We start from the raw sequence: 72,089 nt of genomic DNA on the forward strand, positions 1-72,089 counted from the left end.
TCATAATATAATGACTCATCTGCATGAATGGACATCTTTATGCCCTTACCACGAAACACGGTACACAACATCACATAAGCTAGTCTCTATCTCAAGCGGCATTTATCCTAGTTTTTAGGTGGCTGAATCGAATAAGAACGAATTTAAAATATACAATGTTTACAAATGAGTTTCAAGATCGAATTACGATTCATTTGTATTAAAGTATAATCAATGTCTTTATCTATATCAATTGCATGGGTATACAAATTGAAACGACCACCCTATCTTCTAAGTCATTATAATTTACACTAGTTTTTTTTCTAAACCATGCATAATTAATTCATCATAAATAAACTAGCATAAATAATCAATAAATAAATTCCATAATATCCAAAATCATTCATGCGGAATAAGTACATAAAGCAATAAATGTTTAAATTCAACTCAATAACTTCCAGCATCTTAACAGTCTATAAATAAAAGTGAAAATCCATAAAATGATCAAAAGTCTTTAACATATGCGGAATTTCTAGGTCCTCGGTTATGCACTGCGCCTTCCGGATGATTCAATAGTCCGCACCTCAAGACTCAACAACATCATTACCTGCAACCATTCAAACCTAGTGAGTCTAATGACTCAGCATACTCAAACCTAATATAACAAATACATAGATATACGCTCACATGCATAAAAATTACTTTTGCTAAAAGTATATTTTTCCATGCAATCATGAAATTTTCAAAATATGCAACTTTTTAAACTATGCATAGATACTAATATTTTCCATTTAAAATTACCGTTTTTAGGTGAAGTCTGATCCTTGAAAGTGACAAATTATATTCGATTGATCAATCTATAAAACATAGTACTAGGCCGCCGGGTTCAACGTCCACTTTTTCGACGATCCCACCGACTATCATAAAAATAACTTTACCGTTTCTTTTTTCAATGGATCCATTATCATTGAAATTCCCGCTCCCGTTTTCAACGGTTCACTCCTTTTTCATTGCAAGTTCACCGTTCCAGTTTTCAACGGATCCCTTACTACTTTTTCGTCACAATTAATTCACATTCATGAAAAACATTCTCTTTTACTTTATCATTACATAAAAAATTCATAAATTTCCATATTATTTAAAATTTCCCCAAAAAATGCTTTGAATCATTCATATACGTCGAAATTGCTAAAAATAGCATATACGTGCAAAATACGTTAAATCTTCTAAAAATAGCATATATCACGCATAAACTTTAAAACTTCTAAAACTAGCATTTAACATGATTTGGAATTGTTTTAGGAAGTTGCAAACCGGCCTCAACTTTCCTCGAATCGACCGCACAAGATTCAACGCTATACGTATCCGGACGACCTTAAACTTTGACTCAAGGAGATGACTCGATTTCAAAACTCTGAAAGCACCAAAAAATATCCAGTAGCTTGCTGAAAATTCAATCTTAGGACATACTTTTTAAAAACGACTCAATTCGCTTCCTTGATGGCTCGTTTACCACCAGTTTCAAGTTTTTTGTTAGACAAATGACCAAACTAACCTTCCGACTCGAACCAACCCAATACCAGACCTTTATTAACATCCTAAGACATAATTTAAGTTGATGAAAGTCCCCAAGCCCAAGCCAAAACCGAAAGTTGGATTTAAAATTTTACCTAGGCTCAATTCACCCCTTTTTTGACACATTCGAGCAATCTACGACCTCGAATGGACCACGTCTTGAAATGACCCTAAACTAGGCCCTAGACCACTTCCTTAGACACTAAATATGACCAAGAACCGGCCCTTTCCAACATAGACCCGACGCCTCACGTCACAGACCCCTCGCAACAGCAGCCCTCCGCGCGCTTCTATTGCGCAGCAGCTATTCTCTCATGTCCAGCAGCTGTCCTAGCCCCTTTGTTCGACTCTTGGCTCTCCCTAGCCCCTCACCAGGACCCTAATGCACGTCCCTAGCCCCTGTACTGGTCCTTAAACCAACCCCTTAGCCCACATAACACCCACGCTCGAAAACAGCCCCCAAGCACGTCCAATGGAGTCACGGCTGCTAGGCTTCAGCAGCTCATCCAGGTCCAATCCAAACCCCACAAAGAATTACTAGGACCCTAAAAAAACCCTCCAGACCATGGCTAAGGCACCATGAAGCCCTCTTCACCGTTGAGTCCCAAGCCACACCTTTCTCCCCTCTCGGCCTGCACCTTTTAGATGTGCAGAATTGGACAGCCCCTTGCGGCTCTTGATTTACCTTTTGTCCCTTCAATTCTCTTCCTAAATGTCTAGACGAGATCTTGGAATCCTCGGTTTGCATCATTCCCTCAACAATTCACAAATGTTAACAAGTTCTTATTGGATACAAGAGATTTACATCCATGAGATTAAAAACCATTACTCTTGTAACTTTTAACACAAAATCAGCATACATGAAATAATATGGATTGAATGGTGCTTTAAAATGGGTTTTAAAACATGCCTTCTTCCTTTATTCTTATGATGTATGAGCGACGGCGTGACGAGAGACGAACGGGACTCGAAATCTCCCTTCCTTCCTTCCTCTATGTCTCGGCCCCTAGGAATCTAGTGTGTGTGAGTGTTTGCTGAATTGTGTTAGTGAGGCATGAGGTTTATGGGGAGGGGTAGGATAGGACTCTATTTAATTAGTTAGTGGTGGGCTTAAGTTTGCTTAATGGGCCCTAATTACTTAATTAAAACTTTTCTAATCTAGGTCTAAGAATTAATTAAATATTTAATTAACCTTACTAAAAAGTCCCAACAATATTTAAAAAATATTTGGTGCTACTCGTTTTTAGTATCCCACGCTCGAAACTACTCATTTTCTTCATAAAAGTTCGCTACCGATTAAATTCGTCAATTTTCTAATTTAGATTTACTAAATAAAGAGTTTCTATTTATAACTTTCTAAAAATAGAAACCTTATCAGAGTTGTCCCCGGTTCTCCCGTGTGGGGACCCGGACGCTAATTCATGTCTAAATCATTATTAATGTCAAATATAACAATTAAAAAAATTGGGACTAAATATTTTTTTTTTATAAATGCGGAAACGTAACAGTAATCTATCTAATATACATGTCAAATTCAAAGTACAATCATGTACTACATGTCTATATCTCAACTAAGTCCAACAACTATATATACAGTGCTGAATCATATTCTGCTTCTGGGTCCGGATCTCCACGCTAACTAAAATCTCTCATCCTCTTCCTGATCCTGATCCTGTCACACCTGTTGTCATGCACACCTACAAACAAGACAACAGCCGGATAACTTCGGTGAGAATTACATTCCCAGTATAAATCATGTATACATGCATTTCATATAAAAAGATACAACAGCATGAAACAAATATTCATAACATGCATCAAAATCAGAAACATGAATCAACACAAACTCTGAATCACACTATGTGACTCTTAGACTCTTACTCGACTCATTCCTAATCTAGGGATCCCGATCTGAATAAGAACGTAACAATCTCTCACCTACTCCCTCGGTCGTGGTGACGGTACGTTCTTATTACGGACTTTGGTCCTAGCTATACCGAATATCAGAAATAGAAGTCGCTTTTCTTCTAAGTCACATCGATATGACCAAACGTCCGATGTCTTAGCGCTTCTGTCCAAGACTAGGCACATCAGCCCTGGCATATCTTGCCGAACCTCTGTGACAATGTGCAATGGCCCAGCGACTATTCTATCACTATCAGGCCCCTCTGTCACGAGATCAATCGCCTACGACTAGGCGCATCAGCCTATGATTCAATACATAAATCAATAGACCAAAGATAACAATCACATCAATTGCAAATATCAATGCAATAAGATGAAGTATGTGATTTTGGGAAACTCCAGTCAAATCTAACTCGAGTTGTGCAATCCCGCATCAACATCAATTTATACCTTTCGTTTCGTTCTGTCGATCTGACTCTGTCGAAGTCTCGAACTCCCTGCCTATCAAATCAATCTGGCAATAACAATATCGAATACACTGTATCAATGTATAACTCAATTCAAGACCTATTCTAATCAATACTCAAATCAAACATAATCTGATCCATATCAATGATATCATGATACAATCTCAATCAATACTGAATCTGATCAAATCAATCTACTGATGTTTCGACGGCATAACAATACAGTCTTGCTAACCCCGTCAATCTCCACCTCACAGATATAATATCACAACTCATACTCGATATCAATACGAATCATAATCTTCAATAATAACAGGTCGTGATATCAATTATGTACAATCTCGATCATATTACTTCAGAAAATCATAACAATTACATGCACAATCTGTTCTTCGATCTGACTTCGATTATATACTGATCAGTATACCCAGAATACATAATATCAGTCCAATCACAATTTCCCCAATATCATAATTTCAAACGATATCAGAATTCAATAAAACTTACGTCCTGTTGTAGTTGTCGTCGTTAGGAACACAGTACTGTACTCGGATTCAACTTCGGACGGCCGGATCATTCCCAATTCAAAATCTAAAATCAAAAACTTACGAATTCCTCAGATTCCCAATTCTTTCTCCTTTTCTGGTTGTTGAGGAAATGAATGATTGTATATATATATATATATATATATATTGCATGAAATGGTACAAGTGGCTCGTTGCATGTTCTGCACGTCTCACCGCGGGTGCACTCGCTTTGCACCGCGGGTGCGCTAAGTGTGCTGTATCACATCCAACAATTCAGAAGACACAACCGCGGGTGCGCTGAATTTTTTACCGCGGGTGCGCTACCCTCACTGTCCCAATACCGCAGGTGCGGTCATTTTTATGGCGCGGGTGCACTGACTCTACTGTACACCAAACTCGAATTGCAACGTCGCCTCTCCATGTCTGTTCTTCCATTCCCTTATTCATAATACATGATAACTCAAAAGTATCAAACTAAAATTTCGGGCATTACATTTCTCCCCCTCTTAGATATGAGTTCGTCCTCGAACTCGCAAGTAATAAATCAAAGCATGTAAAAGAAGTAATATAATCAAAAGCTGAATAAATACTCACGTCATGGAAATAACTCTGGATATCTCTGTCTCATCTCTGATTCTGTCTCCTAAGTCGCTTCTTCGATATTCTAACAACTCTATTGAACAACAGAATAGTCTTCATTCTGAATTATCTCTCTTTTATTGATTCTGATTTCAATATTGGCATATTCAATCTGTCTATTCTGAGCTATCTTTACTTTTCTCTGAATCAGTTTCACTTCTTTAGTCATATCTCTGATCATATCAGGCCCAATCTCAGAAACCTCAGAGATATCATTCTAATACAGAAGGTAATCTGTACTTCTTATCGTACAACGCTTCAAATGGTATCATTTCTATACTCGTTTGATAGCTGTTGTGGTACGAAACTCATAACATGGCAATGAATCCTGCCAGCTAGTGCTAAAATCAAGTACTATCGCCCTAAGCATATCCTCCAGTGTCTGGATAGTCCGCTCTGACTGTCCATCAGTCTGTGGATGATAGGCGGTACTCAGGTATAACCTCATACCTAGAGCCTGCTGCAACTCTGCTCCAAAGTGCGAAGTAACCAAAGATCATGGTCTGAAACAATCGACTTTGGCACTCCGTGCGATCTGGCCACTGTCTGACATAAATCTCTGCCATCTAGTCATGTCTGTACGTCATCTTGTACAGATAAAACATGCGGATTCGGTCAATATGTTCATCACGACCCAATCACATCCCAACCTCGGGAGGATTTCGGTAGCTTCGTCACAAAATCCATGGAAATGTGATCCCCTTTCCATTCAGGAATAAATAAGCTCTATAATAATTCCCCGATTTTGTATCTTTCTGTCTTTACCTGCTGGCATTTCAGACATTTGGATACAAATTCTGTAATATCTGATTTCATCTGTTTTTCTCAAAAACTATCTTTTCAAATCATTGTACATTTTTCTGCCATCAGGACGATTACGGAATCGACTACTGTACATTTCTGACAATATCTGTCGTTTCAAATCTGAAATATTCAGTACAATAAGACGGTTACTCGCATATAACACACTGTCACAAACCTGATATTCTGATCGATACTCAGTTTTGATATCAATATCGAGTTCTGAACATTCTGATCAACTTTCTGAACTACTTTAATTCTCAAATCAGCTCTTGTTCGGACTGTACAATATAGATTCTCCACTGTTTACTATCTGTTTCAAAAACGGATTCATATCTGTTTTAAACACGAATTCAAAACAACATCAATATTCAATTAGATTCAAACATCACTCATCGATACTGATCTGATAAACTCATAGAACGGTAATTTCTGACAATATTATCGGTCTCAGCCAATTGATCACAACTTTACTGTACTAGAATCAACAGATGTATCATCTTCAGATATCACAAACCCCGAATACAATCTGTCTCAATCAAGATGCACATTTCAACAGTTTCTGTATATCACATGTCAATTCTCAGAATATTCAATGAAATTTTCAAATGTTCGATCTGATCAGTCATATGCTTCAAATATCTCAGGATATCATAGATAAAACAAGCATAAAATCATCAGAACACTTCTGAACACACGGTTCATCAACCCACAAACATAGCTAAATCATCCCAAATAGAAATACTCAATCAAATGTAACTCTCGGCTAGAAATCTTCTAACTGGTCTTTCAAGTCTTTCAATTTAATCGGTATCATTCTGTACGGTGTTCTAGAAATAAAAACAGTACCTGGTATTCATTCAATTCTGGAATCTATCTTTCTGACTGGAATCAATTCTGACATCCCATCTAAGCACACATCAGCAATTTCATATATTACTGGCAATTCAGCCCATGGTAGGTTTGATCTCAGTATGTCAACTGAATGCATAAGGAATCCTTCCGTTCTTTTCTGTAATAATCAAGTCATCAACATCGTCTATATCAAAGGAATTTTAAATCTAGAATCCTTACCGTAATTTCCGTTCATCAATCATATCTATCTGAATCTTTCAATCTTCTGGGAAAATCAACGGTAACTTTGTACTTGATCAACATAGCATTACCGATAATAAAATCGAAATCGGACAACCCAAGTACAATATAATCTAACTCAATCTCATATATGTCACACTGTAGCATATAAGATCTAACAGATGTCACTGATACAAGACCTCTCCCCAACAGAAAAGAGATCACTACTAAAGCATATACTAACTCCATAGACAACGCATATATCAATGTAATTCATTTAAGAATAATCGGATGGAATGCATTAGTATTTATCAATACATATGCAAAATAACCATACAGGAAACAATTACCTGCCACTACCTCGTCAGGTGTGTCCTGGCCTTGGTTGTGATTGAGGAGTCGTTGGTGGTTGGGAGGAGTGAACAACTGGTGATTGTCTATCCGACGGTGCCACTAATCCAGATGGTTCTGCTCCTTGTTATCTTCGGGAACCTCTCATTGGACATACCCTAGCAAAATTTCCTGGCTGACGACAGACGTTGCAACTACCAAATACTCCTCGGCATTGCTCTGTGGAATGTCTTCCTCCACAAGTGCTGCAATAAACTCCCGTATAACTCGGGCTAGAACCACTGGAGCTCGACGAACCACTCCCTAACTTCTTAAACTGTTTCTTGTGAGCTTTCAAGAAATCTTTCTTTCCACCCCTGCTACTACCAGTCTCAAGTCCGAGAGGTGGTTGCTGTGCTCTCGATGCTGGAGGCACAAATGAAGCTCTTTTCTGTCTCATCAGACTGGCTTCAGCTCTCTTGGCTCTACTCAGAGCATCAACAAAATTATAGGGTCGGCCTGTGTTTACCAATGTCAATATCTCAGGATTCAATCCTTTAACAAACTGATCAGTCACAACTTCATCATTCTCAGCCACGTGAGGAGCAAAACGTAGCAAGGTAGAAAATTGTGCAACATATTCTTCAATGTTTAGCTGACCATGTTTCAAATTTTTAAATTCTGCCCTCTTATCTTCTCGATACGAAACTGGGAAAAACCTTTGATAAAATTCCACTTTGAAGATCTCCCATGTAATCCCTATACCACGCTGTTCTAAGACTCCTTTGGTTGTAATCCACCAGCCCTTTGCGATCTCCTGTAACTGATGCCCAATTAGTTTAACTCTACATTCATCCGAGTACTCAAGTGAATCAAACAATATCTCTATATCATCTATCCAGCTCTCACAACCAACAGTCGTCTCAGTACCCCTCAGAATCGGCGGTGTCAATGACTGAAACCTCTTCAACTGTATTTCCATCGGAGTTTCTGACACATCCATCTGACTAGTCGAAATACTACCCGGTTCTGGGATTCTTCGAGGAGGAATATCTGATTACCAAAATAATTAGTAATCAAATACAACAAACCTGTTTCAGTCCTCCTCTGATCATCTTACTGCTGATCAAGAATCGGTTCTGATTAATTCTCAATAACACATGTGTGTAAACAAATCAGATAATCAAATAAACATGCATTTCAAAGCAGTAAATCATAAGATCATGCTAGCATAGCAAAGGCAGAAAAGAACACTCAATCTACCCCGCTCACTAGCTTCTATCTCAATCTAAAGGATCTATCGTTCTGATATCACCTGCTGTAGGGTCCCGGACGCTAATTCATGTCTAAATCATTATTAATGTCAAATATAACAATTAAGAAAAATGGGACTAAATATTTTTTTTTTATAAATGCGGAAACGTAACAGTAATCTATGTAATATACATGTCAAAGTCAAAGTACAATCATGTACTACATGTCTATATCTCAACTAAGTCCAACAACTATATATACAGCGCTGAATCATATTCTGCTTCTGGGCCCGGATCTCCACGCTAACTAAAATCTCTCATCCTCTTCCTGATCCTGATCCTGATCCTGTCCCACCTGTTGTCATGCACACATACAAACAAGACAACAGCCGGATAACTTCGGTGAGAATTACATTCCCAGTATAAATCATGTATACATGCATTTCATATAAAAAGATATAACAGCATGAAACAAATATTCATAACATGCATCAAAATCAGAAATATGAATCAACACAAACTCTGAATCACACTATGTGACTCTTAGACTCTTACTCGACTCATTCCTAATCTAGGGATCCCGATCTGAATAAGAACGTAACAATCTCTCACCTACTCCCTCGGTCGTGGTGACGGTACGTTCTTATTACGGACTTTGGTCCTAGCTATACCGAATATCAGAAATAGAAGTCGCTCTTCTTCTAAGTCACATCGATATGACCAAACGTCCGATGTCTTAGCGCTTCTGTCCAAGACTAGGCACATCAGCCCTGGCATATCTTGCCGAACCTCTGTGACAATGTGCAATGGCCCAGCGACTATTCTATCACTATCAGGCCCCTCCGTCACGAGATCAATCGCCTACGACTAGGCGCATCAGCCTATGATTCAATACATAAATCAATAGACCAAAGATAACAATCACATCAATTGCAAATATCAATGCAATAAGATGAAGTATGTGATTTTGGAAACTCCAGTCAAATCTAACTCGAGTTGTGCAATCCCGCATCAACATCAATTTATACCTTTCGTTTCGTTCTGTCGATCTGACTCTGTCGAAGTCTCGAACTCCCTGCCTATCAAATCAATCTGGCAATAACAATATCGAATACACTGTATCAATGTATAACTCAATTCAAGACCTATTCTAATCAATACTCAAATCAAACATAATCTGATCCATATCAATGATATCATGATACAATCTCAATCAATACTGAATCTGATCAAATCAATCTACTGATGTTTCGACGGCATAACAATACAGTCTTGCTAACCCCGTCAATCTCCACCTCACAGATATAATATCACAACTCATACTCGATATCAATACGAATCATAATCTTCAATAATAACAGGTCGTGATATCAATTATGTACAATCTCGATCATATTACTTCAGAAAATCATAACAATTACATGCACAATCTGTTCTTCGATCTGACTTCAATTATATACTGATCAGTATACCCAGAATACATAATATCAGTCCAATCACAATTTCCCCAATATCATAATTTCAAACGATATCAGAATTCAATAAAACTTACGTCCTGTTGTAGTTGTCGTCGTTAGGAACACAGTACTGTACTCGGATTCAACTTCGGACGGCCGGATCGTTCACAATTCAAAATCTAAAATCAAAAACTTACAAATTCCTCAGATTCCCAATTCTTTCTCCTTTTCTGGTTGTTGAGGAAATGAACGATTGTATATATATATATATATATATTGCATGAAATGGTACAAGTGGCTCGTTGCATGTTCTGCACGTCTCACCGCGGGTGCGCTCGCTTTGCACCGCGGGTGCGCTAAGTGTACTGTATCACATCCAACAATTCAGAAGACACAACCGCGGTGCGCTGAATTTTGTACCGCGGGTGCGCTACCCTCACTGTCCCAATACCGCAGGTGCGGTCACTTTTATGGCGCGGGTGCACTGACTCTACTGTACACCAAACTCAATTGCAACGTCGTCTCTCCATGTCTATTCTTCCATTCCCTTATTCATAATACATGATAACTCAAAAGTATCAAACTAAAATTTCGGGCATTACATCCCGTCTTTGTCATGCATCGCGTATTCGACTACAGACAGTTCACGTTCATATCATTCGATTAAATAATCATTAAACCATGCAAATAACTAAACATACTTCTAGACCACTTATTTAAACAATTTCAAATAAATTTTTATGCATGTATGTGGTTAGTGTGTTCGGGTTTTCGGGCGTTACAATTCCTCCCCCATTAAATAGAATTCCGTCCTCGAAATTGTCTTGATTATTGAAAATTTTTGGCCCTCTCATTCACCTCATACTTAATCTGATTGATTTAAGTTTTGCTTTCTAACATGTTTTCGCTGCGTACTCTGATGTTCTGCCTCACTTGCTGGCATGTCCAACTTTAGGACACAAAACACAAGATATCTCGCTTCATGCCGGGCCACCAATACAATTGCTGCATATCCTTGTACATCTTCGTACTTTCAGGATGAATGGAGTACGGAGTGTTATGAGCTTCCTTCATAACAATCTCTCTCAGTGAATCGCCACTAGGATCCTAAAGGCGTTCTCGAAAATTACATTTCTATCCCAATAAATTTTCAATGTCAATTTCTAAATCCAACTCAGGTAGAGCATGCAATCTATTCTCCTCTAAGTTTTTCATTATCTCAATCAATTCCAATAAATAGTTTAACATTTCATGCAATAAAAGTAATGTAAAAACGTTAAACAACTAGGTTACAAGTAATCAGAGTCGTGTCGACTCTGCTTCAGCCTCCTCAGCATGCATGACATACGCCCTACCAGTTGCAGGTTCCTGTAGCTTAGGGAAATTGAAGACGATATGTCCTTGCTCTCCACATTTGAAACACTTTCCATATAACCATAGACACTTGCCATAATTGTTGCGATTGCATTCCTTGCACAAAGGCTTCACATCATTCTTTTGCGCTTCCGGTTTCTGCTGATCTTGTCCCTTGCTAGGCTCCGTGAAAGGCTTCTTATTCTCCTGATTAGATTGATGGCACGGTTCCTCTTGCGCTGCATCTCCCACTCAATGTCCTTTAGTGACTGCTCGGCTCGAAAGGCTTTAGCAATAGTGGCAGTTTAATAAATCGGGTCAGACAGCATCACATCCCGATATATCGTCGGCCTCAATCCATCAAAGAAATTATGTAAATTCTCTACAGCATCATTGGCAATCAAGGGCACAAAGTGACATCCCGGTCAAATTTTGGACAAATTCAGCAACAGATGCATCCCCCTGGCGAAGACTCATAAATTCTCTCTTCAACCTCGAATGGACATCGGCAATGAAATGCTTATCATAAAATACTCTCTTGAAGCCATCCCAAGTCAATGTCGCAAGGTCCACTCCTCGCTCCGCTCCCTGCCACCATAAGGAAGCATCTCCCTTCAGCAAAAAAAAATTACAACGAACCCGGTCAGCGTCCGCCATATCCATATACCTAAAACTCACCTCTAAAGACCTAATCCATCCCTCAGCAACGAATGGATTGGTAGTGCCAGAAAAGTCCTTGGAATCCATCATCCTAACCCACTCATATACTGCCTTCGATCGGACCCACGCAGCATTCTCAACATGCTGCTCTAGTAATCGAGCCATACCAGCTAGCACACGGGCACTAGCATCCTGATTAGGGGGAGGCAGTGGAACCTCCTCCTCCTTCCTATCTCCTCCTCCCAACCTATCCTCACTATCTCCACGATGAACTCGCCTTGGAGGCATCTCTATACAAGTCGTCCAACCCAACACATAACCAACATGCAGTTTTAAAATAAAAGACATCTAACATTCAACTTTGACAGTCATATAAGCAAGTATATCTAAACAATTAAATCAATAATAAGAAAACAAATTAAAGCAATAAATTAACAAACATTGAGGCGTGACTTCTCGTGCTCCTCGGAAACAGCAGCAGGCATAACCTTTTTCAAGAACCACTGCTCTGATACCAACTAAAACGACCCTATATTCTAATTCATTTTAATTTACACTAGTTATTTTGTAAACCATGCATAGTTAATTCATCATAAATAAATTAGAATAAATAATCAATAGATGAATTCCATATTATCCAAAACCATTCATCCAGAATAAGTACATAAAGAAATAAAAGTTTAAATTCAACTCAATAACTTCTAGCATCTTAACAGTCTATAAATAAAAGCGATAATCCATAAAATCGTCAAAAGACTTTAACATATGCGGAATTTCTAGATCCTCGGGTATTGTAGCACCCGTAAATCAATAGACGTATAAGCCATGCATAATTCTAGATTTTTAAATTTAATTGACTTCATTGCATGATTATTTTAAATCCATTTATTTGAAGTTAATTATTCATTATTTCAGTTCAGTAGTTTGATTTTTAGCATTTCAGTTATTTCAGTGAGGCCGGACCGGAGTCGGAGTTTTGAGATAGAATTTAAGATTCGAGAAATATTTCCAGAAGTTAAGTTAGCTAGCAAGTAAGTTCATTTAAGTTAGTAAGGGAGGTTTGAGGATTTAATTTAATTATTTGAGGTGATTAAGAAATGAACTCATTTAAGTTATTAAATTAAGGGGTTAGCTCACTAAATTATTTAAAGGATTAGTAAGGCTTTCAAGGATTATTAGTTGACTAGATAACCAACACTTCCCACTCATTTTATTAGCATGATTTCGGCCCCTTGGATTTATTAAGCAATTCATTCCAACTCATCAAATTTGACCAATTCTTTGCATGTAATTAGTAGGATAATTCTAGGATTTTTGGGAGCACAATTTAATTAAATAAATGGACATATCCTAGACTAGAAAATAAGCAAAAATCGGCCACTACCTCCTAGAAGCATCCACCAACTCATTTGATATCAAACCATAATTCAAAATTCAAAAATGAGAAGACTTGGTCTTGATTCTTTCCTTATATCTTGCACCCACTTCTCTCACCCTCCTAACCATTTTTCCCCCCCTCTCCTTTTCGAAAATTCAGAGTGAAATCAGACCCCTTTTCAGTAGAAAAAACGTGAATAATAGCTAGGGAGAAAGGGAGAAAAATCGAGAGCAAGAAAGGTAGACAAGAAGCGCTCCATCTCCTCCGTGCCGCGTCGTCGTCGTTTCGTTCGTTTTCTTTCGAAACGAAACCAGGCATGTCTAGATTTCTTTCAAACCTCAATCAAGTCATATTATCATTTATTTTTCAGTACATGATCATGTTTATTCAAGCAAAAACCGAGATACATGTCAAAACATTTTGGAACAACACATGCAGAATTTTCGTTTTTCCTTGGCAAGCTTCACGTTTTTCTTGGTTTGTGAGTTTCAGGTGATTGGTTCGACTCCAGGCTCCCAAGGCGACTCCTAGACACGTAATAGAATGCATTAGGACCATCTTGGTCCATTCAAACCAGCCCCATGCTTGCTGGAAATTCAGAATGACAGCAAGTTCCCATAGGCGCAGATTTGTGTTTCGAAATTTCAGTTTTTGTGTCAAGGGGTTGGATCTGATCTTGGCTGCCCTAAGGGCTCTTAGCCATGGTTGGATCACTTCCCTAGCATGTCTAAGACGTGACTAAGTTGCCATTTTGGTGGCTTGGTCCATGGTTCATCGGTTTTTAATAAAAACATCACAACAGCCCCTATACCCCTTCGGCTACTTCGGTTGGACAGCTTTTGGTTTCGGTTTGTGTTTGCTTGGTGTGGATCTTGGTTGGCCTATGGCCCTTAGCCACGGTTCATATCATGCTCCTAGATGTCTAGATCGTGCCATGGTCAATCAAATGGCCATTGGAATGACACGAGACATCGATCATAGCATAAACACTACACACGCATGCACGTTGCTCTCGGTTGGACCCTTCGGTTGAGTTTTGGTGTGATGCGGATTGTGGCTGGCCTAGGGCCCTTAGCCATGGTTCAAATCATTCCTTGGGATGTTGGTAAGAGTCTCTGGTCGGTGGTTCACGCCCCTAATGGCCTATAGTCTCGAAACCAACGCAAGTCTTGTAGTTGCGCAGCTGCTGGAAATTACAGCAAGTTTCTGTGTCGTTTAGAAGGCTCGTTTGAGTTCTTGGTTGGCTTTTAGCCCATGGCCTTGGACTGGACAGTGCCTCATTGAGTTGGGGAGGTCATGTTTTTGACCGTTCGTCATTCGGATCATTTTTGAGGCCGTACGAGAATTTACGGTGCAATGTGCCAAATTGACTCTCGAAAGAGCGTTTCGTGTTTTGGCCTCCATTCCACCTAGATTTCGACCCTATCATTTTAGGAGCATTATTTTATGATTTTTCAGCGTATTTTAATCATGACTATACGTCGGTTCGGTGTCGGTTCAGGTTGGTTCGGAGTCATGATTAAATGCGAAGTCATTAGGCGTCATAGTCGCATCTTTTGAATGTAAATTGCATAGTTGGTCAAGTTTAAGCTATTGCATATCTTTCATGGCACAGTTAGGTTGCAGCGAGCCTGGGGACGATCCAATCCAATCCAGTTGGTAAAAATTACAGGAATTTTCATTACGCCAGTTAATTATTTTACGTGCATTAAACAGAAAATGATTATTTTTGAGATTTATGCGATATGGCTTGTGGTTCATTCACTATGTGGGAGTGTTATTTTATACGGTCGCCAGTGACCGATCAGTTCAGTATGGTACCACCCGGTCGCCAGTGACCGGCCAGCTCAGTTCAGTTTCAGCCTCCCCGGTAGCCAGTTACCGATCAGTTCAGCTTAGTGCAGTGGCCACAGGCGTAAAACATAATCTCAACAGAAAATTTTATCAGTTATTTCAGTACAGGCTCCAAGGAGCAGACATTTTTACTGTGATTATCAGTTCATTTATGCACGTATTATAATTGCTCAGTACAGATTATTTTTCAGTATGCCTCAGGACAGGATATGTTAACTCATGCATATTTTTAATTCAGATTTTTACTTGTTACCTGTGATATATGCATGCTGAGTCTTTAGGCTCACTAGACTTGATTGTTGTAGGTACTGATGAGGCCAGGGCCGAGGGCGGGGACCAGTGAGCCAGCTTGGGTCGGCAGTAGTGGCACCCGAGGACCTCAGTGCAGCAGTTGTTATTTTATTCCCCAAACAATTTTTATCAGTCGTTGGATAATTTTTAAATTGTTATTGTTGGCAAAACTTTATTTTCTTCCGCTGCTATTATTTTAAACATTGAACTTGATTCCCCAGTGATTTTATGAATGAGGCCATTTAAGTTTTTTTAAAAAGAAAAATTTTTAATTTTCCGCAAATTTTCAAGAAAGGAGTTTTAGGCCCCTTTACAGGTATGCACTGCGCCTCCCAGATGACTAGATAGTCCGCACCTCACGACTCAACATCATCATTACCTGAAACCATTCAAACCTAGTGAGTATAATGACTCACCATGCGCAAACCTAATATAGAAAATACGTAGATATACACTCATATTCATAAATATTACTTTTACTAAAAATAGATTTTTCCATTCAATCATGAAACCTTCAAAATATGCAACTTTTTAAACCATTCATAGATATGAACATTTTCTATTTAAAATTATCATTTTTATGTGAAGTCCAATCCTTGAAAGTGAAAAGTTTTATTCGATTGATCAATCTATAAACCATAGTACGAGGCCGCCGGGTTCAACATCAACTTTTTCGACGATACCACCGACTATCATAAAATAACTTTACCGTTCCCTTTTCAAAGGATCCATTATCATTGAGTTTCTCACCCCCATTTTCACGGTTCACTTTCTTTTCATTGCAAGTTCACCGTTCCAGTTTTGAACGGATCCCTTACTACATTTTCTTCACAATCAATTCACATTTCTCAAAAACAGTTTCTTTTAATTTATCATTTCATAAAACATTCATAACTTTCCATTTTCTATAAAATTTTCCAAAAAGATGCTTTAAATCATTCATATACGTCAGAGATTGCTAAAAATAGCAGATACGTGCAAAATATGTTAAAACTTCTAAAAATAGCATATATCATTAATATACTTTAAAACTTCTAAAAACAACATTTAACATGATATAAAATTGTTTTAGGAAGTTGAAAACCGCTCTCGAATTTCCTCTAATCGACCGCACAAGATTCAACGCTATACGTATCTGGACGACCTTAAACTTTGACTCTAGGAGATGACTCGATTTCAAAACTTTAAAAGCACCAAAAAATATCCAATAGCTTTCTGGAAATTCAATCTTAGGACCTACGTTTCAAAAACGACTCAATTCACTTCCCAGATGGCTCGTTTACCACCGTTTTCGCAGTTTTTGGTTAAACAAATGACCAAACTAACCTTCTGACTTGAACCAACCCAAGACCAGACCTTTATTAACATCCTAAGACATAATATTAGTTGCTGGAAGTCCCCAAGCCCAAACCAAAACCAAAATTTGGATTTAAATTTTAACCTAGGCTCAATTCTCCCCTTTTTTGACACATTCGGGCAATTTACGGCCCCAAACAGACCACGGCTCGAAACGACCCCAAAATCAGGTTTATACCCCTTACTTAGACACTAAATATGACTAAAAACAGGCCCTTTCCAACACAGACCCGACGCCTCACGACATAGACCCCTCGCAACAGCAGCCCTCCGCGCGCTTCTCTTGCGCATCAGCTGTTCTCTCACATCCAGCAACTGTCCTAGCCCCTTTGTTCGACTCTTGGCTCTCACCAGCCCCTCACCAGGACCCTAATGCACGTCCCTAGCCCCTGTACCGGCCCTTAAACCAACCCCTTAGCCCACATAACCCCCACGCTCGAAAATAGCCCCCAAGCACGTCCAATGGAGTCACGGCTACTGGGCTTCAGCAGCTCATGCAGGACCAATCTGAACCCCACCAAGACATACCTAGTACCTAAAAAAACCCTCCAGACCATTGCTAAGGCACAATGCAGCCCCCTTGACCGTTGAGGCCCAATCCACACCCTTCTCCCCTCTCGGCCTGCACCTTTTGGATGTGCAGAAATAGCCCCTTGCGGCTCTTGATTTACCTCTTGTCCCTTCAATTCTCTTCCTAAACGTCTAGACCAGCTCTTGGAACCCTCGGTTTGCATCTTCCCTCAACAATTCACAAACGTTAACAAGTTCTTATTGGAAACAAAAGATTTACATGCATGAGATTAAAAACAATCACTCTTGTAACTTTTCACACAAAATCAGCATACTACAATAATATGGATTGAATGGTGCTTGAAAAAGGGTTTGCAAACATGCATTGTTCCTTTATTCTCACGATGTACGACCGACGGTGCGACGAGAGACGAATGGGACTCGAAATCTCTCTTCATTCCTTCCTCTATGTCTCGGCACCTAGGACTCTAGTGTGTGTGAGTGTGTGAGTGAGGCGTGAGGTTTATGGGGAGGGGTAGGGTAGGACTCTATTTAATTAGTTAGTGGTGGGCTTAAGTTTTCTTAATGGGCCCTAATTACTTAATTAAAACTTTTCTAATCTAGGTCTAAGAATTAATTAAATACTTAATTAATCTTACAAAAAAGTCCCAACAATATTTAAAAATATTTGGTGCTACTCGTTTTTAGCATCGCACGGCCGAAACTACTCATTTTCGTCATAAAAGTTCATTACCAATTAAATTCGTCCTTTACTATAAATAGGTTTCCGCTTTCCTAATTTAGATTTTCTGAATAAAGAGTTTCTATTTATAACTTTAAAAAAATAGAAACCTTATCAAAGTTGTCCTTGGTTCTCCCATCTAAGCTTTATAAAAAGTAACCAAGGACTCCTTCCTTGACCTAAACACGACCTTGTCTAGCCCTGGTTCCAGCCGAGCCCAGCCATGCCTACCCTTACCCCAAAACCGAACCCTCTAGACCACATGACAAAAATTTTCACACCAACTTGTTTCCTTCGATTATGCGGCATATATGGTGTGTGTCTAGGACTCTAAATTGTATAAAAACCTTGCTTGATCATGTCCTAATCATGGCAGCTTCATCGAAGAGTATAAAACATGATTTTGGATAAAAAATTCATAAGTTTAATACATGTATGTGCAATATTACGAAAATACTCATAAGAACTTCATGTTTGTCATACAAAAGTTATTTAAAACCATAATACGATGTGATAGAGAAGAAAAGAAGATGCATGGTGTGCCTTCACGTTTCAAATGCACGATTATACATTGACAACAAAGAACGACGATGAGGAGGGCCTAGGCTTGACAAACCCTTGAAGCTTCGACTTTTTCTTCAAGGTTATTGTGTGTGTAGTGTATTTTGGTGGAGAGAATTTGGAGAGCAATTATGATTGTGGGCGTGAATCTTGAAGGGTTTAGGGGTGGGTTGTATATTTTATACTTTTAATAATAACTAATAAGGCTTAGGCCCATTAGTCCTTATTTAATATATAAAAATTATTTTATTTAATAAAGTTAGTGAATTTATTCGCCGGATTGTCAATACGTTCGAGTTTTTGTTAAAAAAACTGCTACTACTTAAATAATAATTCACCCAAGTGTAGGTTGTCTGCAAGTAATATATTTCGTAAGTACGAGATAGATCCTCAGAGAGGTTATTTTGAGTTTAAATTTATTAATTTATAGATTACCAAATGCAAGAATGAAGTTTACAAATTATAAATTTTGTCAAGGCTTGAGGATTTATTCTTGGTTTATGTAATATTGTTTAACTAAAAGTAAAACAAAACAAACCACCATAAATAATGGTTCCAAGAAAATTTAACACACACATAATATAATATAGTTCCCACTATAGAAAATACTGAATTAACCGATATTTTATATATGGTACCTATGATTATAATTATAACTATATAAATAAATAATTGCATAAAGTAAATGTTAAATTAAATCATTATATTTAATTTAGAACAACCGACAGAGCCACGCTATTGCCTAAATGAAATATATTGATTTAATAAGTTAGTTGCGGTAAAGTAAAAGTTAGTTGCGATAAAGTAAATGTTAGTTGCGGAAAAGTAAAAGTTAGTTGCGATAAAGTAAATGTTAGATGCGAAAAATAAAAGTTAGTTGCGATAAAGTAAATGTTAGATTGTTAGATGTTAGTATTAAATCATAATATTTCATTTAGAACAACCGGCAGAGCCACGCTATCGTCTAAATGAAATATTATGATATTATTATATAAATATATATATATATATATATATAAAATAATAAGTGATGAAATATTTATTGTATCAAAATTAAACAACAAATCAAGATAACCACTTTAATGGTATCAAGCATTTGATGTAAATTGATAACAACAAATAATTCATTTTTATACATACAATAAAAATAAGTTAGCTAAATGAAAAGAAATAAAGAAAGAATATACAAAATATAAACAATCTTACTTCACCAAGAATGCATCCTCTTCACCTTGACATAATAGATTTAGCTTGCCATAAGCTTACTTTTGATCAACACTAAAATATCACTCATAGTTGAGAACATGAAAGAAAATATATTGGAACTTAGAACTTTGATACACACTCACACTATATTTTACAATGAGATAGAATGATTCTCAAGCTAGCACAAGGCCTCTATTTATAGGCCAAATGAGAGAAAGGGTCAAAATTTTTATTAATGTCATGTAGTTGCAATAGTGTTCTTTGTCTCCTCCAAGTTCAATTCCATGTCCCTTCTTTCAATGCTTTGTTCCACAACTTTAATCACCGAATTTGACTCTGCTCAAAACGGCAAACATGTGGGAAATTGTCTGTAGATGAATTTGGCCACTTGGTTCACCTCATTTGGTTAAATATTGAAATAGTTATGATTTTTTTACTATATGCTGGTCATAGTAAAAATAAATTTGTCCTTATTTTGATATTTGCACAATTTGATCATCTTAATGAACTTTTTAGGCAATCATGTCTTCTACAAAGTTGTAGATAATTTCTCAAGGATTCCAAACATGTTTGAGTCACCTCCATTTGAATTTTCTAGCTTGAGTTATCATTATTTTACCAACACGTAGAAAACCTGAAAATAAAACATATTTAGTAAGACAATTAAATATAAACAAACAATACTAAAATAACATAATTTTATAATTTTAATGAAACTTAAATTTTAAGATACAGGTTTTAACATATAATAAATTATTAATTTTAAGTTTCATCACACCCACACACTATCTTATTACTAGTCTCTTAGTAATAAACTTTATCGGAAAATCACAACCTAGATTCTTTATTCCTTTTATATATTCAAATACAAACATATTTATTAAAAACAAAATCATATACCGATTTATATATATATATATATATATTTTTCGTTTAGTATAATAATATATAATTAAATGTGTTTTTATTATTATTCTTATTTTCACATAATATATAAAGTAACAATATATATATATAATTTTTTTAAAAAAATTTCTAAATTTTTTATAATAATATAGTCAAAAAGATAATTCATACCACCCACCATAACATATATAATATCAAGAATATTATTGTAAAAGCCTCAACTCCATATATTCTTTCAAGTCAAAATGTTTAAGGAATAGCTAGTTTTCACTCATGGAGTTGGAATGAATATTAACTCTCATTGAAAAAGGCTAAGTATTAAAGCAGACAATTAATTAAACTAATATTGAAAACAAAATAGGAAAATTTACAAAGAATAAAATCTTCCCCTTTTTTTTCTTTTTTTTATTGTTTTTTTTAAATAACGTGACTGCAAAATTTTACAATAACATAAAATTTTTTATCCAAACATTCTACCATATATATATATATATATATATATATATATATATATATATATAACGGATACATCCGACTACCTTTGAAACTTATCTAGCACAAACAAATCTTTTTATTTGTTTGTTTTTTGTTTTTTTGTTTTTTGTTTTTTTGTTTTGAACACAATATTGATGTTTTTAGAACACATTGATAGTACATCAATCAAATCTAAAAAAAAATTACAATGAATAAAGTATTTTGCAGTCCGTTATATATTTTCTTTTTTTTTTCAATAAATATTTTTTTAGGGGAGTTATATTCTTGTAATTAACCATTTTTTAATAATCAATAAAATTTTATTAATTGTTTTCTCATTTTCACCACTCACTCACAAAAGATGTGTGAGTATATATTATACTTTTACAAAAGAATTCTTTAAATTATACATGTTAACAACCATACAAACCATATCTTTTAACTATATTCTCATAAAAATTTTAGAAATTATTTTATTTGAAAACACATACAATTATATATATATATATATATGAACACATCTATTATATATTTTATATTAATTGATCAAAAAATATATATAAATTGGTACATATGAAAAACTAATTTTTCTTTTAGTCTGTATTTTGAATATAATGAATATTAAAATCTAGTGTATTGTGATTTTCCAATAATTATTAACTAATGCGTCTCAGGTGCATTTTACTGACACCTTACTCGACATTGAACTAAAAATTATTATTATTATTACTATATATAAGTATATATTTTAATTTTTATATAAAAAAACTAAGGGGAAAAAAAGAAGAAATTATTCATACCTTAAAGAAAAACATTAAAACATACCGTTGAATCACAAGTTTAGCATCACATGAATTTTTTTTCTTACTTTTGGATGTTGGCCAATTAAGTTGAGATAAGGATAGATCTGGTTCATGACTAAATCCTTGCAGTAAATCAATAAGTTCACCTTCACTTGTAGCAGAAACTAACATCCTTCGCGAAGCTAATGAAATAAATCCATGTTGTCCACTTTCATTTCTTCTCTTATTGTTCGTCCTGTAAGATTGGCTAAGGTAATCGGAATAATGCCTAAAACTTTCCAACTGCATGCGCAGCTTTTGCAACTTTTCCCATGAGGCCAACTTCACCACCACCATATACCAAATGAATCTTTTTTTTAGCAAGTGTTATTCCAAGATTTTCTGCTACTTCTTCATAAATTGAATCTTTTCCTGCACTAGATCCACAAAATACACAAATATTTTTGATTTTACTTACCGTGGACGTTGACATGTTGAGAAATATGTTTTTTGTAATTGTTAGATCACAGCATATGAATTTATAAGCGTAACATGCCAAAAGTCAATATTTGAACAGGAAATTATTATTATTAAAAGAAAATAAAAATGACAAAATTAAAACAAATATATACAGCGTAGTTGTGATTTTGGCTTACATCTTCCTCTGATTTTACGTTCAGTAACGGCTTCAACGTCTTCTATGAGTCGAGGATATGCTTCCCATCCAATTTTCTTATAAATTGGCAAACATGGTCTTTTAACGTCAGATTCCCAAGACGAAATTGTGTATATATATTTACTTATCTAAATAGATATGCGTTGCTACAGTAGGATCTTTGTAAGGCTGATTCCATCGTCCATATTGATATTCCTCCTGTTGAAATTGCCACCATAGTTTAAGAAGTTCATTTTGCACGTACCCACTAGAATGCATATCAAGAACCTCTAGAAAATTATCCAAAGGCTCTTTACTCAGACCATTCTTAATGAATAAAATTTTATCTTCTCTATTCATTGATGTCATTCCAACATTTTTGCATTTTCCCTTACAAGTCCACCTTGCACATTTATGACATCCACCTATACGTTTAGCTCTTCGCTTTTTGGCATATGTGCTTTTACCAAATCCTGGCATATCTCTTATTATTAATTCACTTGTTTCCCCAACCAATCGGACTTTTGCTTCAATTATCAAACGGACATCATCAACCTTAGCCGCTCACATCTAGCTTTATAAATTTTTTTCGACGCATTATCAGGTAAACAAGCAAAATATTTACGAAGATTCATAATACACGCATCCATATTATTATTATTATATATATTTCAATTATTTTGGGAAAACTGAAGAAACCGACTTAAACAGTCACGGAGTACCGTTATCCGCCACTTAACCGGGAAATGAACTAGAATCTGCAAAACAAAATGAAAATATCAAACAACTATTGTGGATTATATAAAGGCATAAACTCATTATCAAGAATTTCATTTTCTATAAAATGCTTAAGTCTTTGCCCATTAACTTTAAACACGTCATTATTTTTAGGATTTTTAATATCAACAGCACCATGAGGATAAACAAATTTGACTATAAATGGTCCTGACCACCTCGATCTTAGTTTACCTGGAAATAAATGCAAACGAGAATTATAAAGCAAAACTTTTTGTCCAATTTCAAATGACTTTCTCATAATATTTTTATCATGAAAGGCTTTAGTTTTATCTTTATAAATCTTTGAATTTTCATATGCATCGTTTCTTAATTCTTCAAGTTCATTTATTTGCAATTTTCTTAATTTAGATGCATCATCTAAATTAATATTAAATGCTTTAATTGCCCAATAAGCTTTATGTTCAAGTTCAACCGGTAAATGACAATGCTTACCAAAAACTAACCTATATGGTGACATCCCTAATGATGTTTTAAATGCAGTTCTATATGTCCATAATGCATCAGTTAATCTTAAAGACCAATCTTTTCGATTTGGATTAACTGTTTTTTCTAAAATTTGTTTTATTTCTCTATTTGCAAGTTCAACTTGACCATTACTTTGAGGATGATATGGGGTAGAAACTTTATGTGTAATGCCATATTTTCTCAACAAAGAAGAAAATGATTTATTTATAAAAATGACTTCCCCCATCACTAATTATTGCTCTAGGTATTCCAAATCGGCTAAAAATATTTTCTTTTAAAAATTTTATAACAACTTTATGATCATTAGTTCTACATGCAATTGGTTCAATCCATTTTGAAACATAATCAACAGCAACTAAAATGTACGTATATCCAAAAGATAATAGAAATGGACCCATAAAATCTATCCCCCAACTATCAAATATTTCAATAATTATGATTGGATTTAAAGGAATCATGTTTCGTTTTGAAATTGATCCCATCTTCTGACAGTTTTCACAAGATTTGCAAAATAAATGCGTATCTTTGAATAAAGACTGCCAATAAAATTCACATTGTAAGATTTTTGTAGCTGTTTTATTGGATGAAAAATGACCTCCACATGCTTCAGAATGACAAAATTCAATAACATTACTTACTTCATTGTTGGGTATGCATCGTCGAAAAATTTGGTCATGACAATATTTAAATAAGTAAGGATCATCCCAATAAAATTTTTTAACTTCTATCAAGAATTTATTCTTATCATGTGAATTCCAATGAGAAGGCATTTTATTTGTCACAAGAAAATTTACAATGTTAGCAAACTATGGCATAATAGTAGCATAAAACAACTGATCATCTGGAAAATTTTCATTTATTGGTATTTCATTATGAGATGATTCAATCATTATTCTAGATAAATGATCGGCTACAACATTTTCTTTTCCTTTTTTATCTTTAATTATAATATCAAATTCTTGTAACAATAAAATCCACCGTATTAATCTTGGCTTAGCATCTTGTCTATTTGATAAATATTTTATGGCAGAATGATCGGTGTAAACAATAGTAGTAGAACCAATTAAATAAGATCGAAACTTATCTAATGCAAATGCTACTTAAAGTAATTCTTTTTCAGTAGTTGAATAATTTATTTGGGCACTATTTAAGGTTCTACTAGCATAATAGATTGCATAAGGTTTTCCTTCTTTTCTTTGTCCTAACACAGCTCATATAGCATAATCACTTGCATCACACATTAATTCAAATGGTAAAGACCAATCTGGAGGTTGTAAAAGAGGTGATGTAACTAAAAGATTAATAATTTTTTTAAAAGCATTTTCACATTTCTGAGTCCATTCAAATTGTGTATCTTTTGTTAAAAGATTTGAAATTGGTTTAGATATTATGCTGAAATTTTTTATAAACCTTCTATAAAATCCTGCATGACCCAAGAATGATCGAACTTCTTTGACCGTTTTTGGTGATTTTAAATTAGCAATAACATCAACTTTGGCTTTATCAACTTCAATTCCTTTTTCAGATATCACATGTCCTAAAACAATCCCAAATTTAACCATATAATGACATTTTTCCCAATTTAAAACAAGATTTTTTTCTTCACATCTTTTTAATACTTCTTCTAGATTTTTAAGACAATTTTCAAATGAGTTTCCAAAAATAGTTATATCATCCATAAAAACTTCTACATATTCTTCAATTATATCACTGAAAATACATAACATGCATCTTTGAAAAGTAGCCGGAGCATTACATAAACCAAATGGCATTCTTTTAAATGCAAAAGTTCCGAAAGGACAAGTAAAAGTAGTTTTTTCTTGATCTTCTAATGATATAGGTATTTGAGAATACCCCGAATACCCATCAAGAAAACAGTAATAAGAATTTCCTGCTACTTTTTCTAGAATTTGATCTAAAAATGATAGTGGGAAATGATCTTTTCTAGTTGCATCATTTAATTTTCTATAATCAATACACATACGCCAACTAGATGGAATCCTAGCTTGTAATAATTCTCCCTTTTCATTTTTTATAACAGTGATGCCGAACTTTTTAGGTACTACTTGTGTTGGACTTACCCATTTACTATCTGAAATTGGATAGATAATTCCAGCGTCTAATAGTTTTAATACTTCATTCTTAACAACTTCCTTCATATGTGGATTTAACCTTCTTTGTGGTTGTTGATATGTTTTAGCATTTTCTTCCAAGTGAATTTTATGTGTACAAATTAAAGGATTCATACCTTTTATATCTTTCAAAGCCCATCCAATTGCATTTTTATATTTTTTAAGTAATTTAATCAAATCTTCTTTTTGATTTGGCAAAAGAGTGGAAGAAATTACAACAGGAAATGTTTTATTTTCACCAAGAAATACATATTTCAATTCTAATGGTAAAACTTTTAATTCAAGTTTTGTATTATCATCTTTTTTAAAATTATTTTTAGACTCAAAACTTTCTATTGAAAAAACTTCAGATTGTTGATTTAAGTTTTCTTCTTGTATATTTTCTTCCACAATTGTTTCAATTTCATTATCATATTCATTTTCATTAATACTTGGTTGTTTACATAAATTGAACACATTAAGTTCTAGAGTCATATTTCCAAAAGACAATTTCATTATTCCATTTCGACAATTAATTAAAGCATTTGAAGTTGCTAGAAATGGTCGTCCCAATATTACTGGAATTTCATTATGTACTTATATTGGTTGTGTATCCAAAACAATAAAATCTACAGGATATATGAATTTATCAAATTGAACCAACACATCTTCTACAATACCTCTAGGTATTTTGATTGACCTATCCGCCAGTAAGAGAGTAACAGAAGTGGGTTTTAATTCTCCTAAATTAAGTTTTTCATAAACTGAATAAGGAAGTAAATTCACACTTGCTCCCAAATCCAACAAAGCTTTTTTAATTTTATTTTCTCCAATAATACATGAAATTGTTGGACAACCAGGATCTTTATATTTTAAACTAGAATTATTTTGAAGAATAGAACTTACTTGTTCAGCCAAGAATGTTTTTTTCTTCACATGCAATTTTCTCTTTACAGTACATAAATCTTTTAAAAATTTTGCATAAGAAGGTACTTGTTTAATAGCATCTAATAATGGAATATTTATCTTCACTTGTTTAAAAACTTCATAGATATCAGAATCATTTTTTTGTTTTTTATGATTTGTTAATGCATGAGGAAATGGTGGATGTTTATTTGACTTATTTACTATTTCAGATGATTTATCATTCACCATATTATTCTTAAAATTTAAGGTATCATCATTCTCAAAAGTATCAGGATTATCATCATTTCTCTTTGATTTTAAATGATCCTTGTTTTCATTACTAAATGGATCATTAACTAGTTTACCACTTCTAAGGGTAATAACAGATTTTATTTGATCAATTTTTTTCATTTTTTAATTCTTGATTTTGATTTTTAGGATTAGGTTGAGGTTGAGATGGAAATTTTTCTTTTTCATGAATATTAAATGTAGATGCAAATTTTGCAAGAGTTTCTTTCAAATCACTCATAGATTGACTGTTTTGAATATTGATAGACTCTTGCTTTTGGATAAATGCATGAATTACATCTTCAAAGTTTTTTCTTGGAGGTGTAATATAAGAAATATAACCTTGATGATTTTGGTTATTTTGAAAATATTGTTGTGACGGTTGTGCATTATTATCATTCCTCCAACTAAAATTAGGATGATTTTTCCATCCAGGATTATATGATGGTGAATCTTGTACAGAAGACTCAACATCTTCTCTTATCTGAGAAGTAGAAGTTCTAGAAGTCTGAGGAATATCCACCAAATAATCTAAAGGCGAAATATAAGAATGACTAGATCTTGATCTAGTATAGATAGAAGATGGTAATAATCTTCTTTGTTCATTATTGAACTGTATTTGAACAGATCCTAAATTATTCTGTATAACTTGTTGTAAATCTCTATTTATTATAGGATTTCTAGGAACAGCTTGTTCAATTATCCAATTTTCTGGAAATTCAATTTCTTCCCATTTTATAGATCTATGGGTTGTAATATTCGATCTATTAAAATTAGTTTCTATAAGAATATTTTCATTTAATTTTTTATCTATTCTTTTACACATATGATTCAGTGTAAATAATGGTTTATAAATACGATAACAGATACATATTACTTCTGTACCAGGAGTATAATTATAACCATGAGTTTTAACATTTAATGTTAAAGAATCTAATATATTAATATCAGATAAAGATAAAGATAAATTAGAATAAACATCAAAATATACTGGACCATGTGCCAGACTAGATTGAATTATTCCCATAAGGGATTGTTTCCAATTTAAATTTCTACCATCTCTTAAAGCTGCTATGAAGCTTTCTGGTAGTCCTTCTAATGTTAAAGGTCTAAAAGCTATTTGAATTAAACATATATGCATGAATCTGTAATTTTTCCTATAAGGTAAAATATCTTTATTGTTTAACAATCTAATAACCATTTCATTATTATGAAGTGGTACTGATGATTCTGTAGTTTTAACTACCTGTTTAAAACCAATTCTTTCAAAGGTTCCTAACTTATAGATCATTTTAGATTCTATCTTAGGAGTAGTCCATTTATTCAATAAATCTAAATTCTCAGGTAAATCATATTCTTCATTCAAACTGTTTTGAACAGTTTCTTTAAAACCGAAAATATTCATTTGAATAAAAAGTGCTAAATTATTATCCAGACTATTTCCATGGCTCTGATACCATCTGAGGCTTGGGATCAAAGTGAGGAATATGATACGTGGCATTGTTTTACCAAACTTTTCCTTAGTGGCTTTCGCACACATGGAGGTTATTGGTTTCCAGCCTATATACCATTTTCAACTCATACTGAGCTAAGAAAAAGAAGAATTTAAATCTCAGAATAATAATGAATATAAGATTCTTATTTGGAACTTTTACAAAACATAAAAGGATTTATAAAAGATATACCAAATAAATTAAACAACAGAGGATTTTACTGAGATCCCATAGAATCATAAATTCATAAAAATCACCCATAAACGCCTTAAACGCCATTTCTCGGCTAAGCAGGCTGAAGGGCTACAACATGAATTTATTTTTCCTGGTTAAACTCAAACCTTGTGTTTACCATTTCCTGGTTCATCTTTTTACCTTATGTTCTAACCAAAGACTCATATATTACATTAAATTCTAAAAATTTAAATAGATCTTTTATTATCTCAATCTGATGTCAAGAACAAATAAATATAGATCATGTCATAGTAAGGTAATAATTTAGCACGAATACTTTAGACTGTCATTCAGGCTAATCTTATGAAAAATAAAAATTTAAAACAGTAAATAAAAACAGAAAATAAAAACAGTAAGAACTTACAAAGTTGTTATCAGAACTGCAAACTTTTATTGATAAACTTCAGAAGGGTTTTTTACAAGAGAGAATAGAGGGGAGCAAACTCAAATGTGTCCTTCTAAAGACATAGAAGTAACCTATAAATAGATAGAAAAGCCGGACATCAAACCCCGGATTCCATCTCTAAATAAAAATAGTAAAATACTTTATTAAAGAAAATAGTAACATGGTTACAAAATTCAAAAAGTAAAAGTGATATGTCACCCACTTTTTGTCACGATATACCATGATGCGTTATTTCACCAACTCTGAATAGTGAGATTCCACTTCCAACATCTTTAATCATCTTTGATATTATCTTTTAGAGATTTCTTCAAATTTTCAAAGATGTCATCAATTTGAGATAATTGAGGAGTATCATCCTCTGGATCCTGTGCATCCTGCATTTGCATTAGATATATGAATTGATTTTCGTTAGATTCAGACGCCATAGATTTATCTGACTTTGAATCAGAACATCCAATATTCTGAAAAAGATCCTTTTCATTTCTTCAATATAAACCTCAATCATTTTTTCTTTTGAATAAATCTCAGAATATTTCTGAGTAAGAATCTTGAATGGACTCATAGAGGCTTTTTCTTTTCTTGTTGATTGTGAAATTTTGTCTGATATAATACAATTTTTTCCTCCATTTGATGAAGAGTTTCATAGCCATAAGGCTTTCCAGTTTCTGGATCATCACGTAATAATTTGTCCCAAAATTTTGTGGAACTAACTCACTAAATTTTTATGATTTTTAATTAATATAATTTAATACAAATACAAAATTAATAAAATATTTATTTATTTACTTTATTATAATATTTAAAAACTAATTTTTTTATGATTTTTAATTAATATAATTTAATACAAATACAAAATAAAAAATATATTAAATAAAATATAATAATTAATATATGTAAAATAAAAGGAATATTTTGAGTATATTTTTTTTAGGGGTAAGATTTGAAGTAAATAAGTTGGAGATGAATGTTGTATTTGGTGCAAAAATCATACTATTTTAGTGTTAAATTTGTATCAAAATAGATTTTATAGTCAGAGATGGACTTACCTTCCATTTCCTTCTTTTGTTTCCCACCCTTTCGGTCTACTTGTGTCCTGTCCTCATTCACCTTCTCCTCGCCATCCCTCCAAAAGTCACGAAAAGCCGACAAATTTCTCATTTATTCGTCCCAACACATTTACCTTCTTTTAAGATTTTTTCCATTCTTTCAAGTAAGTGGGTTGTTTCTTTTGCCTTGTGATACCCTAGGGATGGGGGCCCACTACCCCTGGCCCATCCCAAGCCCAAATGGAAGACAGGCCCATCAAGGGCCCAGGTATTCTCCTATAAATACAAGGTTTGAGCGTTCAGTTGAGGGATTCACTATATTGTTTTCAGCAGCACCCTTAGCTGCTCCCCCCATATATCCTCAATCTCTGACTTGAGCGTCGGAGGGGCTACGCCAGGACGCCCTCCTAGCCCCCTCCTAACGATCTTATTTGTGATTTCAGGCTCAGGGTAATTTCAAAACCTGCGTCTGGACTAGTGACACTTGCTGGAATCGGACCCTAAATTTCCCGTGAGCATCACTTGGCGCCGTCTGTGGGAAATTTGAGTTGAGACGTAGAGATGGTAGGCAAGAGAAGGAGTAGAAGAGCTACCTCAGCATCATCGCGTCCTTAGAGGGGACCCGAACAACCGCATCTTGAGACGACACAGGAACAACCTCGTCAAAAGACAAGAGCTGAGCAGCCCCGTCATGAGACAAGGGTCGAGCAAACCTGTCCCAATGAGAATGTGGGGAACTTGACCCTGGAACAGTTGGGCCAATTTATCACGCAGAAAGTAGAGGAGGTCATGAAAAAGAACCGAGAATCTATTTTTGTTGAAGATCATGCCACTCGCCAGGAGCGAGAGGAAGATGCTGAGGGCCACCAGAGCAGGGTTGAAGAAACACAGCCCCACCAAAATGGAGAGATTAGTGAGATGGGAGAAATGTGGAAAGAAATACAGATGTTGAGGCATCAATTGGGAAGCAGAGCGCCGGCACCCAAGAGAGGAAGTCCTTTTTCACCAGCCATTTTAGAAGAAGGGCTTCCTCCAAATTTTCGACAGTTGAATGTGGGAGAGTACGATGGGCATACTGACCTCGAAGAACACTTGGGGAGATTTGAGAATGCGGCTTTGTTGCATCAATATTCGGATGGAGTCAGGTGCAGGGTGTTTTTGGGCACTTTGGTGAGGTCATCCCAACAATGGTTTAATACCCTGCAGCCCAACTCCATACAATCTTTCGAAGATTTTTCTACGGATTTTTTGCACCGATTTGCTAGTAGCAAGAGACATCGGAAAAATTATTTGAGCTTGTTTGTGATGAAGCAGCAAGAAACTGAAACTCTGCGAGAATTTATCCAACGTTTCAACGATGCGGCGCTGGATATACTAGATGTTTCTCCTGACATCATGATAAGTGGCTTTACTCAAGGACTGAGGGGAGGAGAGTTCTTTAAATCGTTGGTCAAGAAACCTCCATCAAGTTATGATGATCTATTATCTCGAGCGGAAAAATATGTAAATCTAGAAGATGTCCAGCGGCATAAGAGGATGGAGCAGCGGCCCGGGGGAAGTAGATTTGAGGGAGCGGAAAGAGAAGGTAGGAAGAGAGGTGCGGGTGAGAAGGAGGAGGATAAAGCTAGGGGCATATGACAATTCTCATCACATGTTCCCCTGGATAGGAGTCGTGACGAGGTGATGGAGGTGAGGGAGCCCGCGGGGAGGTGGGAGAAGTCACGAAGGGTTGAGTATAGTGCTAGATTACCTTCGCGGGGCAGACGAGAAAGATCCGCACCTGGGAGTTGACCGAGGTCTCGCCCATCCCCTAGGCGTGGTCAAGGCCCCCCATGGATAAATCAGAGGGTTAAGGAGAAGGTCGAGGTCAAGATGTCCCACGGGAGGCCGTCGAACCGAGGAGGGGAATGGATGAGGATAACCACCCTACGAGAGGAATTATTCATATGATCTCGGGGGATGCTACTGACGGAGATTCCGGGCGAGCTCGGAAAGCACATGGGAGAAGGTTGGAGAACTTTGAGATATCTAGGGGTGCAGACTTACCACAAGACCCCGTCATCAGCTTTGGACCGGAAGACCTCCGAGGAGTTGTGACTCCACATAACGATGCCTTGGTGGTAACGGCCACCATTGCCAATTATGATGTAGCGAGGATATTTATTGATAATGGAAGCTCCGTGAACGTCTTATTCAAAAGCACGTTAGATCAAATGAAGGTGGAAGGATTTGAGTTTGAGCCGGTCTCCACACCGCTGTATGGGTTTACAGGACACGCCATCCCGCCTTTGAGTCAGATTGTGCTTCCCCTATCCTTGGGAACTGATCCTCGGCGGGCAACAAAGATGATAGCATTCACCGTGGTGGAAACCCTTTCAGCGTATAATGGAATTCTAGGACGGCCAGCCCTGAAGGATTTCAGAGCCGTAGCTTCCACTTATCATCAGAAGCTTAAGTTTCCTGTGAGAAAAGGAGTTGGAGTCTTGTGCGGGGACCAAAAAGTCGCGCGTCGGTGTTATGAAGGGGTAGTGAGGGAGGAGGGAAAAAGAGCGCGTGTGGAGCTTAACATGATTAGGAAAGGAAGAAGTGGATAACTTTGTCCTGTTGAGGTAGAAGAGGAGCAGAGATGAAAGTTGGAGAATGCGTCGGGCAAGGCTCTAAAGAGGCTCGGGAACGCTTACCACTTAGAATGTTGACTTGAATTTTGTTGTATTTCGTTTCTGAATTTGTCTTATGTTATCAGTTGAAATTTAATAAATTCAAGTACTTATATTAAGTTCGTGGATGCTGTATTGTGATGATGAAATGAATTAAATTTTCTTGCCAAGGCATCCCCTAGCAGAGGAGCAGAATGGAGGAGGAGAATTAAATTTTCCTGCTAAGGCATCGCCAGTTCGGCCGGAGAAAAATTAATTTTTCTGCTAAGGCGTCGCCTAGGAGAGGAGCATAGTGGAGGAGAAGAATTTTATTTTCCTGCTAAGGCATCGCCTAGCAGAGGAGTCAGAGGGTGACGAGGTGAAATTTTTATTTTCCTGCTAAGGCGTCACCTAGCAGATGAGTTAGAGGTTGAGGGTGGAGAATCTTTATTTTCCTGCTAAGACGTCGCCTAGCAGAGGAGTCAGAGTGTGACGAGGTAAAATTTTTATTTTTCTTCTAAGGCATCGCCTAGCAGAGGAGTTAGAGGGTGAGGGTAGAGAAAATTTTATTTTCCTGCTAAGGCGTCGCCTAGCAGAGGAGTCAGAGGGTGACGAGGTGAAATTTTTATTTTTCTGCTAAGGCGTCGCCTAGCAGAGGAGCATAGTAGAGGAGAAGAATTTTATTTTCCTGCTAAGGCATCGCCTAGATGAGGAGTCAAAGGGTGACGAGGTGAAATTTTTATTTTCTTGCTAAGGCGTCGCCTAGCAGAGGAGTTAGAGGGTGAGGGTGGAGAATCTTTATTTTCCTGCTAAGGCGTCGCTTGGCAGAGGAGTCAGAGGGTGACGAGGTGAAATTTTTATTTTCCTGCTAAGGCGTCGCCTAGCAGAGGAGTTAGAGGGTGAGGGTGGAGAATCTTTATTTTCCAGCTAAGGCGTCGCCTAGCAGAGGAGTCAGAGGGTGACGAGGTGAAATTTTATTTTCCTGCTAAGGCTTCGCCTAACAGAGGAGTTAGATGGTGAGGGTGGAGAATTTTTATTTTCCTGCTAAGGCGTCGCCTAACAGAGGAGTCAGAGGGTGACGAGGTGAAATTTTTATTTTCCTGCTAAGGCGTTGACTAGTAGAGGAGTTAGAGGGTGAGGGTGGAGAATTTTTATTTTCCTGCTAAGGCGTCGCCTAGCAGAGGAGTCAGAATTTGACGAGGTGAAATTTTTATTTTCCTGCTAAGGCGTCGCCTTGCTGAGGAGTTAGAGGTTGAGGGTGAAGAATCTTTATTTTCCTGCTAAGGCATCGCCTAGCAGAGGAGTCAGAGGGTGACGAGGTGAAATTTTATTTTCCTGCTAATGCGTCGCCTACAGAAGAGTAATAGGGTGATGGTGGAGAATTTTTATTTTCCTACTAAGGCGTCGCCTAGCAGAGGAGTCAGAGGGTGACGAGGTGAAATTTTTATTTTCCTGCTAAGGCGTCGCCTAGCAGAGGAGTTAGAGGGTGAGGGTGGAGAATCTTTATTTTCCTGCTAAGGCGTCGCCAAGCAGAGGAGTCAGAGGGTGACGAGCTGAAATTTTTTTTCCTGCTAAGGCGTTGCCAAGCAGAGGAGTCAGAGGGTGACGAGGTGAAATTTTTATTTTCCTGCTAAGGCGTCGCCTTGCTGAGGAGTTAGAGGGTGAGGGTGGAGAATCTTTATTTTCCTGCTAAGGCGTCGCCGAGCAGAGGAGTCAGAGGGTGACGAGGTATAATTTTTATTTTCCTGCCAAGGCGTCGCCTAGCAGAGGAGTTAGAGGGTGAGGGTGGAGAATCTTTATTTTCCTGCTAAGGCGTCGCCTAGCAGAGGAGTCAGAGGGTGACGAGGTGAAATTTTTATTTTCCTGCTAAGGCGTCGACTAGCAGAGGAGTTAGAGGGTGAGGGTGGAGAATCTTTATTTTCCTGCTAAGGCGTTGCCTAGCAGAGGAGTCAGAATTTGACGAGGTGAAATTTTTATTTTCCTGCTAAGGCGTCGCCTTGCTGAGGAGTTAGAGGGTGAGGGTGGAGAATCTTTATTTTCCTGCTAAGGTGTCGCCTAGCAGAGGAGTCAGAGGGTGACGAGGTGAAATTTTTATTTTCCGTCTAAGGCGTCGCCTAGCAGAGGAGTTAGAGGGTGAGGGTGGAGAATCTTTATTTTCCTGCTAAGGCGTCGCCTAGCAGAGGAGTCAGAGGGTGACTTTTTATTTTCCTGCTAAGGCGTCGCCTAGCAGAGGAGTCAGAGGGTGACGAGGTGAAATTTTTATTTTCCTGCTAAGGCGTCGCCTAGAAGAGGAGTTAGAGGGTGAGGGTGGAGAATCTTTATTTTCCTGCTAAGGCGTCGCCTAGCAGAGGAGTTAGAGGGTGATGGTGAAGAGGTTGAAGTTTTTATCTTTTCCTGCTAAAGACTATTTTAGCAGAGGAGTTAAGGGCGCGGTGAAGTGAAAATTATTTTCCTTCAAAAGCTTAGTAGAGGACCTTGAAGATGGAGGCGTGGAGGATATACCGTGTTAGAAAAATTTATTTGGTTTTTCGTTAACGAACGATGTTTGTAGCTACGAAAATTACGGGGATCGACCTGCCCGGTCAGGTCGCGGGGAGGGGCGTGCTTGGGCGAGGGCATGTTTGGGCGTCGGGGCGAGCTGGCGGATGAAGGGCGAGCTCGGCCGTTGGGCGAGGGGCGAGTTGCAGGTGGCTGGGCGAGCTCGGGGCTCTGGGCGAAGGGTGAGGAGCGAGGGGCGAGCGTGGCGAGCTCGGGCGTTGGGCGAGGGGCAAGCTGCAGGTGACTGGGCGAGCTCGGGGCGCTGGGCGAAGGGCGAGGGGCGAGCTGGCGGACGATGGGCGAGGGGCGAGCGTGGCGAGCTCGGGCGTTGGGCGAGGGGCGAGCTGCGGGTGGCTGGGCGAGCTCGGGGTGCTGGGCGAAGGGTGAGGAGCGAGGGGCGAGCTGGCGGACGAAGGGCGAGTGGCGAGCGTGGCGAGAAGGGCAGGGGCGATCTCGCGCGGGCGACCTTGCAGGGGTAGGGCGATCTCGCGCGGGCGAGCGTGCAGATGGATGTGCAGTCGGCGAGCTTGAAGGCTCCGGGGCTTGGGAGGGGCGAGCAAACGGCCAGAAGCTTGGACGAGCATGCAGCAGGGCGAGGGGCGAGCGTGAGGGCGTCTGGGCGTGCACGGCAGTGCGGCTCGACGAGGGGCGAGCGGGTAGGCGGCGAGCTTGGGGGCTTTTGGGGCGAGCACTCATGCGAGGACTCAGCGTGGGCGCGTTCCCTACATATGTTTGTTCTTCATGTGGATGATCGATTCTGGTTTATGATCATTGCTATTCTATACTCTTGAGAATTTCTCGGCATGTATTACGGAATCATGGTCGAATTCGGGATTTCTTTATTATTTTTTTTGCTCTGTTGATAGAATTGTTTCTAATTTGAAATCTGAGGCTTGGAATTCTGTGTATTTATGAGATTTTCTCAGTTGTTCCTACTTCCTATCTTGATTTAGTTTTAAGAGGTTAATTGCTCTTGTTGGTTAGACTGTCTTTTGTTATCCTGTGAAGCAAGTTCCACACTTTCCTCGTAAGTTTTTATCTGAAGAGACAAGTACACTTACATTGGACGAAACATTTATATAGGAATAGAATATAATTAATGAAGTAACTACTACTTTTATGAAGTAATGGTTGATTTGATTGAAGATATAGATGTGCTGGATTTAAGAGATTTATGTAAGATATAGTTTCCTTGCCAGGGAATCCAAAAATTTCCGGTCACTTGTATTTTCTTGTTTTATACAAAATCTGAACACAGTATGTGTACCCTTGCCTTGTTCAGTTAGATTCTTGTCAAGAAGAAAACAGAATTTTCCTTCCCAAAAAGAGAGAATTTTCCTTTGGATTGTCCAAAAGGCAGATGTATGAAAATGGCTTTTTTGTGATTATCGCCTATTATTTCTTAGCGTGGTCAAATTTTTCTTTTGTCTATTTATTACAGTTGCTGCAAGTAGAAAATGTTTTATTCTTGTTCCTGGAATCAGAGTAAAATGTGGGGATGTATTTCATTCATTATCTCTACTTCCAAAATTTGCGAAAGGCTAGTTTGGTTAGTCATCAATCAGTTATTCGAGTCCAATTGGTTTCTTGAGTGGTGATTATTCACATTGTGATTAGTTGCTGAACAGTTAATCAAATAGAAAGAAGATATGAAAAACTGTCCATCCATAAAGTAACTACTGTACCGTGTTATTAGGGTGGAAGAATGTTCGAATATCATAACAAAAATATATGAATGGCACCTGATAAATTGGTCTCAAATGTTGAGATCCAACAATTAGTTTCTTCACATATCATGGTTTGGCATACCTTTTCTGATTAACATAAGTAAACATGCAACCAAGGAGCTTTATATCTTAGACAAAAAAAAGTTTCTGAATTCTTGATGCTTTAAAACTAAACATGTATGGATAAATTTGGTGACTGAAAAGATATCATATACATAATTGCTAAACAATGATATTTGTTTCTTTCTTTTCTTTTTATTTCTTTTTTATTTTGCATTCAGATGATATTTGTTTCCAAATGGCTGCAATTATGCAATTCTTTTAGCACGGATTCATTTGATGGTCAAGAACCCTAATTTTACTTTTGCACTAGTTGTCCATTTATGTTAGAAGGCAGTCTTATGAATTTATGTGTATCTTCCCAATGGGTATCAGTTGTCCAACAGTTAGATTGCTAATGACTGTTTTTCCCCAGCTAGTTAGCTTGTTGTTTTTGAAAGTTTTCATTTGATAAATTTGTGCAGGCTCTATTACACAAAAATAACAATTGGGACTCCTCCAGTTGACTATCATGTTCAAGTTGATACAGGAAGTGATATTTTGTGGGTGAATTGTCGTAACTGTCTTAGGTGCCCCACTAAAAGTGAGCTTAATGTACGGCTACTTTCCTGTTCTGTCCTCTTTTCTATTCAATTTCTCTCAAAAATCAAAATTTTAGCAGTTAAATATGGAATCTTAACTCTTAAGACTGTCCACTTGCACAATCTGATGTACACCTCATAATCAACTATGTTTCACCTTGGAGCTGGAATGTGTAGCTTATGATTTGTGGTCATCTGCCAGATACCCTTGCAGCAGTATGACTTGACGGCATCCTCCACAGGAAAGACAATCTCTTGTGACCAGGATTTTTGTGCTTCTGTATTCAGCGGTCCTAGTTCAGATTGCAAGGTTGGATTGAATTGTGAATATGCTATTACCTATGGAGATGGGAGCAGAACTGAGGGTTACTTTGTCAGAGATTATTTTAAATTTGATCAAGTGATTGGAAACCTTCAAACTTCAGCAATGAATGGTTCCATAGCATTTGGGTGGGTTTTATATTTCGATCTCAGAGTTTGGTGTTAGGTTTTTGGGATTGTTTCCAGTTCTCATCATCTTACATCAGCTATTAACTAGGTATCCTATACTAAGCTATTTGCAATACGAACCTTTCACATTGAAACACTAAACCACCTTTAGCACATGTTTGGAACAGCTTCAACTTTGGTGGAAATTGTGGAATCAATCTCAATTTGTTATTGAACATGTATGCGTATATTTTTGGAGGCACGTTTAGTAGCTATGACCAACTTTCTAATTAAGAAAATGATGTAACAATATACATTTTTACCTGCTTTTATTGAAGACTAGAGCATGAGAAAGTAGATTAGGGAAATATGAAAAAGGGAGAGTACCTGATTTTTTGATTTAATGAAGTTGTTTTTCCATTGTTCTTCATCCATTTTATTGTCCGTACTATGATAGAGGAAAAAGTTTAGTGCCTAATTGATCTCAAGAGGCCAGGTAGAAAGGTTGGATTTTTTCAGGCAGTCTTATGTTAAAGCTGGTAATTTTAATGGTGTATATTATTAATTATCGATGTATGTGAATGAGTTATTATATAATGAAACTATAACAATTTTACATTTATTATATGCTATGCATGAACATCAATTACTTATGTACAACTTAGCTTTATAAAGAAACCTAAGAACTGTGTGACTGTATCTTTGACTTCCTATAGAATCGTATTTTGTGCCTCGAAATTGATTTTGTAGTTATGTTTTTTTATATGAACGCTATCAGTATTCAGGGTCCATTATATCACAAATAGATGGTAATGATATATTATGTACACATAAATTAAAGTTATTCTAAGAAATTAAATTTGTGATGTATGAAAGAGAACAAGACAGAAAATTTAATCCTTCTCTGAACATATGGTATAAATCAAGTTATAGTGATATATCTTCGTGAGTATCCCCTCCCCTGATACGTCCTCTATATAAGTTGTCTATAATGTATCTTCATGATAATACTTATCATGTGCAGTGTGTCACTTTCCCACATTTGAAAGAAGATTGCAGTATGCATATAGTTTCCTTAGACAAACGCCTGTAATAAAAATGACACATGCCTGTTGCTATGCAATAAGCTCTAGTTCTTGTTAGATATCTAAACCCATATTTTCAATAGTGGCAGGATAAAAATCAATTGTATTTCTCTTTTGGATAAGGATTTTGTTTCTATATTTACCATAGGAATATTAAGTCATGCTCTGGGAATTAGCTCAGTACATTTTTAAGGGACGGCAAAAGTTTCTCTGCACTGAGTTTGAGGTATAGGATCAAGAGTAGATTGATGACCATCAGTGTTTTCAGCAATGCCAGTTATATTACATGAATTAACTCAACATATTCTGGATTTTGTGAAACTTTTTTATTTTCTGTTTTTGATTTTCCTTTATTTTTAACTTTTTTTGCACCAAGGAGAAGGGAATTTCTTAATTTTCTTCTTTGGATATACCTGAAATAATTGCAGAGGTTGAAATCTGAAAATATGGAATTACTTACACTTATTTAGTGTTTATACATCATCGTGTTCGTACTCTGTGCTTGCTTCTAAAGTGAGTCTTCCCGAATTCTTTCTTACAACATTTCCCTTGTCAGATTCTTGCAACTTAAATGACATGCCTTTTCTGTCTCTGACATGTGTATTATCTGAGATAGGTGCTCAGCTAAACAATCGGGAGAGCTTGGTTCATCTTCTGAGGCAGTTGATGGAATAATTGGTTTTGGACAAGCAAATACCTCTGTTCTTTCTCAACTTGCTTCGTCTGGAAATGTGAAAAGGAAGTTTTCACATTGCTTGGACAGCTACAAGGGAGGTGGCATATTTGCTATTGGAGATGTAGTTCAGCCAAAAGTAAATAGAACAAAACTCCTCCAAAATGAGTATGTGGCTTTATGACTTGTTTGTTTTTTTTCTTTTTTCTGCATTGGAGTTGTATGGAAGATGTTTGTAGTTTATGTTTTATTATGTTGTTTTAATCTGTGTCTTGAGCTATTAGTGGAATCTATCTCCTATGCAGTTGCTCACCTTATGTCCAGAATTTATTTAAAAACCTCAAGGCTAATCTGAATTTATACATATGATTGAGAATCTCATTATCACTATGCTTTGAAGCCTTTTATCTTATATCTGGCCCCAAAAATTATGCATTTAGCTCTATTATATTACACAGTCCAGCTTCTCATACAGCTTATGAACTTATATGAAAGGGTGCCTGATGATATTATATTCTCTAAAAGTCAAAAAGGTTTTCTTTGGAAAGATGGTAACCTTCAACCATTGGTATTATTACATGTGAATAAAGTTGAAATATTTGGTCCTGTCCTGTCTCATTGATCTCCCTGAGGTGGGAGAAGTCAGATTTTTCACCATCTACAGCAAGATCAAATCATCCTAGCAATCACCATGTTTTATTCTAAATTTTTGGCACACTGCACACCATTCATTGTGTTGGTTATTGTCCCATTTTTGCCACAGATCCACTGCAACAACCGTAGCTATTATTTAGCCTGTGAAAAATGATAAAGTTGGTCAGTATTGATTTTTTCAGTAACACTGTTTGTTCTATTCACGTTATAGCTTCTTAAGTAATTACCTCTATTTATTTTTATTGATTAACTCTACAATTTTGATTAACCCTTTTTAACAGGCAACATTATAATGTTGCTCTGAAGGAAATTGACGTGGGTGGTCAGTTGCTTGATCTTCCTACTGATATATTTGACACGGGATCTAGTACGGGAACTATAATTGACAGTGGCACGACCTTGGCCTATCTTCCAAATAATGCTTATCAACAGGTTGCAAACAAGGTAAATCTAATATTTTCAAACTTCTCGGAGTTATTAATACATTCTTGGTACTAATGTAGGTTCATATTATTTACTCATTGATCTTTAGCATATCCTCTCTCTCTCTTCCAATTTGTATATCTTTGTCATTAGATGATGGCTCAGCAACCAAATTTGGAAACTCATATAGTTGAGCAGCAGTTTAAATGTTTTTACTACAGTGAGAAGTAAGTGTCATTTCTTAGCTGCAACACCCTCTTTCGTTTTCTTTATCTATTTTTGTGCGGGTGCAATAAATGCCAGTATAATACAACAAATACAAGCCAATGCCCTGTACTAGTTAACATGTTCTCTTCACTAAAATATGCATATTTGTATCTTTAAATTAAATTGTGACTCAAGCTCGAGTTCGATTTGAAACTCGAAAATGCAAATATTTTTTGCTTGAATTCGGTTCTAATCAAGGCTCAAGTTCGAGCACGGCTAGAAATATTGGACACAGTTTGCGAGCTACTACCAAATAAATGTCCGAAATGTTCGAAATATATTTATTTAATATATAATTATATTATATTACTAAAACTCACGATCGACTTGCGAACCATCGAACAAACAAATTTTTCTCGAAAAAAGTTCAAGCATGTTTGAGTGGGGCTCGAATTGATAATTTCGAACCCAAATCAAATATTTTTCGAGCTGGCTCGATTCATTTACACTTTTAGTAATATTCATTGAATTGGGTACGGGTATAGCGAAGAGTTTTCAAATTGACCTTTCTCAAGCTTAAAGGGGTTGAGTTTGTTATGGACAAAGTTATTGGAGAATATTTGAAGTTTGAAGGGATAATTGCCCAATAATGAAACTCAGATCTAATTTTGAAAGGAAAGTAGTCAAAATGTTTTAAGAGATTCATTTATTGATGGTCTAGTTGTATCTTATTAAAGATTTTAATGGATCCAAAATTGAATGAAGTCATGCTGGCAAGTTTTTAGATCAAAAGTATTCAAGAACAAGATTCAACCGCTCTGATATCATTTGATAGGATCGATTAACGTATCAAGAGTGTTTAGAAGGGGGGGTTGAATAAACACTCACAGTTAAAACTGGTCTTTTCTAATTTTGAGTTCAGTTTGGTGACAAACTGATTCTCGGAATCTTGTTGGTCAATGACAATCAGTTAAACTAAAGTAGTTGCGAAAAATAACTGACTGAAAGATAGAATACGAAACTGAAATAAAGTAGGCAAGGGTTGTTTCTGGATGTTCGGAGAATTTAATTACTCTTACGTCACCCCTTCTATCTCAAGGATAGGATATCCACTAAAAGACTTTGATCAAATACAAGAATTGTACTGACCCACTTCAGTTTGGACTTAACACTGCCAAAAACTGAAACTCTTAGTTTAACAGAATGTTCTCAGTGCGTAACTGATTTTAGCAATATCGAATTTCAACGATTATTACAACTTGCTAGTGAGCTCAAATTGTAGCCTTAACTGCTACGAATATATCAAGTAAGAGTGAGCTAAGATTTTGACAGAGTGACAACAAGCTTTTGAATAGTGTTGACTCCCTTTTTCCTTCAGCTGTTCTTCTGTCATATTTATAAGCTTCTTTTCTCCAACGGTAACTTGAGATGAATTTGAATCTTTGTATCCATTGATTTCTACTTGATTATTCCTTGGACATTGTTTGCTTCATTTATTGTGATGCGGCATCTTAATTGCTTTTGCGGAAATGTGTTTTTCTAAGCTGTATTGATTGAAGTGCGGCGTTGCAATCTTCTATGTCTCTTGACGGTTGAATGTTCTTTCCCGAGACATGTTCAGTTGAAGGGTGCTTAGCATACGACTGAATATATCAACTGATCAGTTTTCAACTGATCAGTCTTCTTTATTAGATCAGCTGATTTCAGTTGTTAAGTCCAGTTGCTGAGTTCAATTTACTCGATCAGTTGGTTCGTATTTTCAGTTGGTTCATATTTTTTCAAATGCCGGAATTTAGTTTCCAACACATAATTAAATCATAAATAGTAAAATCATTTAAAAAAATAGCTTTTAATCATATATCGTAAAATTATTTTAATCGTAAGTTTGATCCTCGAAAGTGATTAGCTTTTATCCTTTGGTCGACAGGTCAGTCTTCAGCTCCACATGGTCCATGAGGGTGGGCACTAGGCTGCATCGTGGAAATACGATCGTCGGACTCCCTCGGGTGCCTTCTCCCATTGACGGGCTCCCTCCGGGACCTTCTCCCTTAAATGGGCTCCCTCTGGGGCCTTTTCCGTCATGACATCCCCACAAAATCATATGTCATTTGTCACAGTCAATTCACATCCCTCAAAATATTTTTCATTTTCTTTTAAAAGCGTAAAATATCATAAATTTTCAAAAATAGCATTTTAACATTAAAATTTGCACAGCTTTATCTTAAATTAAAAAATCTCATATTTTCATAAAAATCATCATTTAAAATCATAAAATATCATTTAACATGCGTTTATGATCCTTCGGGACGCTTCCAAGCTTTGATATATTTTCTCAAGTGTAAAATGACCGTTTTGCCCTTGGACTCTAAAATTCCCGATTTTGACTTTTTCTTACCTCTATTGACTCAAGCATATCCCATAATATCATATAAGCTTAAATTTGACTACTAATATTTTTCTTAGACGTAAACCCGATTCTTTCTATTTATTAACTTACTTACTAAATTATAAAGCGTTTTAATCCCGAAACAATTTAAAACTTAACGTAATCTTCCCAAATTCGAACCATGACTTACCAAAATGTATCTAACCCATATAACTCCAAAACTAAACCCATGTGAACCCATTCAAAATTCAGAAACCCATATGCCCCAAAACAATTCTCGGCCACCTGAGAGATCACCTCAACCATGAGTTGTACTTTGTCTAACTCAAACCAGCCATGCCAAGCCTAGACCAGACCCTGACCAGACCTCCTAGGTACCCTGCTGGACCATCTCGAGCCATCTTACCTAGGCCAGAGCCCTGCGCATGAAGCCCCAACAACCTGCGCATCTTCTCCCCCCATGGCCGCACCTCTTACGCAGCCCCTTGCAAGACCTACTGCTTCCACCCCTGGCCACCTTCCCGGCCTCCTATCCACCCTCCTAGGACTTCATGAACCCATCTGGACCATCCCACAACGCTCAACCTTTCCCTCCACCAAACCAAGCTGCGCGCAGATCACCCTCATCACCGCGAGATGCTTGGTGCCTTTCTCCCTCGGGCCAGCGGACCACCAGCCCTTAGCCACTCAGAACCTCACTTTTCGCCCACTCTCAGACCGTCACGATCCCTCTGGTTCAAACCCAGATCATGCACTCAGCCCCCTAGCCTCAAACACAGCGCACAAATCACCCCTTCATAGCCATGGTTCCTCAAAGAACATCTTGTTTTCTTTCTTAGTCTTGCATACTCCCTAAGCCTCGATCTATCCATCGAATCGTACTTAAACGACTCTTTTCTTACCCCTTAAATGTCTCCCTATGGCAGCGATGTCCCTAGGAATCGAAGCGTGTCGTAAAGGATCGTAAAACATCGAAACATTAGAATAAACGTTCAAACGATAAATAAATTATTCCATAATTGATGTGACCTAGCTGAAATGGATGAGCCGGGTAAGGGGCTCCAACAGATCAAATCAGTAATTTTAGTGTTTGGGAATTTGAGTGAAGGTAATGGCTGCAACAAAACCTGCAACTAAGAAAGGAACTCGTGAATGGGCGCCGGAGGGGTGTCCGACGTAGCCACTCCGATGCTTAAGTCAGCGAGTTTCAGATGAACACAAGCAATATTTGAGAGGAAATATGTAAATGCTTGAAAGTTCAAAGATTTTAGAATCTATAAATGACATCAATACCTGCTATTTATAGTAGAAAAATGAGGTAGGTACCTCGATCCTCATGTCACCTACTAAGTATGGCAAGTCGGCTAGCCATACTTGTAGCTTCTGATAACTTCTAGGACACTCCAAGCCCAAGTTGTTCTGACAGATTAGACTGCTTGTATCAATCACACTCGAGTATGATGCAAGTTTCAAGGTGGCCCGGATAGTAAGGTACACGGATGATTGTGCGCGAGCCCGGGCTGTTGGTTGATCACCCGGGAAAAGGCGTAGTGCCCGGGCTTTTGAGGATGGTACCCGGCATATTAGCTTTGATCTAGGCTGATCTCATTAATATCCTGGGTCAATAATGACCCGGACCCATACAGGGGTATCACCACCCATCTATAAAATAGTCGGGCTAGAGCTTGGCTCGCTGTCCCGATCAGTCATACTTGTACTTTTGTTGAAACATAATTCAGAGTGTGTAAGAGCATGCGCGATATAAAGGCCATGCGCGACTTCATGCTTGCGTCTCCTTCCTAGGCTTCGCACCAGCCTTCCATTGAGCTGTCTAGGACCATGAATAGACCCTAATAGGACCCATGATCATGTATCTACATCAGCTAACGACCTGCATCTTCCTAGGGCAAAAAACGCAAGCCTTTGTCCCATGAAAATCCTATTTTTGTTCATCCTCTTACCCTAACTTTTCCAGATTTTAGAGGTACACCTAGAGACCCTTAAACATGTGGAAAAACATCCCTTCAAATACCCCTATCATGGCAGCCTCTTTGTGCATTTTTAGCAAGAGTTTTAGAAAATGAAAACTCTAATTTTATGCATATTTACCCATTAAAACGAAAATACAAGCGGTGCATATCTTGTTTTTCATGCAAACATAATTAAATATGCACAATATGGTGTGAAAGATATTTGAAAGAAGATTAAGGTGTGCCTTTACGTATTTCACGCACGAAAAACAACTTACGATGCGAGGGACATCGACGAAGAAGGCCTTGCTGAATTTTTCCTTCAAAAATCATGAGTTTCCTTCTCCAAACTCGTGTGGTGTGTGTTGCTTGGCTGATGGAAGAGTCCTTGTGTTTTTTAGAGGGTTGGGGCGTGTAGTTGTGTGTGTTAAGGTTAGGATTTTTGGCTTTTTATTTTAATTAAAACACATTGTGTAAGCTTAGGTCCATTAACCAAGTATATATGCCATTAAGCCCATTAGTCAATATTTAAAATATTTTGTTTAGGAAAGTTTGTGAGAATATTAGCCGAGTTATGAAAAAGTTCCTATTTTCGTCGAAAATCGAATACCGATTTAAAATATGACTCAGCGTATAAAAACACCTTATTTTCGAAAATTTCATTTAGAATACATCACACATTAAACAATTAAAAATAACTATTTAACAAAATAGTTTTTCCTCATATGGTCCCCGGTCTCCGTTCCTCGATCGCGTCTCGAATAACCTTTAAAAACACAGCTTTATGCATTCATGTAGAAAGGTACATTTTAAACATACACACCATTTTTAATTCATGCCATTAAAACCATTTAATTAGTCATTTTTCATTTTTCCTAGATTTGCATGCACTTGAATTACGTCATTGTATTTTGGACCTTACAGAAACGGTTCCTAATATATCATTGATTTTGTTTAATATTAAAACTCATTTATATGATATTTATAATAAATATAACACAAAATATGATGGACAATTATTCCACATGAAACACAATATACCAGTAATATTATTTCTAAACTTACTAAAGCGCAACATTTATTAAGAGAATGAATGAAACGACCATGAAGATCTTCAAGTTCCAGTAAGGAACTTGGGAATTATGTTAACACTACTTTTGATTTTAATGATGCTGATGAGGAAACTTTTGACATTTTACGATGGTAGTGACAAAAAACACAAATATATCCACTTTTTTCTATAATGACAAACAAATTTCTAATTTGCCATGTTTCAACGGTTACAGTGACATAAACTTTTAGTTTGAAAGACCTTATAACTTAAGGTCCGAAAATTTGGAAGCCTAATGTTTGCTCAATGATTGGTCAAAAACCGATATCTGAACACAACATATTAAAAGTGACGAAAAATGACAAAAATGAAATTGAGGGAACAACGACAAGAAGAAATGCGATTGAATGTGATTGAATATAATGAACTATAATAGAAATGTAGTAGATTTTTTATTGAAGAAACGTACTAAATTTTTTTAACGAGATAATGAAATATTTGATATATTTTTTTTATAAGTTTAACTGTGCAAGTTTTTTTAATTTTTTTTTTAAAAAATTAAAAGATGGAACTAGATCCGAACCATCAGTTTTGTGACCGAACAATGAGCAATGATTGACAAAGCGGTTAAGAGTTGGGATTTTTCCAATCCGAACCGGGTTTGTGGCCAAGTCTACATGTAGGGATGTAATCGAGTCGAGTCGAACTCTTGAATGTTTGAGCTTGGTTCGTTTATAATCGAGCCGAGCTCGAGCTTTATTTAACGAATATATGCATGGCTCACGAGCTTATTCAAGCCTTTATCGAGCTTAAACAAGCTTCATAAATATGAATTATACATTTAAATTTTTATTAAATTAATTAAAAAATAAATTATATATTTAAAGAAAAATATATTATTCTTATTAAAATTTGTAAATTTATTATAATAAATAAATTTAATAGATTTTTCTATATATTTCATAAATAATATGCAAAATCAATAAATCAAATATCAAAACTATTATTTTTTCATCTAAAAGATTACTCATGAACTTACCAACGAACACGTTCACGAGCTAACGAGCCAAATACTGTAAAGCTTGAGTTTGGTTTGTTTATCTTAACGAGCCTAATTAAACGAACTCAAACGAACTTTTATCGAATCGAGTTTCGAATAGCTCACAAACAATTTAATGCAAAAACAAATCGGGCCCCTTTAATTCAAAAACTCTGCGAACTCATTTTCATACGTGCCACTCCCTTTCACACGTGTGCAACCCCCACCCTCTTCAAAATTCAAAATTTCCACTGGAAGGAACCCATCCTAGAATCAACTCCATTTGTTCTCTTTTCTGCGGTAAATTTGCGTGAGTTTCCACTTTTTTACAGTGAATGAAAGAGTTAAATGGATCTGAACCGTTGAATTTCAAAGCTTTTTCTTCGACCCAGTCTTAATAATTCATTCTTCCATAAAAATTCTCCCACAGTTGTCTGTAATCATTGCGTACTGTACAATAGGAAAAAAAAATTGCGATTTTTTATTTGTTGGCGTGAGGAAAAAGGCTGAAGTTTCACAATCGATCGAAGCTTTCGATAGGAGGAGAGATTGTTGGGTTTCCTTTTTCCTCCATTTTTGTTCTTGGGAGAGATAATGAATGCTGTGGGGAGGCAAAGATCGGGTGTAACGGGGGCTCACCATCTGCGCCAGTACTCCGAAAACTTTCTCGAGACTTCCTCGAATGGGCGATGGCTGCAATCAGCTGGTCTGCAACACCTGCAGTCCTCAAACAATGCAGTTCCTCCTCCAATTCAGGTGACTTGCAAAGTTACTCAAAGTGATTCTAATCTCTAAAACCCGTGATTATTATTGAGATAATTTTGTTGGTTCCTTTTGTTTATCCGAAAATTAGGATTTTGGGTATTACAATGGAGGGGATCAGGGTTCGAGAATGTATAGGAGTGTGCAGTGGCAGAGAACGTACGGCGGGGGAAGTGATTTTCTTTCAGAGCCATTGACGCCTCCGGGGAATCCGAGGCAGAGGAAGAATGGGGAGGAATCAGTTTCGTTGAATGAGTATAGCCCAGGGCTCTTGGATCTGCATTCTTTCGATACTGAGTTGCTTTCGGAGGTAACCTTCTTCTTTGAGGAGTCAAAATTTGTTTTTCGCTGTTGCTTTTTAGGATGTTATGGAGGAATTTTAGATTTGCTTTTGGATGCTACAATGTCCAACTTCAATCTTGCTATGCGTTTGTGGATTATGTGATTGGGTGTTGAACTGTGATATTTGGCTTTTTAGGATGTTATGGAGGAATTTTAGATTTGCTTTTGGATGCTACAATATCCAACTTCAATCTTGCTATGTGTTTGTGGATTATGTGATTGGGTGTTGAACTGTGATATTTGGTTTTATCCTGCTTACATTGGTCTAATCTTTTGTACCGTTTCATTCCTGTCTGATGGCCAAATTTTGTGCTCTCTGATCTTAGTTTTACACTTTTAGTCTTTGGGGGCCGGCGTGGGTCCCCTTAATTTTCAGTTTGGGATCAATTAATATCCCTTGCGTTACCTTAAAACTAACTTCCAATCAGCATGTTTGAGTATTAATTGAGCTGTATAGTTGATGTATAGTTGGTGTTTTCTTCTGGTCTCTTGAATTTGATTTTGATCCTGATTTTTTTTTTGTCTGATTGCTTTGTATAGACATTGGCACAGTGCCTGATTCTCTTCTTTTTTTCCTCTGTTTTGGTGCGGCACTGTGGAAAGATGCCAGTTCCTGGTCTTTACGATGTCCCCTCAATGAATCATATATCACGAGGAAGAAGCTTTGATGATGCAGATTCATATTTTGGAAACAACAAACAAGCTGGCAAAACTCGGGGCCTGCAGGAGATCAATGTTCTGAAAAGCCTTGCAGTTGATAATTTGAAGGCCAGCAGTGTTGCAAAGATCAAAGTGGTGGTAAGTACGTTCAACTCTATTCAAAATTGCCATATCTCAAATTTTCAGTTTTTTGTGTTAGCAAAGCCTGAATACAACTTTCGACTTAGCTGTCCTTACAATTGCTCCTAAATGATCAGGTCCGCAAAAGACCAATTAACAAAAAGGAATTGGCAAAGAATGAGGAGGATATTATAGAAACCTTTTCAAATTCTCTTGTGGTCCATGAGACAAAACTTAAGGTCGGTATCTCTGTATCCCTCGATTATAATTTTCTTAAATTTCTGTGATGCTATTCCACTTTCTGTAAAACTTTTGTTTAGAGTTATGTCTCTTTTGAAGCTATGATCAAAGATTGAGGTAATTAAATATAAATTATTCAAGAAATTTTTTTCTTTCTACATATGCCCAATAGTTTCCACATTTCAGTTAATCATCTTTAATCACTCATGTAGGAAAAATACCGTTTATTCAATTGTAGACTTATCAGTTTGATTTGCTGTTTTGTTTTCAAGGAAATTCTAGAACACCAACTAGTGTTATTTGAAAAGATTCATCCAGATAAGGATTCTATGTTAAAAATCAAATGACCTGGTTCTGAGTTTATTCAGCTTAATAGAATCAGCCCTTTCGTTAAAACAGTTACTGTTCTGAATTTAAATGTGCTGCAGGTTGATTTGACTGAGTATTTGGAGAAACATGAGTTTGTCTTTGATGCTGTGCTGAATGAAGAAGTTTCAAATGATGAGGTGACTCCAGGGCATGAACTGGACCTGATACTGAGATGACTTTAATTTAATGCTCACCAATTTTTTTCTTTTAAATTTTTGTATTTTTAATTTATTTTGTATATGATTTGTGTAGGTGTACCATGAAACAGTGGAGCCTATTGTCCCTATCATTTTCCAACGTACAAAAGCAACTTGCTTTGCTTATGGGCAAACAGGTAATTGATTTGCATCAAATCACAGATGGGTTTGTAAACATGATAACTGTAGTTAGTCTAGTTTTCATTTCTCACCATATCCTGGAAGATGTAGATTATTGAGAGCGGCATTGTAAATATTGATACTTTAGTTTCAACTTTCTTGAGGTCTTATCCAATGACTGAAATTCCTTCAATGGAAGCACTTAAACATGCAGGGAGAAACACTGTTCTCTTTTCCTTTTGTATCTTCCTCCCATCTGAATTCTTTTGTTTAACTACCATCTAAACCAATCAGGAAGTGGCAAAACTTATACAATGAAACCACTGCCGCTCAAAGCAGTAAGGGATATCTTGAGGCTCATGCATCACACTTACAGGAACCAAGGCTTTCAACTATTTGTCAGTTTCTTTGAGATATACGGAGGAAAACTCTTTGACCTGCTCAGTGATAGAAAGAGCTGTCTCGTTGGTTCTCATTTAAGCCAGTAGCTTTTTCCATACATCACTTTCATTGCAATAATGCTTCCAACATCTTTCATGGCAGAAAACTTTGCATGAGAGAGGATGGGAAGCAACAAGTATGTATTGTTGGCTTGCAAGAGTATCGAGTATCAGATGTCGAAACAGTCAAGGAACTTATTGAGCGAGGAAATGCAACAAGAAGTACAGGCACCACAGGTGCAAATGAAGAATCATCTCGATCACATGCCATTCTTCAGCTTACTGTTAAGAGGTCAGCCGATGGCAGTGAAAGCAAACCTGCTCGGGCTGTTGGCAAACTCTCCTTCATTGACCTTGCTGGAAGCGAGCGGGGTGCAGACACTACTGATAATGATAAGCAGACCAGGTATATATAAATTGCTTCTTAATCAGTCAAATAAGTTACGTTTTAACAATATTAAAAATGATTAGATTTATTATGATGTTTGCACTTGGCACACATGCCACTCAAGAAAGATAATGAACGTGTGGATCTCCCCACCCTCATGTGTTGTTTATTATTTGTTTTTTTTTATGTTTTCTTTTCTTTTTTTTGAAAAATATTCTGGCCAATGTGATTTATGTTTGTTTTTATTTTCTGAAGATTTTATTTTTGGTATAGATGTTATGTTACATTAAAAATGTTGGGTGAGTGATGTGATGTCGGAGATATACAATTTTTTTATTTTGTATGCGATATTTTTAAAATAAAAAATATAATTGATTAAATTTTAATATAGTAGAATGATAAAGTTTTTCTAGAGAGTGGTGAAAGTTCAACTAAAATTAATGATTATGTTCGGAAATGTTGGAGGAGGAAAATATTTCGGGAGAAGAGTGTAACTTTTGGCGTCTTTTTCTGGAGCTGAGGGAGATGGGGGAAAACAAACCCAATCACGCCCTTGGCTTTTTTTCTCTCCTAATTATTATCCTATCTTCTTTCTGAATTCGAATTGTGCAGAATGGAAGGGGCTGAGATAAATAAAAGTTTGCTTGCATTGAAGGAGTGTATCAGAGCGCTTGATAATGATCAAGGCCACATTCCATTTAGAGGCAGTAAATTGACTGAAGTTTTAAGGGATTCATTTGTTGGAAATTCTCGCACTGTAATGATTTCCTGTATCTCACCAAATTCAGGATCATGTGAACATACATTGAATACGTTACGATATGCAGACAGGTTGAAATCTTTTATGTGCTAACATTTGATTTTGGGACAAACATTTCTTCCTTTTTAGGGTCTTACCATGCCTTTTGTTTGATTTTAGGGTGAAGAGCCTTTCAAAAGGCAACTCCAAAAGAGATGTTTTATCTTCAACTACGAATCTGAAGGAGTCAACAACACAGCCTTTGTCTTCAATAATGCCACCAACATCAACTTTTGAAGATGAAGCAGGCAATTCATGGCTTGAACAAACTGAAAAGGATGAATATGAAGAAGATTTCTACGAGCAAGAGAAGCCATCATTGAAGAACTCGAAAGCTGAGTTACTCAAGTTCTCAACTTCAGACGATAAAACAAAGAGAGCTAATGAGCCGGTGAAATGGAAGGAGCCACCTAAATCAGAAATGACGTTTTCAAATTCAGATGATGATCTAGATGCTCTATTGAAGGTTTAAAAAAAAATTTGCTTTAACTAAATTTTATCTAATTTAAATGTTGATAGTAACAACATGCTGTGAAATTCTTTTAGGAAGAGGAAGATCTTGTCAGTGCTCACAGGAGACAAGTGGAGGAAACAATGGATCTTGTTAGAGAGGTCTGTTATAGTCAGTAGATGCATTTACCATTTCTCTTTTTCATTTTCATCCCCTGCCTTGCTAGGGGATCTTGAATCAACCTATATTTTTCCTTCTTCACAGTTACTGTTCGCATATCTGATCTTTTCAGGAGATGAATCTATTGGTTGAGGCAGATCAACCAGGAAATCAACTGGATGACTATATCTCCAAATTAAACACAATCCTATCCCAGAAAGCTGCGGGTATCTTACAGTTACAGAATCGTTTGGCTCTTTTCCAAAAACGCTTAAAGGAACACAATGTTCTTGTGTCATCTGGCTATTAATCTAGTTTGGCATGATGAAGCATGCAGAAGTCAGTTGTGGTGCAGCTTGATTAGGACGCCAGTACCATATGTTGTGTTTGATTGGCCCAACTTTGCATGTAAACTGCGAGCCTATATGATAGCTTCAGAGTTGAAATAGGGACCTCCTGCTAAGTCATTTGATGATTATCCGGATATCCAGTCCAGTTTTTTTTCCTTTTACCTTTTGATTGGTTCTCTCGATATTTGTTATTTGCTTATAATTCAGGAAATTATAGAAGACCAGATGATAATGATCTGATATTGTAAAGCTCTTCAGCTTTTTGATTTCTCATAATGAAACTCTTCCTGTAGTATCTGATGTTTGGTTGATTTACAAAATATTAAATTATTTTAAATTTAAGTCATTATGTTGGGATCAATCACTGCCCCACTCTGTTTGTACGGTGTATTGGTAGCATGGCGAATGAAATGCGGTGTTTCGATTGTTCTACAGTTTAACAAATTTAAGTTGCAAGTGTTGAAAATATGAAAAATATTTGTGTTGAAAATTATAATGTTGAATGTTGAAAATTAGGTAAAATTAGGTGTTGAATGTTGAAAATTAGGTAAAATTAGTGTTTGATGATGTATATAATGATGAAATTGTTTTTGGATTGTTTTCCAAAGAAATCCTATAAATAGATCTCCATTTGTAAAGATTTGATACAATTGAGTAAAGAGAAAAATATTATAAAGTGTGTATTTTGGTAAATTTTGAGAGTTTGAGATTTTTACTTTTTACCATAAATTTTTACTTTTTCACAACTCGTTATCAGCACGAAGCTCTAAAAGTCCTCCATACTTTTCCAAGATCCAAACAGAAGAAAAAAGTAACAAAAGTAATAATATTTATTTTAATTTTTCACAACACATTATCAAATAATAACATTATATTATATATTAAATATATACACAATAAATAAATAACAGTAAAATAAATTTTTCAAAAACTTGTTATAAATCCTGGGAGAATGTCAAGACGACATCCCACACTCCCGGTAAGAGATACGATAAGTATAAAAACCTATAAGGTTTTTAAATAAAATAACTTATGACACTTCATTATAATAATGTGATATGATATACATAATTATTTAAACATGACTAATATTATATACACCATATTATTACCATAAAATTATACAAATACATACATTTATTTTTTTGTACACCAACGGTCATAAACGGTAACAAAACGGCTAGTTTTTGCCCTATAAATATGATCTCACAAACTCTTTCAATCACTCCAACTTTCTCCTATTCTCTAAAAATTATTCTTCATCAAATTTTCGAAGAAAAAAGAAGATGGCTTTCTCAAGGTTATTTTTAATTATTTTGGTTATCATACTCACGAGTCTTTTATTTATCGGAGAATATCCTACTCGTGTGTTTTCTTTATTTTTACAAATGCTTGTACTTGTTGTTTATCCATTACTTTGTATTGCAATATTCATTAGCTAATAAAATGCATCGTAATTTTTTAGTACCACCATGTCAAATTTGACAAAGCTCGAATTTGTTGCGCTCGACATCACGGGAAAAAATTATATGCCATGGACTCTCGATATAGAAATGCATCTTGAGTCATTGGGTCTAAGCGAGACCATTAAAGAAAATGGTATATCTTCATCACAAGAAAAAGCAAAAGCTATAATATTTTTGCGTCGACATCTCGATGAAGGTTTAAAATGTGAATATCTCATCGAAAAAAATCTCATGGCTCTGTGGAAAGGATTGAAAGAAAGATTTGAACATATAAGGGAAGTTATACTTCCGACCGCCCGTGATGAATGGAATATGTTAAGATTCCAAGATTTTAAGAAAGTCGGTGATTATAATTCAACTATGTATCGAATAATCTCGCAGCTAAAATTTTGTGGACATGAGGTTACAGAATCGGAAATGCTTGAAAAAACATTTTTCACGTTTCACGCATCAAATATAACTTTACAACAACAATATAGAGTGCGTGGATTTGCGAGATATTCTGAACTCATCCCCTGTCTTCTTGTGGTGGAAAAGAACAATGAGCTATTAATGAGAAATCATCAGTCCCGACCCACTGGATCAACAGCATTTCCAGAAGTAAATGCTATGAGTAAAAATGAATTTAAACCTGGAAACCAAAATCAAATCCAGAGACAAGGTTTTGGTCGAGGTCGAGGTCGTGGACGTGGACGTTGAATTGGTCGTGGTCGTGGTCGAGGTCGTGGTTTTGAAAACAATAGAGATAGTTATTTTTATAACTCATCTCAAAAGGGCGTCACGAACCATCCACAGAAAAAGAATCATGAGAACATGAGTGTTAATGAAAATCACTCGAAAAGATTTGAAAGTTCTTGTTTCAGATGCGGCACTCCAAGACATTGGTCTCGTATTTGTCGAGCCCCTGTACACCTTTGCAAGCTCTATAAAGAATCGATAAAGGGGAAAGAAAAAGAGACCAACTTCACTGAACGAAGTGACCGTTTGAGTGATTCAACTTATTTTGATGCTGCTGATTTTATGAATGATTTCTCTGGAAATGATCAATATGTTGGTGGGATAGAAATGAACAATATTGATGCTACAGATTTTCTCAATGATTTCTCTGAAAATGAACAATATAATGGTAGAATATAAATGTACAATAATTTATTTTTCATGTATTCATATAATAATGTTTTATTGTACAATTATGATATGTGTTATATTTACATATGTATTGTCAGTAATTTTATTTCATTGCATATTTTTTTTGAAGTTCAAATATGGAAAATGCTATGAGTAAAGCTGAAGTTTGCATACCCGATAGTGGTACAACACACACTATTCTCCGAGATAAAAGATATTTCTTGGACTTAAAACCAACAAAAACAACGGTGAATACAATATCAGGTCCTGTAGACTTGATTAAAGGATGTGGTAAAGCACAATTTTTGTTATCTAATGGTACAAAATTTTTGATCAATGATGCTTTATATTCACCACAATCGAAAAGAAATTTGTTGAGTTTTAATGATATATATTCCCATGGTTATGATACTCAAACAATGAATGAAGGGAATGAGAAGTATATGTGTCTTATCACATATAAATCAGGAAAGAAATATGTGATTGAAAAACTACCAATGCTCCATACTGGATTGCATTATACACATATAAGTCCCATTGAATCAAACATGGTGGTTGATAATTATTCAATATTAACCAATTGGCATGATCGATTATGACATCCTGGTTCAACAATGATGCAAAGAATTATAGAAAATACACATGGTCATCCGCTGAAAGACCAGAAGATCTTTCAGAATAATAAGTTTCAATGTAAAACATGTTCTCTTGGAAAACTTATTATAAGACCATCACCAGCCAAAATCCAAACTGAATCACCAATGTTTCTTGAACGTATTCAGGGTGATATTTGTGGACCAATCCATCCACCATGTGGACCATTCAGATACTTTATGGTATTGATTGATGCCTCCAGCAGATGGTCACATGTATGTTTATTGTCAACTCGAAATGTTGCATTTGCAAGATTACTTGCTCAAATAATAAAATTGAGGAATCAATTTCCTTATTATACAATCAAGAAAATTAGACTTGATAATGCTAGTGAATTTACTTCCCAAACTTTCAATGATTATTGTATGTCTATGGGAATTTTTGTTGAGCATCCTGTTGCTCATGTACATACACAGAATGGATTGGCTGAATCATTGATTAAACGTCTGCAAATGATTGCTAGACCAATGATGTCAAGGCCCGTATTTCATTTTCATAATTTTGCGGAATAATTAAAATTTTTCTAAATAAATAATTATCTTGTCTCATTTAATTAAAATAAACATGTAAATAATTTTTAACTTTAAAATAACAGCGGAAGCAAATATTGTTTTCAACCTACAATTTAAAAATAATTAAACGTAAACATCAACTTAAAAATAATCCAACGTATTAAAACTGAGTTTGAATAATAAAAGGTGCATAAATTAAATCATGAGGTCCTCGGGATTACTACTGCTGTCCCAAGATCGCTCATTGGTCTCCGTCCGCGGTCCCGACCTCATCAATACCTACAACAATCAAGTCTAGTGAGTCTAAAGACTCAACATGTATATATCGTGAATAACAAGTAAATATATCATAAAATCGCATGCATCATAAAAATAAAGTATCGTAGAGCGTATGGTGAAAATCGTATCATGAATAATTATAACTACGTGCATATCTGAAAATTCATACGTAAAAGCTTTGCTCAATAGAGCTATGTCATAACATATCATAATTTTTTTGGTAGAGATAATGTTTCTAAGCAAGTGGCCCATAACATAGCGTAAGCGCCTGATCAGACTAAACCATAGTATACTGGGCGGTAGAGATCAATCACAGCCCTTGGACTGGATGTCCGTACCCATACATAATCATAAACCGGTCGTAAGTCACCGGGCGGAGAGGTCCTCGGTTGCTCCTACCGACTTCCAAACCCATAAACGTAAGGTGGCCACAAGACATATAGCAGATATCTCAAAAATAAACATTTTATATTTTTATGCACGTAATATAATTATAACCTTATTTTTACCGGATGAGTTGGATCGTTCCCAGGCTTGCTACGACTTACTACTAATATGTGACACATGCAATAAATCTTAACTTGACAAAAAAAAAAAACTTAACAATAGAACCAAAAACGAGACGATTAGAGCCAATAACTTGATTTTTAATCATGGCTTCGTACCAACCCGAACCAACATTAAACCGACGTTTAACCATGATTAAAATACCCCAAAAATACTGAAAAATATGCATAATAACTGTAAAACACGAAAATAGGTGAAAGGAATCCAAAAACATAAAACATTCTTTCGAGAGTCATTTTGGCGCCTTTCACCGTAAATTCTCGTACGACCTCTAAACTCGACCAAATCACAAACGGCCAAAAACATGACTTTCCTAACTTCTTAAGGTAGCGTCCAGTCCAAGGCCATGGGCTAAAAGCCAACCAAGAACTCAAACCACCACCAAAACCGTGACCCAAAGCTGCTGTCAAAAAGCAGAAAATACATCAGCGGCAGCTTGCTTGTTTGTGGAGCAAACTCTGAAAATAATGGCCAAGGGCTTGAACCACCGCCCAAGGACTCTTACCAACATCCTAAGGCATGGCTTGGACCATGGCTAAGGGCTAAAAGCCAACCACAAACCAAGCAAACACCTAGGACAATCACAGCTCAAAACCGAGAGAGCCACTTTCTGTATAGTGTGATGTATTGCATTGTTTTGTTGTCTTGTATCATTCCAATGGCCATTTGAGCGACCATGGATCGATCTAGACATGATGGAGTGTTGTATAAACAATGGCTATGGGCTAGGAGTTAACCACAATTCATCCAACATCTCCAAAACCGAAAGTGCAAACACACAGAATTTGAAGGAAACGAAATGAACTTGTGTTGTTGTTGTGCAATTCTAATGGATCTGTGGACCAAGCTTGGAAAGGACACCTTGGTCACGTCCTAGACATGTTAAGGGAGGGTTCTAATCATGGCTACAGTCCCTAGGACAGTCAAGATTCGAATACTCCCCTTAACCACCCAAGAACCAAAAACGAAGCTCAAATCTGTAGTTTTGAAAAAGTTTGCTGTCATTCCTTTATTTGTGAGTGTATGGATGCAAACCAATGGACCAATGACACCCTAACACATTCTAATTCATGCCTAACAGCAGCCGTGTGAGCCGGGAACCGAGCAACTACCTGTAATCCAGAAAATCAACCAAACCGTGAAGTTGAACCAAAATAGCATAGAAAAATCTGTGCAGATTTTTTTTTGAAAATGTTGCTGCCACAAATTCATTTTGCCTCATGAATCTTGAACTTATAATGTTTAAAAATATTTATAGGGCTTGATTGAAGAGAAAAGAAACAACATATACATGCCTGAAATTTGTTTTGACACAAAACAAATCAAAACGACAATACGACGCGACGGAACAGAGTTGGATTTCTCTTCTTGTTTTCTGCTGAATTCTCACGCCTCTAAGCTACTGTTTTCTGATGTATTTCGAAGGTAATGGTGTGGAGGTGCTAGACAATGGAGATGGCTGTTATAGGAGTTGTTAAAGGTGTCTTGAAGTGCATTTAGTGGAGAGTTACAAGTGCAAGAATTGAATGGGTTTGAAATGATTCTCCTCCCCCTTGCTGCCGTTGCTTTTCCCTCATTCTGCTGTATTTTTTTTTCCCGATGATTAGCTTAGTCATTAGTTGGGAGAAATAAGGTGTAACATTGTTTTTGAATTACTATTAATTAGTGAATTAAAAATGGGAAATAGATACTCCAAGAATTGTAATTAGGAATGATTTGAATGGGGAGTTATCAACTTTTGAATTATTTTAAATGTTGGACCCAAAATTATGATTACTAATTTGCATGGTAATTTATTGTTTAAATCTTGTATTTTAATTGCTTAAAGTTTAGCACCCTCATTATATATTTTTTTGTGAATTTACATATTAAATTTAGGATAGATTATTGCATGACATTCATGACCTCAAATTTAAATATTCAAATGCTATGATTAATTTCTTGAATATTTTATACCTAGACTAATTCACCTTCATTTGTTCACATATTTTAATTTAAACTTTAATTAAATATTGAACCTAAAAGAATTTATTTAACAACTTAGCTCTAATTAATTAATAAATCCTAAAACATTATTTTTCTTTAAATTAAATTATTCCTTGACTTAATTTAAATTTAGGAATATTTTTCTTATTATTAATCTTATATTTAATCTCCAAACTCCGGTCCGGCCTCGCGTAATTATCCTGAAAAGATAAAACTAAACATCTATGTTTTTAAAAAAATAAATAATCATGACTCAATAAATTTAAAAGAATGAATTTAAACTCTCATACATAAAAATCATTTTAATTTAAATAACAGTAATTATGCATGGCTTATACGTAGTCTGATTTTCGGGTCGTTACAAATGATTATGAAAACAAAGCTCCCTATTTCTATATGGGGACATGCAATTTTACATGCTGCTTCATTAATTCGCATCAGACCAAGTGCATATCATAAATACTCCCCATTGCAGCTTGCATTTGGTAAAGAACCAGACATTTCTCATCTGAGAATTTTTGGATGTATGGTGTATGTGCCTATTGCACCACCGCAACGAAAGAAAATAGGACCTCAAAGAAAGGTTGGAATTTATATCGGTTATGATAGTCCATCAATCATTCGATATCTTGAACCTCAGACAGGCGACGTGTTCACAACACGTTTTACTGATTGTCATTTTAATGAGGAAATCTTCCCAATGTTAGGGGGAGAACAGAAACATACCGAAAAAGAAATTACATAGTATGTATCATCATTGTTACATCTGGATCCAAGAACAAAACAATGTGAAAAAGATATACAGCAAATTGTGCACTTGCAAAGAATAGCAAATCAAATACTAGATGCATTTGCAGACACAAAAGGGACAACTAAATCATATATACATGCTGCAAATGCCCCTGCTCGAATTGAATTCCGAAGAAACAAATTGAAGATACTCATGATGTCATTAAACGCCTGAAGCGTGGAAGGCCAGTCGGTTCCAAGGATAAAAATCCTTGAAAAAGAAAATTCATAGAGAAACACGATGATCACAAAATAAAGAACGATGTTCCTGAAGAAACACATGATGATCACAAAATAGAGAATGGTGTTCCTGAAGAAACACATGATGATGAAAATGTTCTGTCAGATCCACAAACTGACGAGAATCATGAAATCTCTATCAATTATATTAATACTGGAAAAATATGGAACCGAAAAGATATAGAAGAAATTGATGATATATTTTCTTATAATGTGGCAATCGACATCATAAATAATAATGAAGATCATGAACCAAAATCTTTTGGTGAATGTAAAAATCGGCAGGATTGGATAAAATGGAAAGAAGCCATCTAGGTTGAATTGGATTCGCTAAATAAACGTAATGTTTTTGGACCTATAGTCCTTACACTTGAAGGTGTAAAACCTGTTGGATACAAATGGGTTTTTATTCGAAAGCGAAATGAGAAAAATGAAATAGTAAGATATAAAGCTCGACTTGTTGCGCAAGGTTTTTCTCAAAGGCCTGGAATTGATTATGAAGAAACGTATTCTCCCGTGATGGATGCAATTACGTTTCGGTATTTGATTAGCTTGGCGGTATCTGAAAATTTAGAAATGCGTCTTATGGATGTTGTTACAGCTTACTTATATGGATCACTTGATAGTAATATATATATATGAAAATCCCTGAATGATTTAAGATGCCTGAAGCACAAAGTTCAAAACCCAGAGAATGTTATTCTGTGAAATTACAAAGATCATTATATGGGTTAAAGCAATCTGGTCGAATGTGATATAATCGACTAAGTGATCACTTGATGAAAAAGGGATATGTAAATAATTCAATATGCCCTTGTGTTTTCATTAAGAAAACAACATCCGGATGCGTAATTATTGCTGTATATGTTGATGATTTAAACATCATTGGAACGAATAAGGAAATTCAAGAAGTTGTGTCATACTTGAAGGAAGAATTTGAAATGAAGGATCTTGGAAAAACCAAGTATTGTCTGGGTTTACAAATTGAACAAAAAGAATGTGGAGTATTTGTTCACCAGACAAATAGGGATGTCAATGGGTATGGGTTTTACCCAGACCCCCAAAGGACCCACCCCATCTGGACTGGTTTGGGCATACTAAATAGGTCATGGGGTGGGTCTCGGGTCCAATTTTTCAGACCCGTATGGGTATGGGGCGGGTCATGGGTCCTATAATACCCGCCCCATATATGTGAATATAAATATTCTAGGATTTAGTTTTATTAATTTTCATTTTTTTAGTAGCTCACCTCAAGGTCAACCATAGAAATGACTGATTCTTTTTTACTCGCTGATTTTATATTGATCTATTTAAGTTCTGTTATGACTTATTTTTGGGGATGTCAAGATTTTTTTTGGAGAGCTAGTAACTCTTTTTTTATGTAATTCATTATGTCGTGAAAATATTTTTTTTGTTATTATTAAGTGTGGTCGAACACATGATTAGTTTTCTATTGTGTTGCATTTATAGGCTTGTTTGTTTAATAATTTAGTAATGTGACAAAGAAGATTAATGTTTTCATTTTAAAAAAATTCGGGTCTCACGGGTCTCATAGGTCTAACCCGCCCTGTTTCGTATTCGGGGTGGGACGGGTCCAAAGAATATTTAACCGGGTTGGGGTGGGTAATGGATCGAAGTTTTCTTCATGGGGCAGGTCTTGGGTTTAGCAATACCCGCCCCATTGACATCTCTACAGACAAATTATACAGAAAAGATCCTTAAACGTTTTAATATGGATAAATCAAATCCTTTAAGTACTCCAATGGTTGTTAGATCATTAAACATATAAAATGATCTATTCTGTCCATGTGAAGATGGTGAAGATATTCTTGGTCCAGAAGTACCATATCTAAGTGCTATCGGTGCCCTTATGTATATTACAAATTGTACAAGGCATGATATATCTTTTGCCGTAAATTTTTTGGCAAGATTTAGCACATATCCAACAAAGAGACACTGGAACGGAATTAAACATATATTTCGTTATCTACGAGGAACGACAGACTTGGGACTTTTGTATTCAAAAGATGCTAATCCAAGTATAATTGGTTATGCCGATGCTGGATACTTATCTGATCCACACAAGGCACGTTCCCAAACTGGATATGTATTTACTCGTGGAGACACTGCAATTTCTTGGCGTTCACAGAAACAAACGATTGTAACAACTTCATCAAATCATGCCGAGATTATTGCACTACATGAAGCAAGCCGTGAATGTGTGTGGTTAAAATCAATGAGCCAACATATCCAAATCTCATGTGGATTATCATTCGACGAGAAGCCTGTGATACTATATGAAGATAATGCTGCATGTGTAGCTCAAATGAAAGAAGGATACATATAAAGCGATAGAACTAAACATATTCCTCCTAAGTTCTTCGCATTCACCAAGGAGCTTGAGAAGAATAAATGTATTGATGTTCGTCACATTCAATCAAGTGAAAACTCATCAGATCTCTTCACAAAGGCACTTCCTACGACAATATTCAGTAAGTACATATATAATATTGAGATGCGCAATCTACGAAATTTGTAAAGAATTGTTCATGTCAACATGAGGGGGAGTTTACGTGGCTGCACTCTTTTTCCCTTACTATGGTTTTTATCCCAATGGGTTTTTCCTAGTAAGGTTTTTAATGAGGCAGTACAAAATCACGTAATGAAGACATCATCGTATCATGATTATCATCACAAGAGGGAGTGTTGAAAATATGAAAAATATTTGTGTTGGAAATTATAATGTTGAATGTTGAAAATTAGGTAAAATTAGGTGTTGAATATTGAAAATTAGTGTGTGATGATGTATGTAATGATGAAATTGTTTTTGGATTGTTTTCCAAAGAAATCCTATAAATACTTCTCCATTTGTAAAGATTTGATACAATTGAGTAGAGAGAAAAATATTATAAAGTGTGTATTTTGGTAAATTTTGAGAGTTTGAGATTTTTACTTTTTACCATAAATTTTTACTTTTTCACAACAGCAAGCTTATTATTTATCTTAATTATTTGGCATATTGGCAAATGTTTGGTTTTACAATTTGTAAGTTCAAAATGATGTGCTTACTGAGATTATGGTTCAAAAACCAATATGAGAAATACATGGTGAAACGTCTCTTCTTTTTTAACTTTAAAATACTACTAATTTTTTTATGAACTTTTTCAGAAAAATTCGAAACCATCATATTTATAAAATACTTTAACATCAAAAAATTTGAAATGTATAAAAACTTCATTAATCGGTAATCGTAAAAACACACGATAACTCCAAAAGGACCAAACTTCAAAATTTCAAAACAAGTATAAAATCGTTATCAAATAATCATCAAACTTTTGCTTAAGAACTTTAAATATAAATCTAGTAGTATAGAAAGTAAAAGCCATTTCACATTCCTCAAAAATATTTTACTCTACTTTATCATTTCATAAAAACATGCATAACTTTCCATATTCTTTAAAACTTCTAAAAATGACTTATATGATTCGTATACGTCGAGAATGCTAAAAATAGCATATATCATATATATACTTTAAAACTTCTAAAAATAACATTTAACATGATATGAAGTTGTTTTAGGAAGTTGCAAACCGCCCTCGACTTTTCCTCAAATCGACTGTCCACGTTTCACCTCTATACCTATTCGGACGACCTCGGATTTTGTCCTAATAAAATCGACTCGATTCCAAAACTTTAAAAACACCCAAAATACCGAGAAAATTGCTGTAAATTTTCATCTTAGAACTTACGTTTCAAAACGGCTCGATTCGCTCACCGAATGACTCGTTTACCCCCGTTTTCGCATTTTTTGGCAAACAAATGACCAAACTACCCTTCCAACTCGAAACAACCCAAGACCAAAGATTTATTAACATCCTAAGACCCAATTTAAGCTGCTCGAACTTCCCAAACCCAAGCAAAAACCGAAACTCAAATCATAATTTTAACCTAGGCTCATTTCGTCTCTATTTTGACACGTTCTGGAAAATTACGACCCCGAACAGACCACAACACAAAACGACCCTGAACCAAGCCCTATACCTCTTCCTTAGACCCTAACTAAGACCATGATCAACCCCTTTCTGACACAGACACGACACCCTAAACCTCTCGCATCAGCAGCTCTCCTTGCGCGCCTTCTTGCGCACAACGGCTCCCTCGCGTACCAGCGGCTGTCACAGTCCTTGGCTCGACCCTTGGCTCATACCAGCCCCTCGACAGGACCCTAAGGCAAGTCCCAAGCCCCTGGTCCAGCCCTTATACCATCCCCTCAGCCCTAGGAACCACACACACCCCACACAAGGCAACAAGTGCAACTTTTGGAGTCACGGTCGCTGTGCCATACCATTTTGTCCAAGCTCTGTCCGAACCCATCCTAGACCTTTCTAGGACCCTAAAACGTATCTCAAGACCACAGCTAGGACCCCATGCAGCCTCCATAGCCGAAGGAGCCCCAAAGCCTTGCCTCCTTCCCTCTTGGCCTACACGCTTGTTGGGTGCAGGGCTGTGCAGCCCCTAACCAGCCTCTCGTATGATTTTTACCCTTCAAAACATACTTAAACATTTAGGTCTACCCTAAAATCTCTTGGTTTGCATCCCTCCTTCAACAATTCTCAAAAATGTCAAGGATTTCTTATTAAAAACATGAGGTACATGTGAATAAAACTTAAAACCATCATCCTTATGAACTTTTCACACAAAATCAAATACATGCAATATTATAGATTGAATGGTGCATAAAAAAAGGTTTGAAAACATGTCTTTGCGTTTAAAATGCTCGAAAGATGAATATCGAATCGGTGGAACGTCGGTGATGAACGAGAGACGATTCTACATTTTTTCTACCATTTTTTCTCGACAAAACCCCACCAAAAAGTCACCTTGAGATGCAAGGGAGTCGGGTGATTGTTGTTGGAAGGAAGAACGAGGAAGAAAATAGAAGAATGAAGGAGAAAAAAATTTGAAATCTTCCTTTGCCAAAACTCCCAAGTTTTGGCCATTTCTTGCACCACTTTCACGTAAATTTGTGTGTGTAGGTGTGCATGTGTGTTTATGGTTTAGGTTTAATTATATTAAAAAAAACAAAAACAAAAAGGGCTTTTAAATATTTAATTAATGAGCTTAGTTAATCATAGTTTTTAATTAATTAATTAGGACCATTATGATTAATAAAATTACTAAACCTCAATTAAAAGATTTTAAAATAAATATTTCCAAAAAAATCTCTTATAAAATACATAATTTCCTTGCTCTCGCTAATTAATTTAAATTTGACCTTAAAAATGCTAAAATTCTTGAATTATTTAAAATAAATATTTTATTAACTAAAAATAAAAATTTAGCTTTTAAATCTTTAACACTTTAGTCGTTTTCAGTCCTCCGTCTCCGGTCAAACACCGAAATTCGTCTGAAAATCTTTAAATTATGCAATCGAGCAAAGTTATACAATTAATCATTTAGTCACTCAAAATATATCATTCATACATCCAAAATCATTTAATTAAAATATTTTAGCAATTTAATAATTTTCATGTATGCGGTTTACGCGTACTGATTTTCGGACATCACACATGGGCTTTCCAGGCTGGCCTAGAACTTACTTCATGCGAGGCTTCAAACTTGTTTGTATGTTGAGCTCAATCTAGCCCGGCCGTAATTATCAGACCTAAGCTGAGCTAATAAAGTGAGAATCACATCATCGAGTCACTGGTTTGTACTTAGAAAGTTGCCTTAGTATTTGATGTGATCCCGTTAAAATGGGTGAGCCGGGTACGGGGCTCCAACGGACCAAATCAATAATTTATAGTGTTGTTTAGGAAAATGAGCAAAGTAGATGACTTCGATCGTGACCTGCACACAATAAAAGGAACTCGTGAATGGGCGCCGGAGGGGTGTCCGGCGTGGCCACTCCGATGCTTAAGTCAGCAGGTTGAAGATGAGAGAAAATGGCGATATATGTGCGAATATATGTGAGTGCCGATGCTCAGGATTTTTCCCCCACTTTAAATGAGAAACATACCTGCTATTTATAGGAGGAAATATCGTGATTACTTCGACTTTCGTGTACACCTACCACTCATAGCCTTTGATGTTGACTTTCTGTCAAGCCACCCTACCTCTGATAGCTTCTCTGACACGCCAAACCCCTGTAGTTCTGACAGATAAGAATGCTCATACCGATACACTCGAGTATGGTGCGCTTCTCGAGGTAGCCCGAGTAGAAAGTTCCCGGGAGCTTGCATGAGAGCCCGGGCTATGATGATGGCCCGGGAAGAAATGGAATGCCCGGGAAGCTGGCTATGATCTGGGCTTCCCATTTAATAAACCGGGTTAAAGACGACCCGGATCCTTATGGGGGTATCACCACCCATCCCTAAAATAGTCGGGCTAGAGCTTGACTCGCTGTCCCGATCAGTTATACTTTGTACTTTTGTTGAAACATAATTTAGAGTGTGTAAGAGCATCGGAGGCTTCAAATGTCCCATAGATGAAATGGGGTACCGGGGTCTGATACAACCCGGGTTTTGAATATAGTGTCTTTAGTATTATCGGGTAGTCCAAAGAGTGTCATTATTACCCATGCTTTAGCATTTATGCCGCCGAAAATCGTTTCATATTCCGAGGATCCGATAAGTCTGACATATTGACATTCGTGCACGTCCTTTCATATGCCCGGTACAATTTACGAGGGACATCTTGATCGTCCACGTGTATCTAGATTAGCGACAGAGATCTCCCCTCGCCCATATATATTAGCCCTCCTCATTTTCAAAAATTAATTTCAAATTCAAATTTGCGGCGAAGCTCTGGCAAATTTTCCTCTCAGCTTTCTGGCGTGTAAACTCCTCTATCTCTGGCGACCTGGTACCACTGCAACTAGTCCCTTCAAAAACTCGTAAGTTACTTTTCTATAATCCATGTCTAATTCTACTTCTTCCACCTCAGGAGCCAATGCGCGAGGCTCATCTGGGTATGAGTCCATCGCGATGCGCTCCGATTCCCCCCCTTCTCCTCCTCGCCATCGTTTTGCTCAAACTTCTAAAAAGCCTGCAGCCCACCAAACTAAACCTTCTTCTTCGGGCACTTCACGGGTCCTGAAGAAGGACAAGGGTAAGGGCAAAGCCCGTGCTTCTGACCATCCTTTTATTGAGGCCCCGGGAGTTCCTTGGTTCTCCTCAATGAGCAGCACTTTGCGCTCAGGGGCGGACGAGGAGCTCCGGGTTCTGGGGTCTATCCCTTCTGCTTTTTCCATTCTGATTCCCGGTCCTTCCGATAGAGCCAATAACCCTCCTCCCGGGTACACCACTTTCTTTCGGGACCAAGTCAGAAGTGGTCTTCGTTTTCCCCTCCCTCCGTTTTATATCGAGGTTGCTGAATTCTTTGGCGTGCCCATTAACCAATTCCATCCGAATTCCTTCCGCATTATGGCCTCGGCCTATATTCTTTTCAAAATGAATAATCTCCTTATCACTCCCCTTATTCTCCACTATTTTTTCGTTTGTAGATTGGGAGATAATGCCTTCTCCCTCACTGCCCGGCTAAATGCCCGGTTCCTTGATGACATTCCTTCTTCCCAGAAGGGGTGGAAAGGAAGATTCTTTTATATTCGACTCCCGGGTCCTCTCTCCTGTTTAACAGAGTTTCTTACTTCCCTTCCTCAACAACCCACCCTTCCCCGGGCCTACAAATTTGAGGATTTTTATACCCGGAGCCAAGACTTGGTAGAGGGCAAAAGATACTCCTCCTCTATCCTTATTTCCCAGGAGAATCTGGTTGCCTGTGGGTTGAGTGCCCGGGCTGAAGACCCCATAGATCGGGCGATTGATGAGGCGGCTGGCTCGGGCTCTCAGCCCGGTAACTCTCTTTTCCTTGTCTTTTCTTTCCTATTCTTTATTTATGTTTCTTAGGTGATACCCTTTGTTTTTTCATAAATGCAGACAAGATGCAAGAAGCTTTCGCAAAAAAGTGGGAGGCTGAGCGGCTAGCCAAGGAGAAGAAACTGGCAGCACGGAAGGCTGCTGCTGAAAAGAGGAAACAAGCACCAGAGGAGGCGGCGGCCCGGGAGAAGGAATTAGCCCGGGCAAATACTGAGCCAGAACGGGAGGTGCCTTGCTCCCCGGAGGATGAAGAAGATCATATCCCCCTTCGGCAGAGGAAACGAAAGGCTACCACAAGCCCAGAGTTGATTCTGGTTGAAGATGATCAGGCAGGAGACCAAGGTTCTTCCCGGGCAAGCCAATCCAACACCACTTCCCTCCAACAGGCCCTTCAGGAACCACTCCAAGAGCCCTCCCTATCCGAGCAGCCTACCCGGGCCAGCATCTTCACAGCAGGGGCTACGGCACTCGGGGTGAACCTTATTAGGCAGATGTTGATCCCTGCCGAAGAGGCTTTTCAGAAGAGCTCCACCCCGGGTCCTCGGTTCCTCGAGGGCTCTAACAGGCTTCTATCAGTAAGTTTCTTTACCCTTCTTTCCTCTCTTTTTTTCTTGTTTGTTTCTAACCTCTTTCTTACAAACAGGGCATGCAAATGCTGATATCAGCCTTCGAGGAGGTAGCTGCCATAGCTACTCGGCAGGCTCCCCAAGTCCGGGCTTCCAGAGAGATCCACGATCGCCTCCAGGTAGAGATTGCCCGGCTGAAAGGGCTCCATGAAGAAGAAAAGTCTGCCCTTCACGCCTCCCTGGATGTAGCCCGGGATGATTTACAAGAAAGTCTTGTCCGGGAGAAATCCCTTCAAGAACACGTCTCGTTTCTTGAAGGCAAGAATAAATCCCTGGCAGAGGGTATGACTGAGCAGACGTCCCGGGCGGATGCCGCGGAGGAGGCTCTGGCTGAGGCTGAGCGAAAGAGGGAGCAACTTCAGAACTCCTTCCTCACCTCCCCAGAATTCAAGGCAGCAGTTGAGGATCGGGCTTATCCTCTTTTCAAGACTGGTTTCAACAAATGTCGCAAACAATTTGAAGAGGCCGGGCTCTTGCCTAAGGATAAGTCTAACTTCCCAGACTTTAGGCTAGCCATTGCATCACTTCCAAAGGCCGGGGAGGAGGAGAAAGAAGACTCCGAGGACGAAGAAGATCAGCCAGGGTCCGCGCACCCGGACATAGAATAGGATTTGTACTTGCGTTTCTCTTCTTTTTCCTGCTCTTTTTTGTAATTCCTCGGCCTTTGGGCCTTCTTTTTTTTAATGAAATCTTCATTTTCCCTTTATCATTTTTGCATTCATATCCTGATAAATCTTCAAAGACCCTAGTAATATAATTTCTTGTGTACAAAATAATTAGGAAATTTTCTAAGTGTTGTGATTTAACCGATAACTTCAAAAGAGTACCCGGGATCTTGATCCTTATAATGAATAAAATGCCTCATAATCAGTAAGTGACCCAGATGTAAGCAAACTTAAACCCGGATATTGGTGCATATAACCAAAATGGGAAAATCGGGCAAGAAAGCAAATACCGGGATTTAGATTGGTCGAGGTGTGGTGCTCCGAGCCAGGGTGTACTGCCCTGGGCTTTTGAATAACCAAGGTGCGGAGCCTTGGGCCGAGGAGCATGTCCCGGGACTTGAGAATGGTCGAGGTGTGGAGCTCCGAGCAAGGGTGTAGTGCCCTGGGCTTATGAATAACCAAGGTGCGGAGCCTTGGGCCGGGGAGCATGTCCCGGGACTTGGGAGTGGTCGAGGTGCGGAGCCCCGAGCCAGGGTGTAGTGCCCTGGGCTTATGAATAACCAAGGTGCAGAGCCTTGGGCCGGGGAGCATGTCCCGGGACTTGAGAATGGTCGAGGTGCGGAGCCCCGAGCAAGGGTGTAGTGCCCTGGGCTTATGAATAACCAAGGTGCGGAGCCTTGGGCCGGGGAGCATGTCCCGGGACTTGGGAGTGGTCGAGGTGCGGAGCCCCGAGCCAGGGTGTAGTGCCCTGGGCTTATGAATAACCAAGGTGCGGAGCCTTGGGCCGGGGAGCATGTCCCGGGACTTGGGAGTGGTCGAGGTGCGGAGCCCCGAGCTAGGGTGTAGTGCCCTGGGGTTATGAATAACCAAGGTGCGGAGCCTTGGGCCGGGGAGCATGTCCCGGGACTTGAGAATGGTCGAGGTGCAGAGCCCCGAGCCAGGGTGTAGTGCCCTGGGCTAATGAATAACCAAGGTGCGGAGCCTTGGGCCGGGGAGCATGTCCCGGGACTTGAGAATGATCGAGGTGCGGAGCCCGAGCCAGGGTGTAGTGCCCTGGGCTTATGAATAACCAAGGTGTGGAGCCTTGGGCCGGGGAGCATGTCCCGGGACTTGGGAGTGGTCGAGGTGCGGAGCCCCGAGCCAGGGTGTAGTGCCCTGGGCTTATGAATAACCAAGGTGCGGAGCCTTGGGCCGGGGAGCATGTCCCGGGACTTGGGAATGGTCGAGGTGCGGAGCCCCGAGCCAGGGTGTAGTGCCCTGGGCTTATGAATAACCAAGGTGCGGAGCCTTGGGCCGGGGAACATGTCCCGGGACTTGAGAATGGTCGAGGTGTGGAGCCCCGAGCCAGGGTGTATTGCCCTGGGCTTATGAATAACCAAGGTGCGGAGCCTTGGGCCGGGGAGCATGTCCCGGGACTTGGGAGTGGTCGAGGTGCGGAGCCCCGAGCCAGGGTGTAGTGCCCTGGGCTTATGAATAACCAAGGTGCGGAGCCTTGGACCGGGGAGCATGTCCCGGGACTTGGGAATGGTCGAGGTGCGGAGCCCCGAGCCATAGTGTAGTGCCCTGGGCTTATGAATAACCAAGGTGCGGAGCCTTGGGCCGGGGAGCATGTCCCGGGACTTGGGAGTTATCGAGGTGCGGAGCCCCGAGCTAGGGTGTAGTTCCTTGGGCTTATGAATAACCAAGGGGCGGAGCCTTGGGCCGGGGAGCATGTCCCGGGACTTGGGAGTGGTCGAGGTGCGGAGCCCCGAGCCAGGGTGTAGTGCCCTGGGCTTAGATAATGTGCCGGGGCCTCGTGTCTCCCGGACTTTCAACCTTTTTGCTCCTCCTGCTATACTAGTTTTATTAAAAATCAAATCACTAACCTGGAATATTGAATCCGAATTCATTTCCGGTAGAGTGAAACTTCTCTGGTTGAGCTAAATTAGGTGACTAATATAGCTGTATGCTACTGAGTGCATA

The 72,089-nt window shown here is 37.3% G+C and overlaps 2 protein-coding genes across 2 annotated transcripts; both read left to right on the top strand.

The window, feature by feature from the left end:
• Positions 1–36,162: 36,162 nt before the first annotated feature.
• On the top strand, positions 36,163–41,519 carry LOC142550086 (aspartic proteinase 39-like). Its single transcript, XM_075659324.1, has 6 exons — positions 36,163–36,416; positions 37,884–38,037; positions 38,227–38,474; positions 40,155–40,379; positions 41,147–41,309; positions 41,442–41,519. The coding sequence occupies exons 1-6, from the start codon at positions 36,163–36,165 to the stop codon at positions 41,517–41,519; spliced, it is 1,122 nt and encodes a 373-aa protein (XP_075515439.1).
• Positions 41,520–48,180: 6,661 nt separating this feature from the next.
• LOC142549175 (kinesin-like protein KIN-13B) lies at positions 48,181–53,684 on the top strand. Its single transcript, XM_075657995.1, has 12 exons — positions 48,181–48,697; positions 48,795–49,013; positions 49,649–49,843; positions 49,963–50,064; positions 50,494–50,571; positions 50,687–50,768; positions 51,046–51,205; positions 51,295–51,597; positions 52,192–52,410; positions 52,499–52,844; positions 52,925–52,990; positions 53,122–53,684. Exons 1-12 carry the CDS (start codon positions 48,536–48,538, stop codon positions 53,296–53,298), a joined length of 2,109 nt encoding a protein of 702 aa, XP_075514110.1. The 5' UTR covers positions 48,181–48,535; the 3' UTR covers positions 53,299–53,684.
• The last annotated feature ends 18,405 nt before the right edge of the window (positions 53,685–72,089 follow it).

Source organism: Primulina tabacum, chromosome 6 (genome assembly GCF_025594145.1).
Source record: "Primulina tabacum isolate GXHZ01 chromosome 6, ASM2559414v2, whole genome shotgun sequence".
Taxonomy (NCBI): domain Eukaryota; kingdom Viridiplantae; phylum Streptophyta; class Magnoliopsida; order Lamiales; family Gesneriaceae; genus Primulina; species Primulina tabacum.

Bases quoted from the DNA above. Each gene is read 5' to 3' on its own strand.
- LOC142550086 (XM_075659324.1), top strand. From the start codon at position 36,163: ATGGATGTGCAGTCGGCGAGCTTGAAGGCTCCGGGGCTTGGGAGGGGC. The intron at 36,417-37,883 runs GTTTATGATCAT...TGTTTTTGAAAG, and splicing joins CATGTGGATGATCGATTCTG to TTTTCATTTGATAAATTTGT. The intron at 41,310-41,441 runs GTAAATCTAATA...CTTTGTCATTAG, and splicing joins ATCAACAGGTTGCAAACAAG to ATGATGGCTCAGCAACCAAA.
- LOC142549175 (XM_075657995.1), top strand. From the start codon at position 48,536: ATGAATGCTGTGGGGAGGCAAAGATCGGGTGTAACGGGGGCTCACCAT. The intron at 51,206-51,294 runs GAGCTGTCTCGT...CTTTCATGGCAG, and splicing joins GACCTGCTCAGTGATAGAAA to AAAACTTTGCATGAGAGAGG. The intron at 51,598-52,191 runs GTATATATAAAT...CGAATTGTGCAG, and splicing joins GATAATGATAAGCAGACCAG to AATGGAAGGGGCTGAGATAA.